We start from the raw sequence: 60,948 nt of genomic DNA on the forward strand, positions 1-60,948 counted from the left end.
TGCTAAAAGTTACATGTTATAGTGGCTACTCTACAGATAAGTTTTATATGAGAATATTAAGATTTCAGCAGTCAGCAGGGAGCTCACGCAGACACAGGAGTCTATCCTCTACCTGCAGGTTTCCCCCCCATTGGGAGCAAATCCACATCTAGACCAAGCACGGCTGCAGATGCGCAATATTTCATTTGGTCGTTTTTTGTTTTGTTTTTTAAAAAAAAAAGATTTTTAAAAGCAACTTTTCATGAAAAATATTAAGCGGTTGTTTTTGTTTTATGTGTTGTTATTTATTTATTTATTTATTTATTTATTTACATGATTGCAATCATAATTTGTTTGTTACGAATCACATCTAGCGATTGCTTTAAATGTCCTTGCGACATTGCGTCTTCTCCCATCACACAACACACATCAGCGCATCACTTTCAAGTGTCCAAATTCTACCGAAAATTATCAGCACAAAGGCTGCAGGATATGCGTGAGCCACATAATCACAAACTCAGCTGGATTCATCTCCAGGAGGATGTGTTGTGCCCCACAAAGGAATGCAAGTGATGCTTGAAATTCTTTGTGCGACTATTCCTTTTGTTGGGAATAGGCTGGATAATCACCAGAGATGAAACAGCAAATCCTAATAGGACGTTACGGCTCATAACAGAGACAGCCACAAGCAATTAATGTCCCGCCTGTCAACATTTGTCATAGTTAAGGAGTCCTCCATTAAAAATGATAAATCCTTGAAATCCTGCAGATGTAATTCAGTTTGCATCGCTGCGTTGCAAAACTAATTTGTGGAGAGTTGAACCAAGGGCACAAAGTATCAGTTAATCAGAGCAGTTTTTGTTTTTTATTTTTTATTTATTTATTTTTTGCTGTGAGCATGCAGTTAGAAAAATGCACTTTAGACAAATTCACGCACACACACACACACTATTCAAATGTTCTAGGCCTTGGTTAATGAAATTGTATCTCTATAATGTTTTCCGGTACATTAATTTGTGCTGTTGAAGCTTGCACAGACCACATGTGCTGCTAAAAGTGTGCAGCTGCTGTGAATGTTTAGTGACAATGAAAGGTGTCATTTATGGACAGAGACAGAATAAATTCTCACAGCTGAAAAGGGAAGAAAACAGTGAGAGGGAACGATAGTCTCGGGAAGAGCAGTCATTATCACCGTTATTGTGATGCAAATTTAAATCAGCAGGCTATTATAGAGACACTTTAAAATCTGAGTCTTTGCTGATGATATTCCATCAGCGCAGCAGCAGAACAATCTGTGTTCGGCTCACAGCATCGTATCACCCAACTTACATAAATTATTTCCTTCATAAATTTCTGTTTTTGTGATATTGGCTCCACTGTCCGTGTGCACAAAGGTAAAACTTGCATAGTTCTGTTGATGTACATCCAAAAATGCTGCAACTTCCAAATCATATCCTGCAGCAACAGACTCAGTCAAACTCATTTTAAAAAGAAATGGTAAAATAAAGTTTGTCTAATGATTAAATTAGCTTTCACTAGCTTTCACAAGATTAAATTTAGCTGTTTCACTTTGACGAATAACCCCAAACAAAACCTTTGTTTTAGTTGACTTATTTCTTTTTTTTTTATCACCCACTCCTCTTCCAGGCTCACAAATGAAGACACCTGTATGGACCGGCAGAGATTAAAGGATGAGAAAAAACTGAAAGATGCTCATTTTATTTATGAAGTAGTTGCAGCAGCCGAGACAAAATAAATTCATTTAGCCCTCTGGCTTTGAGGTTAGCCCACAAAAGCCATCATGGAACTGCAGCACAGCACCAATCACAACCAAGCCTTGTGGAAAGAGATACCGTGGGATCTCACTGAGGACTGCTCGCTCTCAGTCAGCGGCACCACTTTCCTCATCATTGCCTACAGCACGGTTTTGGCCGTGGGCCTCATTGGGAACTCCTGCTTGGTGTTCGTGATAACGCGGCACAAGGAGATGCACAATGTTACCAACATCTTCATCGTCAACTTGTCTTGCTCTGACATTCTAATGTGCATCATATGCCTGCCGGTGACTATTATCTATACTCTGATGGATCACTGGATCCTGGGAGACACCCTGTGTAAGCTCACGCCTTACATTCAGTGTATTTCAATAACTGTCTCCATCTTTTCCCTCATCCTCATCGCTATGGAGCGCTACCAGCTGATTGTCCATCCTACTGGATGGAAACCTTTGGTGAGACAGTCCTACTTGGCAGTGGCTGTTACCTGGGTTGTGGCCTGTCTTATCTCAGTGCCTTTCCTCTTGTACAGCGTACTTACCTTGCCTTTCCAGAACCTGAGCATCCCTTTGCCAGTCAGCGACCACCTTATTTGTATGGAGTTGTGGCCATCTGTTAAAGTTCGACGAGCTTACACCACCTCCCTGCTCATCTTCCAGTTCTTGCTCCCTCTTGCCCTCATAATGGTCTGCTACCTGAACATCTACCTGCGACTCCGGAGGAGGAAGGATATGGTGGAGCGTGGCAGGAGTGTAACCCAGAAGACAAACAAAGGCTCTCCCAGGATCAACATCATGCTGTTCTGCATAGTGGTGTTCTTTGCCCTCTGCTGGCTCCCTCTCAACATCTTCAACACTGTGTTCGACTGGAACCACGAGGCCATCCCGTCCTGTGGCCACGACGCCATCTTTTCATTCTGTCACCTCACAGCCATGGCCTCCACCTGCGTCAACCCCATCATCTATGGTTTCCTCAACCGAAACTTCCAGAAACAGCTCAAGTCCACCTTGTTGCGCTGTCGCTGCTGGGGAGTGGCAGAGAGGTATGAGATCGTACCGCTCTCCACTGTCAGCACAGAAGTCACCAAAGGGTCCGTGATAAGTAATGGATCTATCAGCATCAATACATAAATGAGTCTGAAGTGAGAATCAAGGAAAGCAGAAGATACAACTCGACCCTTATCGTGTCTTTATTTGGAGCTTTCTTGTGCTTTTTTTTTTCTGCAAAAGAAAAGTTGACATTTACAAAGTGAAAACTCACAACAGCAGACAAAGCAAACTGGGGACAATAAGCCAGTTTTGCACAGTTTTCTTCAACCAGTATGAGCTTGCACAGAAGAGAAAGTCAACACGATGCAAACGATGGACAAGTTTAAGTCTTGTTGGACAACTGAGGACACTTTGCATGGATGCATTTTCAGTTGTAGTCTGCATTCATTGCATACAGTACCAATTATGAGACAGCCTTGAATCTGTCAAACATGTGTTGTGTTTTCTGTCTGAAGCTCTGCAGTCTGGCCAGATGTCGTGTTTGAATAAAAGTCAGCTGATATTCCCATCTTTTTATACTTTCACCTGCAGGTATTATGTGAACCACAGAAAGTACTGGAGGAAACTGAAGCCACAGCAATTTTGCTGTATTATGTAAATGGGACTGATGAAAATATGAAGGCATTTGCAAACTAATGTGTTACTGATTGTCAGCTTATTACATAACTGAAGAATAGCATATCAGTGAAGTGGATGTAGTCATTTAACTTGCATCGTCTTAATGTTTTTTTTATTACCTGAAATCGCTTCTGCTGTAATGAACTCTTACAGAGAACCTTGGTAAGAGCTGTATACATCTCATGCTGTCAACTGAGGTCTTAAACACCAGAATATATGTGTGGGACGGTGTTTCATGAAATGTGCCATACAACAACCATATATCAGCTGCAATAAAACAAAATAAATGTGACAGTAAAGGACTTTGTCAGAACAGAGCAGGTCGCATCTACTGTATATATATCACATGACAGAGTTACAGTTTATGGTGGGATCTGCAATAAAGCGCACTTTGTAGCATAGCAAGTATCTCTTGGTAACCTGTTGTCAGTCACTTTGTGCAGTTTAATTGCATTAAACATATTCTTTATCTCTATTGGTGATATCTGTGTTGTAATATTTGGGATTCATGTGTAAATATTGGATTAATCTTTGCTCCGGAAACTGTTTCTTGGGGTCCAAGCTGCAGCAACAAACAAACTTCCACCTGTTTTTTGCTGGTTTATTAATTAAGTTTATGATTTTACAACAGTCTAAAGGATGTTTTGGCCTAGAATTAAAAAATAATATGTACTTTACTTAATTTGATTAAAAAAAACAGACTAAGGACAAATTTCAATAACTCTGGTCAGACTTAACCAGCAAATACATCCTTGAAAATGGATTTAAAGATTAATCGTGATATTGTCCAAACATTCAGAGTACATACTCAGGAATGTTGACTTCGTACATTTTTTCAGTAGTTTTTGGCTTCAATTTTGCGAAGAAGAACGAATAAATAAGTAAAGAAATATGATAAGTGGTGTTATGGTGAACACTGACATTTCATTTTCCAGATTAATTTTAAATATGTTAATTATTCAATATCATCCTTTAAATACCAACTATTCCATATTGGATGATGTTCATATACATTAGTAACAGTGTGTCTGCAGTGGCATCCCAAACTCTGTGTTGCATACATTCATTCATTCATTCATTTTCTGAACCGCTTATTCCAATTCAGGGTTGCGGGGAAGCTGGAGCCTATCCCAGCTGGCTTTGGGCGACAGGCAGGGTACACCCTGGACAGCTTGCCAGTCCATCGCAGGGCCACACAGAGAGAGACAAACAACCACTCACGCTCACACTCACTCCTAGGGGCAATTTAGAGTGACCAATTAACCTATCATGCATGTCTTTGGATGGTGGGAGGAAGCCAGAGAACCTGGAGAGAACCCACGCATACACGGGGAGAACATGCAAACTCCACACAGAAAGGCCACTGACCAAACCAGCCAAGGATTGAACCAGCGACCTTCTTGCTGTGAGGCCACAGTGCTAACCACTGCGCCACCGTGCAGCCCATGTGTTGCATACAGTACATATAAAATATCTTTGTACCTTACTGATGATATATTTACCGGTGAATCTTTCAAAGCAGTCCACATAACCTTTTCCTGTTATACCGCTTTGAACCATCACATGTAATGGCAGACAATAGGAGAAGAAAAGAAAACTATAATGAAAGCTGGAAGCAGCATGCAAACTAACTGCAAACTACACAGAGACAAATAAAAGTTTATTAAAAAAACAAAACAGCAGGAACAATGACATTCCCTTGGTAAAACTTTGTTCCCTTGTGGTGATCATTTTTAAACACAAAGTTATTTAATGCACCCAAGAGATTCTGTAGCCAGTGTGCCTTGGCATTAGCCAGTCCTCCCCTGGCTGACATAACAATGTTAAATCTTACTCTGGATGGCAGTGTACAAAATTCAAATATTTTTTTCTCACTATGAATATTTCAAAGCATTTCTGAGGTCAAACTTGGTGCGTTGCCATGGTGTGCATTATTTAGGACGATGTCTGGGATCACAACATTTTTAGATGTGCATCTAGCGTTGAATACATCTTTGTTCTGCAGAAGATGTTACCAGCATGAGGCGGGGGGGGGGGGGGGGGGGGGGGGGGGGAGCTGTAATATTTTTCTGTATCTAAAAGGAGTCAGAAGAAAAGGAAAGAGGAAGTAAGTTTTATTTTAGGGTGCTTTTTATTTCCCAGACGTTTGCTGTCTAGTTTTAATATGTAAAGAGGTCAAATGTACTGCATAGAAAGCAAATAACCTGTTTTTCTGCCTCCTGAGGCCATTTAGCCAGTAAGGAAGCTCTCATGGCTCCTTGTTAGGATAACCAACAGTGTGCTTCCGCTGCCCTGGCTTGAGCTGAACATTACACAGTGTCAGTCCTTTCTGCTCCTTCATATTTCTCTCCTTTCACCTGTTTTTCCTTTTAGAGTCTCACAGAGTGAAGTAGCACTGCTCATTTTGTTTCCAACAAAGAGCTCAAGATGCCGGAGGTGCTGATGAGCTCCAGTGGAACTTGGCAATGAGTGGAAGTCAAATTACACCATTTTGCATCGGTACCTATTGAAGCCAGGCTGGGGGGCACATTACAGCGCTATGAAATGAAAGTCAGCTGGAGAAAAACCCTTAAGGAGTCCACAGGGCCAAACTCTCCCTGTTAGTGGAGCAGTTCCAGAAAGATTAGCATCTTGGCTCCCTGCATTTTAATTTAGCAAGACTCTCATAAAAGCATCTCTCTGATCACAGGAACAACACGACCTAGTCAGCCAGAGACTTGCTCAAGCTGTTGTTTTTGAGCATTTAAATTCTCCTCAAAAAGAACAGGGAATTGTTCGTCCAATGTAGTACAATGATTTGCAGAAAACAATCTGATGTGTTGGTGTAGAGCTGAAAATTCTTCAAAAAAAATGTAAACGTGCAAAAAGTAAAACAGTTTGAACTCTTTTCAGTAATGTCAGACATGGAATATGCGTTCTATTTGTTCTCGTAAGAGCAAATTTATCCTTTTAAACAAGCAGATGAAAAGGTCAGTGATCCGCATTGCTGCCTTTATCTTCATATAATACATTCTAACATCTGTAGGAGGCTCTCAAACAGGTGGGTAGTTCATTTATGGGTCAAACACACATATCAGCTCAGTCAATATTTTCTTGCTCTCTTATCTTTCTACTGAATTGCCCTAATGGTTCCACCTTGTATCAGGTTCTTGTCCATTCATCAGACCTGCACCAGAGAGTTTATGTCAGGTTATAGTTCCTGCTTTTATCAACCTATTACTTGGGGATTTATAAAAGCCTGCGTGTGAGGAAGGCCTGGGTTACACACGTAATCCTCTAACATGAAACCAAGACTGACTCTTCAAGACACATCTGGTTTATAAATCAGTCTCGACATTTACCAAGAATATGTCCCTTGTTTGCAACTTCCATTCAGTCTGTTATTGTATCAACAAACACATTGCTTGATTCATCCACACACAGCGTGTCAAAGCAGTCAAGTTAATGTAAAAATTAATTATTTTTCTTTGATTAGTTGAATGTGCTCGGACTGGTCTCAGTGAGACTAATTAGGAATAATTAGTGGACCTTGCAGCTGTGGGAGGAAGGCTCAGCAGGGTGTGCATCTTCATATTCAGCAAGTATTTCCCAGATTGGTTCTGTCTGAAACCACAAAACACCACATTGCATTTGTCTGATGGTATTATTTAACTGAAATTAACTGCAATTAATGTTTGTGATACGTCTTTTATTTAAAACCGAAGGTATTGGTACAGAAACTCTTTCTTCTGCTGGGCTGTTGCCTCGCATTTATCTGTTGCTCATCAAGCCACTTTCCATGAATGCAATACTTGACCCGTGTAGTGTCTGGTGCATGTTCAGTGGGAGTCTCTACAAATCTCATTATCAACATGAAACCAATGTAAACGATTTTCTGTCATGTGTGTTTTCTCTGCAACGCCTGACTGGCAGACTGAACATCTCTGGAAATAAATAAATAAAAATAAAAAAAAACAAACTTTCCAGTGAAGATAAGAGTGTGATCACCCCATATGCTCGTCACCGTGAGCTCATATATTCCTGTCAAATCCCCATGATGAATAAACTTCGATTTCTTATTCAGTTTGTTCAGTTCCATGTGCTGTAGGCAAACATGCTCATCACCTGTTCAAACTGCTACATTGTCCAGTCCAATAACAAAGAAGCAGTTTTACAATCCAGAGGAGATTGGGGAGTGTACGTGATATGAGCCAAATAAGCAATGTGCTAATGAACTGGCTTCAGGGATATTTCCTTGTGATTAGCAAATATAATAAAGGACTAAAGGGTCAGTAAATCATGTTTTTGACAGATTTGGATCTAGTATTGTGCAGAGTACCTACTATGAAACATGAGCAGTGTCCGACTGAGATTCTTTAGTTTTTGGCAGATTTTATCAAAGCACAACAACAATGTTGGGTAAGAAACTTCAAGGACAGTCTCAGTGAGGACCTCTTTTGCCCTCTGGTGGCCAAACATAAACAGCCTTTGTGTCAATTTTTGCCTGTGTTGTTAAAGCCAAAAATATTACTTCATTTGGAAAAATATTCAAATTTTCTGTACGAACAATCTCACAAAGACCTATTCCTGCCAAGGCCCAGACTTAGTTTAACTTACCACACACTAAATACCAGCAATTATGCTTCAGCTTGAACAAAATGGGTGATAATCCTCATGAGGACTTCCTAGAAGTTTGGTTGACTTAATATAGAAACGGAAACACAATTAACTGTGTTTCTGTCTTCATGGAGCTCCTAAAACTGAGCTACAACTGGACACCTAAGCAAACACTTGGTAGGCACGACAAAGCTAACTAATGTTTCACTTAAATCAGCTTTACAGTAGCAGCACATGAGAATCCAACCAGACTAAAAATAAATGTGCATATGTAGCAATGGTCCAAGGATTTGAGCTGAGACGTTCATTTTGGGAGAAATGGAGGAAAATTGATGAATGTCATCTTTTTGTCATGCTTAAGTAACTAAAAGAAAAGATGCAAACTTGTACAAGCAGAATTTCTACTCATATAACATCTAGGAGATTTTCTCTTTTCAACTAAAGGTGGCAAAAATATTCTTACAAATTTATTTATTAAGTGTGATTAAAAATCTGAATTCCTCAATGATTTGATCTAAACTTTTTGTGAAGAGAAAATTTGGTCTTTTGGGTTATTTAAATGTAGTATATTTCAGCGACCTATTTTAAATTTCATCTGTGCCAACCAAACCCAATCCCAAAAATGACCTCATCCTCCTCACATATACACACACACACACACACACACACACTGATACATGCATGCACACATACATATACACAGATATTTGTCCTCCCCTTTCCTGCCACTACTTGCTTCTTGTCATTTTTATATTCATGGATTTAGATGCTTGTTTTTAAGAGGTTCTATGTTTTTATATGCTCACATGCATCTCTGTATTTTCATTGTTGTCTACTGGTCGGGTCATGTTTACAGATGAGAATTGATTCTCAGACATTTTAACGGGCAAAATAAAGACCAAAGAAGTAAATAAAAAAAAAGTCAAATAAAAAAGATTGATAGTGTATTTAGAATCAAAGATGAAGAATGGGATTTACTTGTCGAGGGGTGGACAGTGAAGAGGAGCAGATCTGATTCCACTTCATTCCCTCAGTCCAACCAGGAGAGATGCAACTGGTTAGAAAACATTTCATTTTTATGTGTAAAATTATATGTTCATATAAAAATATTTGCACATCCATGCATTTGTAAGGAGGTAGAATGATAAACTTTTCTCTGTTGCCTCAAGGCAACTTCATGCAGATAAACTGTCTTACAAAAGGCAACGCAGCAAAACAACTAAATTACTAATGCAAATCTGCACCCTTATTTTTCAAAAGAAAGTGAGACAGAAAATGTCAAAAAATTTAAAGCAAACATTTCAATAGTTTTTATTTATGATTTAAATAAACAGTAAGTCAAACAAGCTAATTCACTCCAGAATTGAACATCATTTTTTGTATGTTCTGTGTCCATTTTCCCCGTCGGTAACACTTGCCTGAAAAATAAAATCACACACACACACACACACAAATGAAAGAAGAATCAAACATTTTATCAAGATCATTACATATATAACTTCTGCCAGTAATGTTGGATGTATAAATAAAACTAGACAGCAAATTATAAATGAGGAAAACTCACAAGAAGTCCTTTCAGTCGGTAGATTTTAGCAAAAGGTGACTTGTCTGCACAAGTCAGAACAGTGCAAGGTGCTTCCATGTGTGGAAATCCCTCTAACTGTAGCAAGAAAGAGGAAAAAAAAACATCACCGTGAAAAAAAAAAAAAGCGGACAGTAAATAATCTTAAAAAGATGGAGGGTGATCAAGAAATATTCTTACATTGTCCAGCGTGTCTGCAAAACCTTCCAAATCCCTCTTCCCTCCTGGGCTTAGGCCAAAGGACCAGTGCTGACAGCTGCCCTGCAGCAACAGGCTGCCCATCAGCAGCAGACACAGTGCCCACGTCATCACAGCCATTCTGAGGGGAAAAGAAGAAGTATACAAACCACATACCTATGTTAGTCAGCTTTAATGTTTTTTTTTTAACCCAACAACAGTTTTACCTTTTACTCTGAAGCCAGGGAACTTCTCCGGTCTGCTCTGCTGTCCTTGATGAAGCCTGCTGCTCATTCTGGTTTATATAAGCCCACGCTGGTTTGTTCCCTCCAGCACCTCACTGCAGGGGGTCGCAAAGTGGGATCAGGACGTTGAGCATCACTGGCAACCTGCAGGGCTGTTTAGAAGATAGCACTTACAGAGGGATTTTTAACAAGTTACAGAGTGTTTCCCAGACAAGGCCGTTTCCAGCCAGCACATCCTGAACACGCACCACTGATGTCTCAAAAATAAAGAACAGAGACTTGTTTCCTCTTCGTTGCAGTTTATTTTTAACAGTCATTAACGGAAACATATTTCCATGGTTGAGTGCAATAATCAGGGATAAACCACACCACTCCCTGTCTCCAACACAAATCATCACCTTCCCCATATTGCATTCAGTGACATGTATTAAAATAAATAACCATAGCTCTTCCATCAATTTGTACACTCAAATTGAAATACACAACATGATTGCCTTCATCATTCATTCTCACAGGCTGAGTACCTCCTATTTAACTGAGTGAGTAATATTGCATTGGAGCAGCTTTGAGCTGCAGCCAGAGAAACTTCACCAGTCAAAGACAAACAGCTTCACACATGCAAACGGACTCCATCTAATATAAACAGAGAGAGAGATCCTTAATAATACACACTAAGAAAGAAAAAAAAACAAACAAAGACATTTTTGGGGAAAGTTTTGGAAGCACAGGATTTGATTAACATAAGAATACATAAGAAAAAGCACCAAACATTTTTGGTGAATGTTTATACCATGTAACATCTTAACATAAAAATGTGCAAATAACTTTAAAGCATTTTTTTTTAAAGTGAAATACATGAGGAAATCTTTATCAAGATGAACACATGAAAATGGCTTCCTGTTAAAGCACACTGAGCTGAAAATATCTTCTCATCACAGGACTCTTAAGAAATAGATGACATACATATATGTGGTGCATTCAAATGCATGCAACTGTGGATCACTTACACATTAGACTAATAGAAGAGGTAGATTCACAGAGCACAAACAAAGAAAGCAACGTTTTTAAGTAGGAAAAGAGAAATCCTGAAGCTCTTCATCTTGTATTGCATACTCAAGCTGTTTTGAAGTCGCCTGTAGCATAGTTTTATAGCACTTGGAGCCTTTTAGACTCTTACTGTACTGTATGGCTTTGGCTTGCATTGCTTGTTAAATCTAGCAAAATGAAGTTACATACTCACAGAGAGAAATGTTTATGAACACAGTCATTGTTCTACTTCTGCTACAGCAGTATTCAGCTTTACTGCTTGTGGGTCTATTTGATTTGAACTCTTAACATGTAAAGTACTATGACAGAAATATAAATTACGCAAAACATATGATGAGTATAAACACTGGAGTGCATCCAGACACTACACGCACACACAAAACATCACTTTGATTTGGTGATATACGCTGTGGATAATTAAAAAAAACAACAACACTAGCAACCCTGGGTAAACTCTAGTGCAAGATTTTTTTTTTAAAGCTAACACAATATTGGTGGAATACCAGGGATGTGCATACGTTTACCTGCACCGCGCTCAGGTAAAGATAGACTGAAAGATGGAACACAGTGAGGAAAAACTGAGCAGGAAAGAAGCCAGCTGGAGTTGTGGGTGTGTGTGTGTGGGGGGGGGAGTTATCTAACACTTTGTGACATGTGCAGAGGGGTCAGCATCTCTTCAAAAATGGCTCCTTTAACATTGGATCCTCTCAGGTTGGCCTCTTGCAGATCACAGCCGGACAGGTCGCAGTTCTGCAGGAACGAAACATTGAGTCAGGAAGGTTAACTGGCGAGACAAGAGCAAGGTCTTAACGTAACTACAGCCTGACTGGTGAAGACGTGCAGAGATAAACCGCTGCACAGATTCACTGCAAAAGAAAAAGCAGTCTCCAGTTTGTTATACGTCTTGATGAGAGCTGTTAAGATTATAGAGCCAAGTCTGTTTAAACTTTAAAAGAAAGCAACAAAACTTGAAAATCAATCTGAAACAGACTGGAGACAGTGAAGAGATGCCAAGACCGAAGTTACAAATTCACACTTCATCAAAGCTGCCAAGTTCTCAACAATGAAGTAGTAATTACTTAGTAAATGATGTCGGGAAGATGGATCCAAACCAGCAGACAACATGGTGGTCCAGAGACTTGTGGAAGAAATGTGTTTCCAGTTCTTCAAAAGCAAAGTTGGAAAGAGCTTTTTTTTTTAATCCAACTTAAAACAAAAAAAAAAAAAAAAAAGATTTCACTGATTTTCAAACAGTTGAGTTGAGTAAATTTTTCAACCCAAACTACTTCTGCTTTGTTTTTATGAAGCTTGAGAACAGATCATCCAGATTTTAATGTCATCTCAGTAACAACCGGAGTGCATCACTGCTATCTAACTCGATAGGTGAACAGACCCAGATGTCGCAGAAAGGAATTGTTGTTTCCTGATAAACTTATATAAATTGTAAAGCCCTGGATGTAAGAAGGAGCCTTCATCTACTGCAAGGAAGAGATGACAGAAAAGGAAAAATCTCCAAATTGGACTCACTGGCTGCTAACAATGGCTGCCAGCCAATAAGTTAACAGAAAATCTTCTCACTCAGGTTTGATTGGACCAAGTAAGAACTAAAACGTCTGACACCAACAAACTGTTCAGAGTCCTGATAACAGAACTATCTGATCAATAACGGCGTGCAGCTCAACAAGCAGTAAAACAGCAGCGCTCCCAAAATCAACAGTTCAGTTAATAAAACGAATCTGGAGAACCGTAGTGTGCTATTATTTCTAATAAAGATGTAGTTTGGAAAATATTAATGAATTTATTTCTGCCAGAGACAATAAGTTGGCCAACACCCTGCAGATATTATCAATGATTAAATCCCCTCTGCATGATTCATCATCTTAATCTCAAGCCTTGTGTAACAACATAACACATATTTTCAGGGAGGTAAAGATGACTTGCTGAGATGGCTCATTTTTATTTAAGCAATAGTCTCAAAACCCAAAAATACCTAATTCCAACCAACCATTCATCTTCTATACCTGCTAAATCCAACTGAGGGTTGTCAGGAGGCTGAAGCTTTGCCCGGATGATATCAGGCATGAGGCAGGCTGGACAGGATGTGGTCTATCACAGAGTCAACACAGAGACAAAATACAACTCCCTCACAGGGTCAATTTAGAGTCACCAATGAACCTAAAATGCATGTTTTGGGACTGTGGGAGGATGATGAAGTACGCACCAGAGAACATCCAAACTCCACACAGAAAGGCCCCTGCTGAGGCTCCAACCAGGAACCACCTTGCTATGAAGAAACAGTCCTAACAAGTGCGTCGCTGTGCACATTAAGTAAAGAATAATAAAACCACTATCTAAAAAGATTAAACAGATAAATTAAGAAAAAAATCAACTTTTTAATTATTATTTCACTTTTTTTCTTTCCAGATTGTCACCTGTTGCTTACACTCATCCGCCTTAATATTATAACTACAGATTAAGTAAAGAATGTTAGCTTGTTGCTGTAACACTTGGCTGATAGGACAAATAAGGCAGCAAATGAGCATTTAGGCCTTGAAGTAAGTGTGTTGTAAGCATAAATAAAGACGGGGAAGAATAATAATAGGAATCATCATTCTTTCCTCTGATGGGTTTCTATAAACAAGCCTGCTATCTCAGTCGACTTGAGTGACATTTCCTTTCAAAGATAATCATGTCTGATAAGCTTAATTTACCTCCAGATCCGTTCCGGCTAAAGTGGCCCCCCGCAGGTTACAGTTCTTCAGCTTTGCGTTTTTCAGAGTGGCCACACGCAGGTTGATACCAGTCATTTGGCTTCCTTCCAAGTCCACTCCTTTCAGGTTGGCACCTGATCACAAAAGCCAGTCGTTGAAATGACAGCTCAGAATAGGACTTTGTGGTCTTTGCTAAAGAACTGCATCAAATCACCTTCTAAATTGGCCTTCAGTCCAGATGGATCTTCGAAGTTGCAGCCTTTGAGAGAAGCTCCCTCCGCATTGGAACAAAGCATCTTTACACCTTGTAAATTAGCACCCTTCAAATGACAAAGCAAATAATATTCTTACTTATATTGGCTAGAAGACTCATAAAACAACAAATCTGTTTAAAAAAAAAAACAAAAAAACATTGTGCTCGTTGTTCTTAAAAACAACTAAATTATTCTCTCTCTAGACAACTGAGGGGGCAGCGGCTGAAAAGTGACCAAAATTCAGTCAAATTCTTGGGAATATGAAGATTAGCAATTAAAAGTATATAAGATTAAGACCAAAAGACTAAATAGTCTCAGACTATATTTTGTTTCTGCTACTACTAATAAACTCACATCCAGAGTGGCTCCAGAAAGGTCCGCCCGCTCCAGATTGGAACAGCACAGATTCGCATGAGAGAGATTGCAGCGACTGAGATTAGCCATCTTGAAATTGATATAGCGCAGATCAAGTCGGGATAGATCAGCGCCACTGAAGTTGAGTCCCTAAGAACAGTGAGAGGAAACAGTGTCAAACGTTAGCTTGACATGATAATGCAACAGTTTCAGCTGGCTGTACCTGACAGCGGAGCTCGGACTTGGTGGGTGTTGCCAAAAGAAAACGGACAAACTCCTTCCTGGAAATGGGAGAGTGGTCCTCAGGTGGCTGTGAGTTCTGATTAGAAAAGAAGAAACTTGTAAGTCCTGACAGACTGAAAGGAACCATCACATTGTTCACCAGTAGATTTCATCCCACCTTGATTGCTACTTCCAGCTGTTCAGCCAGCTGCTCAATTCCAAAGAACCGAGCCTCCTCCAGGACTCCTAGAAATGGGATTTACAACAAAGATATCACGCCTGTGTTTGTCTGTAAGATAACTGCTCTATAGTCATGTTTCCTTTATCGTTTAGGTCTGACTCTTAAAAGATTTACCTCGTATATTAATGCCTTCATTGACAATGAGCTGGCCATGTCTCAGGTAGTTGAGAATAGGCTCAAAGTACTCAGGACTGCGGTCGATTAAATAAGCCCCGTGCTCGTCCTGCTTGTTTCCCCACACATCTGAAGCGAACACAGACAGAAATGTTCAAAAACAGGGCTCACGTGAAACAAGAGGTAAAATGCTTTATGATCAGCTGTTTTCTGGCACCTTTCTCACGGAACATGTGAGCGAGCATACTCTCCGGCTCCTTGCTGACCAAGGTGCTCCTGGATACACAACAAAGACATTAAACACAAAAACATACTTACAATATAGGACTGTAAAAGTGAGGTTTCCCCTTTATGTCTTTTAGTGAAAAAAAAGAAAAAAAAAAAAAACACAAATACCTGGTGGTGGTGAAGAGACGTCCACCAATATTAAGGGTTAGCCAGTCAGTGTGGCCCCCATGCTGCTCAGATGCAACTTTGACTTCATTTTGAGGGTCTGCCATGACAAGAAATAACCCAGGTTGAGACCACATGCACAGTAAATAAAACTTACAGCAAAGACTGCACTTACCAATAAATGGATCTCCTTCAGATACATACAGCACATCATCATCTCTGTTGCATATACACATGGACAAATCAAAGACCCCATAAGAGATACATTCATCTAGTTCAAACAACATGCTTATTGCTGCCAAAATGGACTTACCGAATTAGGGCAATATCATCTATAAGTCCACCTTTTCCATTGTATAAACAGGACGCTTTAATTCCCAGTTTATTGCTTGCTACAGACAGTAAGTCAGACAAGGTCCCATACACTGCTACAACCTGAAAACCCCCAAAAGTGAGCGAAGGGTTAAAGTCTCAAACTGAATGAGTCACTCCAATGAAATGTGAAATTAATGACTGCAGTGAACTTTTAAAAAAAAACAAAAAAAAACAAAAACAGAGTTTTGACGGGTAATTTTAATAACAACGTCATAAACGCAAATATTAACATTCAGTTAAAATTTAGACATAATATATCCCTGCATTTCCCTCCATCACACTACATCTACTGTACAATATGTTCAGTGGAAAATATATATAGTCACTGCGGCCCTGGCTCCCACGCTCAAGACCCTGACTTCTTACCCACCTTGCCATTTTTAGATGTCCCGTTAACAAACAATGTGACTCTTCTCATTCTTCACTCGCTTTGGTTCAGGGGGAATTTAATATAATTTTAATTCTAACGTCGTTTAGCCCGCTAGCTGTTTGCTCTATGAGACAAATGAAGCTGACCAGCTAGCAGCATCAGACAACAACACGAGACAAAAGATTCCTTCAATGTTTTCGGAAATAATAGCGTTATATTGGTAGGGAGGTTTTTTTTCTTTTCTTCTTTTTTTTGAGTTACAGTTTTGCAGATATAAAAAAAAAAAATCAGCAAAAGCTACAGATTTGCATGGTTTAATTTAGACCAATAAAGTATTTACTCCACAATAAAGTTTCTTTTAAGTACTTTTTTTTTTTATCAGGAGGAATGTAGCTTTCTAAAGTTGCTAATACTGATGTATAAACAAATATCATCAAAGTGCAAGTTTTGCTGATGAGAGAATGGATTATGAGAAGATTATTAGTATAGTAATTCAAAGAGTGTAATGACTTTTGATACAATTGAAAAGCCTGGTCAAACTACTGTAGCGGGATCAACTTATAAATTCCTACAAACTGTGAAGGGGGCTTGCCGCCTGCATATCTGCAATTGGTCAGCGAGTTTTACGTAACCACGTTTTGTGCGTCAAGCGGTACGGTAACAGGAGCTAACATTTAGCCATCCTGAAGTTGGCATTTATGTGACCAAAAGAGCAGTTGTTGATATTGTAGCATTTTGTATAAGAGTTTACATTTAAAATTTGTGTTTCCGTCTTAGCTTTCTGTTCGTTGCAGTTTGGACATTTGTCTGTAATGCAAGACAAAGTTTTTCGACTACGAATCTGACATAGTATGAAGTTTTTACTGAGCTAAAACTCACAAACAAGCGTTCATCATTGGATTGGATTCAGCGTGGAAAAGATTATACTATTTTTCACTGCCAGTTAATTTCATGGCCGAAAAACACGACTGTTCCTGTTGCTCTCACCCTATCCCATCTCCCAGTGTTCAACAAACACTGGATGAAATGGATTTTGAACGAGGTTTGCATTCATGTGACGGGCATGGGTCCAGTGTTTACATGTGGTACTAATGAGATTATGAAACGTCCTTCCTGCATGGTTTTTTACTAAAGTAGAAGTAGCACAGGCTACCTGTTTTTTCTTTGTTTGCTTGTTGTCCCCCCTCTTTTTATTTACATTGTGTCATCCCTCTGCAGGCATCTGGTCTGCTGCAATGGATGGGGATTTGGAGAGAGTAAAGTCCCTCATCCTGAAGGGGACAGACCCAAACCTGAAAGATTCTTCTGGGTACACAGCTCTGGTAAATTTCGTGAGATTGTTTCCCTGTTATCCCAGTGCAGAATGTGCTCAAACACCTTTTGTTTTTTCTACTTTTAGCACTACGGAAGCCGAAGTGGTCATCTTGCTGTATGCAGGTTTCTTCTTGAGAAAGGTGCATGTGCATCACCTCAGACTCCAGGTGGGGCCACGCCACTCCATCGAGCAGCTTACTGTGGTAATACCGATGTAGCTCGACTGCTTCTGCAACACAGAGCTGATCCAATGCTCTGCGACGACGACGGTGCATCTGCTTTACATAAGGTGCAAACCACCTGCAATGACTCAATAAAACCGTTTCAGAGAGAGTTGGATAATTGTTTGATCCGTGCCTTTGTTTATCTTTGTGAAATATTTGAGCAGGCTGCAGAACGGGGTCATCATGAGGTGTGTCAGCTGCTTCTTGAGCACTGTCCAGCACTCTGTCATCAGGAGAACAAGAGGCTTCAGCTACCCTACCAGCTGGCACAGCAGGAAGGCCTACAGGAACTCTTAAAACCACCTTGCGTACGATAGATATACAGAAGCATCGACAGGCTGATTTTACAAAGGCATAATTACACCTCTTATACTTTAGAAACTGTAAAACCTGAAAAATGACAGAATTGAATGATGTTTTTCCTGTGAAACCAATCAGATAGCTGTCGAGCAAATTATGGTGTTGAATGGGACAACGATGACGGCAAGTTAATGATTTTACTTATCACTGAGCAGTGCTGTCTTTAAGAGGTATTAATTACTCTAATGTGAAATGCTGAATGCATGCCACTAAGATTTTTTTTTTTTTTTTAAACTAATTGTTTGAGTTGTGGTTTAGGGATTTTTTTCCTTGTAACTGAAGGACTTTTTATCTTTGTCCTTCCTACCAAATGGGACATAAACAAGTGATCACTTAAACCAAACCAAAATTACAGCTGGATATAAATACTGGTTACAGCACAACATTCATCCAGTATTGAAAAATAATGTGAAAATGTAGATTTTATTTTTTCAAAATTTAGTTTAAAACGTTGGACATGTGTTACACTTCCATCACACTTCACAGATACCAAAATAAACCTTTTGCATACAAAGTGCCCCGCTGGCTTCCAGTTTTGGATTTATGATGTAGTTCAACATATTTTTTCTCTGAATAATTTTGGGGTCCCAGGTAGGAGGATGGTGGAAAGAAGGTAATAAATCTCTGGCACTAGGGGGAGCTATGGCCTCAAAAACAAAAAGACAAACATTTCAATTCAACTCAGCACACAGAGTGACCTCATTCAATCCTCCCAGCACACTGTCGGAAAACTAAACAGTGTAAATGTTGAAAATGGAGAAAGGCATCTGCGTAACCACTACAGCTGACAGGAAGACATCATGGTGGGACATCTTTATCACTCCATGTGAAACACTGCAGCTGATGCTGAAATATCCTTGAAACAGATTGGAAATAGTTTTTTTTTTTTTTTTTTCATTTTTAGTTAAGCTGTTTATAACTAACAGATGGTTAAATCAGACATGAACAAGAGAGTTTTTTTCTGTTAATTTAGGAGATTGTTCCTTTTTCTACTACCTCTCATTAGAAGAAGGATCCTTTACACATCTAGAGCTGTACAATTTGTATTTGTTTAACAGACAACAACAACTCCTCAAGTCCACTGCAGTCGTTACTGATGTGACATTAAAACCTGGCTGGGAATCTTTCCTTCAGCTGCTTCACATACTTATTCAAAGTAAAGTTTTCTCCATAGGTTACACATGCACGTGCAGATACCTTTCCCCCTCAGCCCTTCACAGATGTGGAAGCATTACCACTCTTCTGTTTTCCCGCTATCTGCATGAACAGGGACCTACGACAGAAAGCTCTCGTGGAAGTCTGAGGAACTTTCATTGGGTCTGCCGGTGGGTGGTGTTTTCAAACTACCTTCAAACCACATCCATGCCGTAACTGGAGGGGTGCCAGGCAACATCTGGAGCTCATTGCAGCTGACGCCACACAGCACAAGGAGATGGGGTGTTTGTGGGGAGGCTAGATGGGGTGGGGTATTTTGGCCATGAGAGCTGTTTATGCTCAGTTACAAGTTCCTCTTTCCACACAGCTGAGGAGCTGGAACTGGGATCACCCATTCAGAGTGCCACATGTCAGTGAAAGCACGGCTGTTCTTGTCTGCCTTCTAAACAGTTTGTAAAACAAAAAGCACGTAAAACTATTTGACTTTATGAAGCGACACAGACCACGAGACCTGCCTGCAGCTCGCTCTGTCCCTTTGCCAGCTTCTATGAAACATATTCAAACTTAATGTTTGAGATTTGCGATGAGTGAGGTAATGAAAACCCTCTGTGTCACTCGCTAAAACTGGAGGAATGTTGAGGGGCCTCATCCGTTATTGATAATTTTTCATGAGCTGTTTTAAATTTGAGGTCTGCATTTTATCCTGTTATGTGGAAACAATTTTTAAAAAGACCTTTTTCCCATGTTTTTGTGATTAGTCTCTTTGAAGCAACTGTGCTACCTCACTCACGTTTGTTAGAACAAATGTTACAGAGAGATGAAGATGGAAAAGATGTTTTTTTTTTGTTTTTATGTCTAGCTTTTGAGGGCTTTCACGTAATGTGAGGACTTGGGAAGGACTCCACAAGATGTGGAATTTGGACTGCAGCTCTATTTAGCGAGATTTATTTGGAAAGCAATGAAACTTCCTGGCCATGCAACCCACTTCCACCATAATGAGCTCAAGTTAAACCAGAACTGGATGTTGTTTTCCCTCAGAAATAGACGGTGGTTTGTGTGTCATGTTTGTGCGAAATCTGAGTTTGTGACTTTTTTTCTTTAACAGCACTTTCCTTTCTCTGAAAGCATAATGAAAACAGCTTTTTTCTTGTGCATGTGCTTCTAAAGACTGAGGCTTGTGTTCAAGTTGTAAAATGACCAACTTCTGTGACAACCACTGAAGAACTCAATAGATATTACGCACAGTTGTGCTAGATATTTATTTGAGCTGTTTTATGTTTAATTGGCTTCCTGTTTTTAGAGACAGAAGGGTCGTCTGTTCCTTATCTTTGCTTTGTCCACCTGCACAAACCTAATGCCATTGTCTGGCTTCCCAGCTGCCCTGGCAGAGCTGGACCTGTCTGAGCTTCCCTGAAGTAATCAGGTAAATGGCTGGCAGATGGGCACATTTCGAGACGTGGAGTTCCAGTCTTTGGAATTGCGCACCGCTCCATGTTGTCTGTTTTGCACCGGGGAGGCGCTGGGTGAGGGGCCGTGTGTAATCAAATATATGAGAGCTGCTCTTCAGAGATGCTGCATAATCCAATTTGGATCCACTCCCACTTCAAAGAAGCATGTTGTGTGCTGGTTTATGTGGTGTTGTAGATCTTGTGTGCCTGCTTTCCAGGTCAGCGGGTGATGGGATCCATGAGTCCAGAAGCTCTTCCAGGCAGTCAGTACAGTGTCTATAGGAAATGCCAGGGGTATCAGATGATCCAGCCAAACACAAACAAGATCGTATGATGCATGTTTTTATTTTAAACCATGTGATAGATCCTACAGTTTTCTATTATTGATGGATATAGAAGCCATGTTTAAGTCTAACCCACATATATGAACAAAATCTAATATTATGATTCTTATCTGAAATAGAGGGTTTATTTTCTGTAATGTGTGTGTGTGTGTGTGTGTGTGTGTCCCCTCCCTTCTGTCTCTGAAATGGATGCTTATGCTTTATTTTATTGATTATGGAGATTTAATCTTTTCAAAAGCATTGTCTGAGAAACAACTTGATATGTTCTATATGAGTCAGAGGACAATTAATGAAGCTTTAGTTGTATATCTTTGTTCCTTTATAGTAGATTACAAGAAATTAAGTAATGGATCATCAGGCAAATCTGCAAAGACTTCATTTAGCCCTTATGTGAGCTTTATTTTTGCAACATTGTAAGCTGTTCAGGTTGGTCTATCACTGATATCACCAATAGACCAGCCTGTACACACATGCTATTATATCTGTGCGGCAAACAGCATACTTTCAATAATTTAGAGACCCTCCCTCAAAAATCTGATGATTACTCAGACCAAGTCACCTTGGTCTGACTGAAAGTATGTTAGTCAGCTTGGTCTATTAGTCACCCTGATTACACATGTGAATACACTCTGTCTTTGTAAAGTAGAGATTAATTGAAACATTGCAAAAAAGAAAAGAAAAAAAGAGAGTGAAATACAGTAGCCAAAACAAATTGGCTGAATTTGATCTTGTTAAATGCAAAACTAACCTGGAAACAGTATTTTTATTCATTTTACGACTAAAGGGTTCCATTTAAAATATGGGCTATTGCATAATGAAAAAACACAAAACATATGTCGGGTAAGACACAACTAATAGGTTGAATAAGTTTATTGCACTTGTTCTTCATATTGCAGACATTTGGAAACCTTCTCTGTCTTTAAATGTTTTGTGTCCCTCTCTCCTGGTTGCTTCTCCAAGCTGTATTTCTGTATTGAAGTTCTTCCCAAATGACTTTCATTGGTTATAGGAGTTATTATTGATGAAGTGGAATTAGCCATCATGTCTTTGATCATTATTTTTGGGCTGTTGGATATGTGACAGTTTTGTGTCTTCAGTACCAGATGCAACAGACAGCATGAGAGAACCTCAACAATGTCTTAGTGTGGAAATGGTCCTGTTTTTGGTTTGGGTTTCATTTTTCACCTGGAAACAAATTAAGAAAATTATAGTGGAAAAATTTATTTAAAATATTTTTGTCTTTCTCTTAATACCTTTATTAATTCCCGGAGCTTTACATATGGAGCCTCATTTTGTGCCGTGTTTGGGCTGAATGCAGGACTCCAGACTAAATAGATCTGAGGGTCTTTACAGCTCCTCTGTGGTGCTTTTCTCCGCAATTACAAACAAATTTCTTTTAATATCTTCTTCACATCTTGTAAATATGTTTTATAATCGCAAAACAAATAGAAAACAATAGCCCATGGGTGGACCTAGGGGTGGGGCTGGGGGGGCACTGACCTCTGCCAAAATCTATTTGGCCCTTGAAATTCTCCTGTCTGTAGCCACTAGACCAATGGTCACCAAATGCATTCCTCAAGATCTATCATTGCAAGTGTTTTACTGTTTCCCTGCTGCGCCACACCTGACACTAATCAATGGCTCATTAATAGGCTGGTGCAGAAGTTGACAACAATTTGTTGGAGAACCTTTTCAAATGGATCAGGTGTTTTGCTGCAGGGAAAGACAAAAGACTGCAGATACTCAACAACTGGAGTTGGTGACAACTGCACAAGACTCTTTACAGGTAAGCAAAGCTGTGATATTTTAATCATTACTTACAAATATAAATTTTTGTGTTTAGATGTGAGAAATAAGACAGAGGAGAAAATCCAACTTAAAAGCTGATCAAAGAATATCTACAAGCAACAAATGGGCATTTCTGACTAAATACATCACTTATGGTTAGGATATACATGTTCCTTATGCATTCATAAACATTTGCTGAAGCATCAGAGCAGCCTGATGCAACACTCAGTACTAGAGGTCACCACTAGGGGCAGTACAACATTCTACTTTGAGCAAAATGACCAATCACAGGTCGATTTCCACTTATTTTGGCAAGTCTCTTCATCAACTCCTAAAACTATTCCAATATGTGAAGACCCATTTATCACCTTGCAACAGGGATGAATAATCATAAAGATGGTGGTAGTGTGACACGTTACCTTGTGGCACTGCGATTGGCCTTTTTGCCGAACAAACATGAGGAATGTTTATTTCCAAGCTCTTAAAACGGCTGTGAGGCACCACGATGGCACATTCATCTGACCTTGCATGTTTTCATTTCCAAGTTCCCAGTGGGAAAAATCAGTCCTGTTCAAGTTTTAGACACACAGTACTTGGACAAAAAGCTATTTTCAAGCGATATAGAACTTTCTGAAATCTTAATAAAAAACAGCAAATAACAAACAAAACCTATTTTTACATCTTATTGATAAAGGAATTGTATGTGGATGTTTTGAATATACTTGACCTGTCTTTTTTAAATGTGGTACCACATGGACACTGTTATGGAGAGATCATTAATTCACCAAGAAATTAGCCTTTTTGTGCAATAAAACAAATTGTTCATCAATTCATTTAGGTACACTGAACACTAATGTTTGAGGAGCTAAACCTCATTTTTGTATTTTGATTGATTATTTATGCAAATTTTCAATATCATCCCATGAAAGCCTTAGTTTTTTTTTTTTTTTTTTTAGGTTTTATGGTTTTTTGTTTGTTTTGAAAGGCAGATTTTTACCAACAGTAGTTTACCAGAGAGGCATTGCTTCTTTTTCTGAAATCGAGGTTTTCAATTCTTAAATGTTTGATTCTTGGGAAAGATTCCCAAATGTCCTCACACCTCAAGGACGGAACAGTGACTGACCAAAACAGAGTAGCAGAAGAAGTGGTGATAATCAGTCACGACTACAGCCGTGGAGCTGCCACCTCATTCATTAAGAACTCTGACATTAGTAAACAGCAAAATAGTCACAATGGTGGTGACAATACTTCCATTCAGTGTGAATGACTATAGGGAATGCAACACCGAGCTGCACGTGTAATTGAACAAGATGGTTACGCTGATGAACTAAGACTCATAGAGGCACGCCGTTCCTCTGTCAGCAGGTGCCCAGCACACACTAGTCCATTCATATGCGCATTCCTGTCTCTCTGCTCGCAGCCCAGCAGGTTCCTCTCGGCCACTCAGGACAGGGGCTGACACACACAAAGGGTCTTCAATCTGCCTCAGACAACAGCCAGCATAAAGACCCGGAAAGCCACAACAGCATTATGTCAAAGAGTTGGCTGGGGGTGGTTAGCAGAGCTTGGGGGGCCCTGTGTAGAACAGGGGCACTGCTGATGGATGGATGAGGGCTGGACACAGGCAGCGTAGTGGAAGACCCGGTTGAGGTTTGTGCCCATAAAGGAGGATATTTGTACTTGCTCAGTAACAATGGAATGAAAACACAAAAAGCGAAGACAATAAAACACCACATTGGGGCGATGAAAAAGCTGCAAGGGAAATCATCATGCAAAGCAATGACATTGTTCACTCTGAGGATTGCATGACTGTGTTTGTTTACATGCTGATGGGTGGCTTAACCTGCCTTCAGTTTGCTTTTGCATAAGGTATTCCTGCCTTTAACAGTGTCCGGCACATTTCCTTACACTGAAAGAAAATGAGGAGTGACCCGAATGCCCCACCTCATCTTAAAACAGACCGTGTTCAGTCTGAGCTTTTGTCAGCTGCATCTAAGCAAAAGTTTAACTGACTTTACATCCTACATTGTCCTGGTCTTATATTAGATAATGACTCATTTACATTAGACCTGCCTTTTCCTTTGTCAATAAATAGCTAAAATATGAGTATTTCTTATGGGTACATAATAATATAAATAATAACGGCATTGTGTACTTATTAATAGGAAAAATAATCAAACCCAAGCCTTCATTTAGCCTGTAAATGCTGTTATATTGTGTTTCTGTAACAACCATTGGATGTGTACCTCACAGAGGCAGGTTAATGGTTATTATGGATTTTTCTTTAATTAGATCCCCGTGTAAATTTTTTTCTTACTCACATTCTCTAATGTGGGGTTGTGATCTTGTATAGAAACATAGAGAAAAGTGTCTCTGTTGTTGCCAAATACCGTTTTATTGGACTGCAATTAACTTTTTATTAAGTCTCATCTGCTTTGCATAATATTTTAACACCCTAAGCTGCCTCAGTTTCTGATTTATGTCTTGTCTTCTATCATCAGTGGAAAACAAAAATCAACCAATTGCATAAACAGTCTCCATATGTAGTGGATTCTGCCAGGGCTTTCATGTCTCGCCGAAACGTCTTTTTATCATTAACGGCTTTGTTTAACGTCTCTGGGAATTCTTTGACACAGACACTAAAAGAAATGTCTGTAAATTTTCTGAGGGCGAGCTGCCGCTGCATCAAAGACCTTCTCAGTCATATTTGGATGCTGAAATTGTAAGATGTGGCTAATGGCAGCACATGCACATCTAACTCTCACTGTTAGTTACCCTTATAAACATGCTTGGTTTTTTTTCTCTGGTATGTATGGAGTTGGGAGAATCACACTCCATCTGCTGTTGAGTTAGCAACTCTCTTTGAAGCTGAAAGTTCTGAGGGCAACTTTAAAGCATCGTCTCAATCGGCATAAAAGTCACTGGGCGTAACTTACAGGAATAATTAAAATGTTGGGAAATATTTACCTTTTTCTCAAGAGTTTCGGGAGAAAATAAACACTACTTTGTATGTCAAATCATATCCAGCAGAAGTTTTTCTACTTTGAAATTGAGGTTCTGGACAATGTGTTTGCTATAGACATCCTGGAGTTACAAGTAGCTGTCTGGAAACCAAATAGTAGTGATAAAACTCAAAGAAAGACACAGCAAATAACTAAATTTAATATTTAATCTGCTTTATGATAAACTGTGCTGACAGATGTTGACAGCAGCGTCATTTTTTTTTTTTTTTTTACAATGTAGACATTAAAGTGATATCAGTGTTCTTGCCCACTAAATCAACATGAGAAAATGGCTGCTGTGTTTTTCTGCAATCCTTAAAGGAATAATCCACCAGTGTAGCCTTAGAGACCTGGACATACATTGTGTGTCTTTTTATAAACATTTTCCTGTCAGAACTTAATTTGCAGTCTTTCATTATCCAAACTATTTAGTCCAGACGGGCATATCTACAGTCTTACAGGCTAAAACTTAAACCTTACGTTTCTCTAAACCTAACATCATGCCATCACCTTATTGTGCAGGTAGACACAAAGCAAGAGAACCGCCTGCGGGTAGTTGCTTGGTTGAGCTTCAGAGCCATTTGTCATTTAACAGCAAATGTAGCCCTGCAGGCTACAGAAATCTGTTGGAGCCATCTTGTTTCCACCAACCCTGTTTTTTTTTTTTGTTTTTTTTTGCAGGTCTAAACAAAAGTTCTAAAGTCTGAAAACTTTCAAGTGCAACCTTGGAGTTACTTTTATCAGACTTCACTCAGCTCACTCTGAAGGCACCAAAGCCTTTATACAACTGTGGCACATATGGATTAGTATCCTCCAGCTCCTGTAAACAGACTTTGATGAGTAAAACCAGTGGAGAACCCATTTCAGAAAAGTCATTGAACATTTTGAACCAATCATACCACAAAGGACTGAGTAAGCAGCGCTATAAACATTCATAAATCAACATCTGTAAAAGTAATGTGTACTTAAATACGTGTTTTTCTTTGTACTTGAGAAATTAAGAGTAAATTCATAACATATATGTTGGTATTTAAAGCATACACAGTGCATCAAGATGTCATCTTACTGTTAACCTCTTGCATGGCTTATGAGTCAAGATGTTTGTTAAAAAGATTTTCATTTTTGATCCGTCACACTTGTGCGCCTTTATTCAAAATTTGTATTGTAGCCACAACAGTATCAACAACAAGCATCCTATGACATCATGGCGCTGTGTTAGCTGACAGGACTGGGGTAGATGCCTGAGTTACAACCATCACAACAGACTATAAAACTATGTTTGATCTTTGTAGAAGGCAGGGAGTAAAACAGATTACTTTAAGCCTTCATTTCCAAAGGGGAATTTTTAATTTCCTGTAAAAGTATAATAAATGTATGTTTGTCCATAACGCAGCTCAACCTAAACAAGGCAAAGAGAAGGAAAGGTTAACACATGTCAAAACACAAATCAGCTTGTCATCTCTTTAATCGAACTGCCAAGCTGTTCTTCATGTGTCTCTGCTCCTTCAGCTTTGTCATTTGTCAGCTGTGACAGGAAATCAAAGACCATATGAGCTCTTCAGATATAAACTATGCATTTGATCAAGCAGAGTAAACCTTGCTTTTGTGCTGAGCTGGCAGACACATTTGAAATTCTGATGCTCTTTGAAATTCTGCCAATTTCCTCTACTCCAACAATATAGCGTTTCCCTCCTCTTTATCATAGTTTCCTAAAATTGATTAAAGTGCCTATTTGCTGAAACCCTGTGGGGAAAACACATTCATATATTACCCTAATAAACCTTTTCCATCATGGTATTGGCATAGATTTTGTGAGCAGGAGGACTCTTATTACATTTTCTTACATTGTTCCCTTATAAGATGTCTCAAAGTGTCTTCCTAAGTAAAGAAGCTCCAACTGATTCACTTTATATTTATCTTTAATAATATATGTAAGTTTTCCTGCAATGTCAAATATTTTAACACTCTGTGTTGAAAAGGAGTTGGTATTGTTTGTAGGAGCTTTCTGTCTGTGTTGAAGGTATGAGTTTGTGTGTTGTCCAGGTTTCCAGTCCTACAATGTCAAGAGGGCGGTGTGGAGTGTGGAGAAGCTCCTCTACAGACAGAGGCTGTGGATGGCAGGGGGAGCCAGGTTTCTACAAGACGTAGCTGTTTTCCATCAAGTTGAAGAGCGACAGTCCGAACAAACCCGGAAACTCAGAGGGTTACCATAAAAAATAAAGTCTGAACGGTTCTGATGTGTAACTTCTAAATGGTGACGATTAAAATTAATATTCTATAATTATCTTCAGTTTAAACATTTAGTTTCTCTGGAGGAGAAATCCCCAGAAGAAAAATAAAAAGTAAAAAAATGGCGTATCGTTGGAAAAACAGTGAGAAACATGGACTGCTTGTTAGCTATTTTATTCAGTTTCCTAATCTCCTTTGGTTTCTGTTAATATGTAAATAATAAGTAATTTTTATCTTAAATGGAAACATGATGATACAACATGTTACCTGACACACATCTTCCAGGCTACCAGGTAACATTCATCCCGAGCTTTATTGTGTAAGTCCAAAGCGGAAGAAGCTGGGAAGCACCTCCACCTTGCCTGTAGTCCGGAGAAGGCGCATACTTCTCAGATTTAAGAGGGGGAGGTTTGGAGCCTGCCGGACTGTCGTTGTGGAACAGCGTTTCTCCGCCAGGAATGGTCAAATTTCTTTCCAAGATTGCTTGAAGTATTTCTTTTTAAAGTAGAAAAGAAGTACAACCCCGAGCGATATTTCTTTTAGGATCTTTTCTTAGACTGAGTTGAGAAACTTTTGGGTCCAGTTCCAGAAGTGAGGACCCAGATTTCATCGCGTGCGAGACGTGTTGGGATAAAGGGATTACCAAAAAAAACCAGCGCACAGCCTCCTAGTTCCCTCGGACCTGATTAGTTAGGTAAGATAAAAGAAAGTGGTCGCAGCGGAAGTTAAATCCACTGAAAAACTATAAGAACAGACAAACGAAACATCTTTCGGTACGTTTCACCCCGTTCTGTTTGTTATTTGTGGCTCTCTGAGTGGGACGACATCATTTTATTTTTCTTTTTCATCGCGCAAGTTTGGTTGAAATATGCGCAAACCTGTTGGCTAGACGCTGAAATCTCTTCGTGAACGGGCCACGCATTACAGTCTGGATATACACAGTTTTTCTGGAAGTTTTCCCGCATCAAATCTCAGCTCAGGACTCTTCCTCATCTGACCAGCAACTGGCTGTTTCACTGCTCCCCGCCAGTAAGGTGAGCTGCTCTTTTTTTTTTTTTTTTTTTACTCCTCCATTCCTTCATTTGGCTTCATTTTATTGTTTGTTTACCTGTTAAAGAAGTTAGCCATTGTTTCCTATGGCAGTGAGTTTATGTTATTCAAGGACCTCATTCGTTTAAAAAAAAAAAAAAGAGGCCGCGTGAAGAATTGTAACTCTTAAAACAGAAATTAAATTATTAGTGTTTTTCTTCTTTAAATGTTTGTGCTTTGGCTCGGAATAGCTCCGTGTGGTTTTATGCGCAGTAACACCAACCAAAGCTGCCCCCTGCATGTAAATGAAGGGGTGAAAAAAGGGCTTAGAGGTTGACTTGAGTCCTCTTAAAATGTTAGTTTTAATAAGATTAGACTACAAGCTATTATAAACAATACCCTCTAAAATAAGGCTACCTAGAAAACAAGCACATGCACATAAGGCCATTATTCCTTTTAATGGATGTAGTTAAGCTGCTTTGATCCATCACACTTTTCAGAACTTCTTTGTAGTTTGGCAATATGATTTTAAGTTTTATCAAATGTGTTGCATGAAAAACTGTCTTCAGTTTTTTTCCCCCCCAGGTCGGATAATCAGTAAAAAAAAAAAAAAAAAAAAAAAAATCCAGTATTGTTCAATTCTCACTTTGCCATATTGTGAAGCTGCAGCTTCACATTCCCGGAGGACATCCGTGGTCCTTCATTATTGCATCTGTCATGAAGACTTGGTTTAGAGGGGCCTGTCTAATGTTATATAAAGATCTTAATGTTATGTTGTAGAGGGAGAAGGAGAAGATGGATGGTTAAGTGAAGCAGCATGCCTGCAGGGAGTTCCACTGGGCTTTTTTTCTGTCCTAAACCATATAATGAGAAGTGAAAAAAAAGTTCTGCCCTTTTTAATTTAACAAAATGCTCCTGTACCACAGTTATTTTTGCTTAAATTGTGTGCTTCAGTAAATATAGTTTTTAAAACAAATTGTGTGTTTAAATTGTGTGTATTCATAATTTTGTTGTTTTCGGGGCATTAACGCTTAATTTGGGTTTGGAATACTTCGCAGAGGTTTAGGCTGATTTGAGCGCAGCTTGTTTGATCCATCTGTGTGAAATCTCAGAGGTTAGGTATGGAGACAAAGCAAGCACAACTGATCAGTGCTAAAAGAATCACTTGGAGTTTAAGTGCTAAACCAAATGGCAAAGTGTTGGGTGGCTTGAAAGCGATTGTCTTTAAATTTTTTGTGTAATCTCATGACACCTGATCTCCTGCTGTGGCATGTTGGTTGCAAGCTATTGCTTCAGTTAGTATGGCTGTAAAGACTGGGAAAAAAATGTCTGTTTTTGTGAAAACAGTAGCCTCGGGAAACAGTCTGATGTCCACTGAACTGCAGCCATGTGCAGACTGGCTTGTTGCTGGCTACATGTGCAGATGGGGATAGATTTGGGAGGGGGGATTACAGAATTTGAGAGTTGAGGAATTTTATGCATGGATGGTAGTGAACAGTAATTATGGTGTGGGCTATGTTTTGGGTTAGACTGGTAACCTTTGTCTTTGTATAATGAGAGAAGATAAATGTGTCATGCATGTTCTAATCTATTTAGTCTATCCCCATTTTTTTTGTTTGGCAGATTATCAAGGAAATGCGCTCATTTCTTTAGACCATAGAGAACAGAAATTTACCCAAACATTTAACCAAATACCAATACTCTAAAGAAGTAAAAAGTCAAATGTGTTTTTTGCCACAAAATTTGTTTCTAACAAATTACAGTTGAGCTACTTATCATTCAGCGCTACACTACGAGGAGGGGGCAGTTTTGATATATCATTCTTGTTTTTTTGCTGTTTTAGAATAATTTTGTCAGTATACAGGTAAGTTTGATATGAGGAGCATGCTCATGTCACCCAGTGGATGTTGGTGACAGCAGTAAATTTTTGTGGTATTTCTTAGGGGTGGGGAAATCGAATTGAAAAATTAAAAATCGAGATTTTTTGTTTCACAATTTTAAAATAGATTTTTTTTTTTTGTTAAAAAATATCTTTTTTTTTTTTTCAATAAAATAAAATTAATCTACTATAGATTTTTGTAATTTTTATTGTTTTTTTGTTTTTTTTAAATCTTTTTACTTCTTGAGCATTGTAGTAGCAGAATGATGGTCTGGCTACTGGGTTGTTTTTTCCTAACTGAAATCAAGAAAAATTACAAGCAAAAAAGGTTTTATAAATTTTTTGGGGTTTTTAATCGACGAAAATCAGCAATATCAAAGAATTTTGAGAATCGCAATTTAAATCGAATCGACACCCCACAAATCGGAATCGAATCGAATTGGGACAAAAGCATATCATCACAGCCCTAGTATTTTGTATGGTCTCAGATTTGAAAGGTGTTTGTAAGTTTTCTTCACTTGTTTTCTTTAGTCATTCAGGAGGCTGGCTCGTTACCATGAAACAGAATGTGTCCTGCATTATTTAGACTTAGTGAATCAATTAAGCACGATTTTCTCATTTTAAAAAAAACAACAACAAAAAAAACTAAACTGAAACTCATTTTTCAGTTCAATATAAGATGTATGCATCAATACAGAGTAATTTAAAATATAATGTGTGAGTATTATTGTATAATTGTAATAATATTTCTGATACCAGTATAGAAAAATACATAGTAATAATCATGATCTGCATGAGTTTCTTCAACTTCTCCTTGGTATATTTTAATAATGAGTAATGAACTAAATATAGACAGGGACATACTTGAGCATAATAAAATAATATTATCCAATGTGTCACCCTTCACTCAAAACTGTTTTCCAGTCCAAGATGAGTAGCATCGCAGTTGACGACAACACACACTCACTGTATGTTCAAACTATTATCCCAGGGGAGTGGAGTATGACTAAACACCCCGCCGCATTTTAAAGAAGCTACTTCCTCCCTTTTTAAACATTGACGGCTGTTGTAGTGATGAGGGACCAGGGAGCAGTGGTCGGCTACTCTTTACAGTTTCTTCTGTCTGGCAGCAGGACCACTTTCTTGGAGGCTTCCCAAGCCCTGACTCATAGCTTACAGAGCAGAGATGACCAAGCTTCTTTATCCCCCTTGGACCCCCCCCCCCCTCTGACCCAGCTCAGCTGCTGGAACACTGGACCATTCTTGGAAAGTGAAATTGAATTGGTTTTGAGGAGAACACAATGACTGTTTCAGAGTGGAACATTCATAAAAGCGATTAGCTCTTAAAGGAAACCCCGTCTGTATTTGCTGGACTCTATGAGAAAATAAAATCCGTGATGGGTTTTCTTTAAACCATACACCACCCAGCTGCTTTTATAGAATTTGATCAATTTTAATAATCTTTAGTAACAACTCTGATTAGTATTTATTGTTATTTTTCATCTAACTTTTTTTTTTTTTTAACTAATTCATTTCTGAGACTTGTTCTCAGGTTCAAATTTCTTGGTAATCTTTTGACAACTCATGGTAGCAAATGCTTGTAGGGGGTCATTTTGGGTTTAGGAGCTAAAACCAACTGTTCGGTGATAGATCTCTGTGTGGAAATGATGGCCTGGCAGCTCTCTCAACATGAGTGTCATGTAACAGTGTTTTTTTTTTTTTTTTTTTTTTTTTTGTCTCTAACAAATTCTTCAAGGGGAGGAGGGGTCATGTTGGCTATGGAGAAGTGTTAATCTCTGTGGCCAGATGCTGCTGAGGTGATGATTCAAGCAGATGTGCGTGTTGGGGTCACCACTCCTCATTATGGAGGGCACTGCAGAGCATTTTCTCTGCTGTTTTAGCCTTAAATTTGCTCTGCAGCAAAGGTATCAGTGTGGTGACAGTCATTATATTTTATTCTAGGTACTAGGTCTGTGACAACATGCTTTTGTCCCAATTCGATTCAATTCTAATTTGTTGGGTGCAGATTCAATTTAAATCGCAATTGTCACAATTCATTGATATTGCTAATTTTTGTAGATTGGAAAAAAAAAAACCATAAAAAAACCTTTTTTCTCGTCATTTTTCTGGATTTCAATTAGGAAAAAAACAACACAGAAGCCAGATCATCATTCTGCTGCTATAATCCCCAAGAAGACAAGTTAAAAATATCAAAAGAAATTATTAAAATGACAACATTTTTATAATGGATTATTTTTATTTATTTATTTATTTAAAAAAATAATAATTTTTAAAATTTTTTTTTTTTTTTTACAAAACCTATTTTAAAATTGTGAAGCAAAAAATCCGGATTTTTGATTTTTCGAGTCAATTTCCCCAACCCTACTAGGAACTGGGAATGACTTATCTGACTTATCTAAGCTATCAGAAGACTTCTGGTAGGATTTCTTATCAGTGTTTTATACAAGCAGGCCTAAATGCTGAAGCACATGCCTTGACCTTTGTAAGTGTACAGAATATTCTCTTCCTTTTTGTGGGATGAGTATTTTTTCATAATCTCTGAATGTTGTTTTAGTTAAGCTTAGGTTTTCTTCAGTATGCTAATAGCATCCATGTTTTTGCTAACAACCTTGCACTCTTTTGCAGAACTTTTTCTTGCTGATCACTTATTCATCTTCTTCCTTTTTCACAGCGGTGTATTGTGAATGACGCACAGCTGATGTTGTACCAATCTGAATGGAGTTCCAGTTGTGTAAAAGCCAATAGTTTTAGCTCCGTCAGCAGGATGCTGATGAGGCCAAGCCTACTTCTGTTCCTGACTTTCTTCACCCAAGTTTTAAGGACCCAGTGCCGGCCTGCTAACGCTGATGAAGGTAAGAGTACTTTACAACTTGATGCTATTCAGACTTCCTTTGAACAAAGCCATTCTTTTGTTAGTATTATTGAATATCATACAAGTGTTTGAACTTATAACTATATTAGGGTTGCCTTATCTTCGTTCATGTGCTGAAAAGCAGCCCATTGACAAGCAAAGCTTTGTTCTTTGTACAGGAATGTAATCCTGACATGCTCCAGACGGTGAAGTCTTCTTTGTAGCGTCAGTGTTCACTCACAGCCCCTATTCGCTAGAGTCTGATGTTTTTCAAGTGCACTTCACTGCATCACTTATAGCACAGTTAAGCTCCTTAAGACCAATTCGACTTTTTCCTCAGACTAATTAAGCATACAAATGTTTCTGTTATTATAAATGATTATACAGCAAGTCTTAGATGTGGAATTAGTTAATGGTTGACCATAAGACTTTCTGTAAAGAATTTAGCCTCGTCTAGTTGTTACACAAGTTCACCACCGAAAAGGGGAAAGAAGCACTGAAATCAAATCCTTAAAAATGTGTTTCTTGGAAGCTGTCCAGCAGTGTAATAGCTGGCTGGTCCTGTGGGCAGATGGGGTTGGATGTTTACATTCTGCATTCGGAAGTGGAGAACAGAAAAATATGATAAAGTTTAGCATTTTAATTGAAGTAATTAACCAAGAGGCTCTCTCCTGAGCTCTAAGCCCTAAAATAAACTTGGTGTGGCAGTGTTTAAGTCAGCAGTGGGACAGGGAGGAGTAAATGACTCCCATCTGTAGCCTGAAGGCAGCTCCACTACCTAGCAGCCCCTGCTTCTCTCCTTTGTAATGAAAAGGTATTTGTTGTCACTGCGAGAAGAGTTAACTGTCAGGGAGCTATAAATTAGCCTGTTTTTGAAAAAAGACGCTACTTTAAACCCTTCCTTGTCCTCGAGGATAGACTTTCTGAGGAGAGTGTTTGTTCTCAAAGGTGAGCCATAAATTTCCACTGAGGTGGGGCAAGTCTGCATTCACACTCCACCCAGTATTTGATCACCAAATGGCCAGGTACCACCTATGTGCCTCTGCCTTCGCAGTGCTCTCCCTCTGACATTTTGCCTGGGAATGCTTCACTTTCCCCCCACTTCCCTGCTGAGTGACGGATGGCTTCAGCTGTTGACAAACAATTGTAGCGGAGGCACTTTCTTTTCTTTTGTAAAGAAGCAAAATGGTGATATGGAAATGCTCTTGTTTTGTGTCTGGCTGTTTTTCCATGTATTTTCTTGTTGTTGTTGTTGTTTGTGCATAAGAAAGGAATATCCCTAGAACAAATTTGGTTCATTGAATTCCTGTGGGAGTTTTATGGACAGCGATTCAAATGCTCTCAGCTTATCAGGGCCGGTGTTTCATTGAGATTTTAGGGTGCATTTACATCTGGATAGTCTGCTAGACTCGGCCTGATTGGGGACTCTGCTCAGTTGTAGGGGGGTGTATCCATGTGGACCGAGATCGTGTTCACACTGCACTTTGGTCAAACAAGCCAAACCCTTAGAATAATATATCCCAATTCCCACTAAAGGTGGCGCTGCACTAGTATTTAGCAAAAGAGAGGACAAAACGAGAAAACTCCATTTCCCCCACTCCCGAGTCAAACATGGAGCATGAAACTATCGCAGTTTTGGTTTTTTTTATTTTGTCTTACGCAAGTATACTGCAGAAATGCACTGCAACAATGGACACAGTATGAAGAACAGACGAGGCTGAGGGCCCTCAACACGTTCGCTATGTTTTTACCCATAATGCAATACTACCCGAAATGTAGGAAGTAACTTTTTTTTTTGTAGTCTGCTTCCTGTTTTTGGGCCACTTGAAGTGGATTGAGACCTGCGTTTGTAGGTAGACTGAGTCCACTTCTTTGGTCCAAATCAGAATTTGTTTTGCGCATTCACATTTCGCCAAACAAAGTGGACTTTCTGAGCAAACAGATGAGGTTTCAAATAAAAAGGCAAATATGAATGTGCCCATAATGACATGGTGTTTGCTGATTGTGTTCATAAAAAAAAAAAAAAACAATCACCTGGGTTTTAGATATAGACTTCTTTCTTTAAATAAAAAAAAATAGTTTGAAATGCAAGTTTAAACCTAGAAAGAGAGAAAACTGTTGGCCGAAAGCTTCATGTTTCCATCTGAAGTTGGTGACACAAATTATTCATTCAATGCAAATTTCATTAAGTTGAAAACTGTAGTTTTATGTGAGTTTAATATATTAATTACTTATTAAATGGTAACAAACATGTTTTTATTAGAAATTCTCAAATTCTGCAAACCTGTGACTTTCTCTTGCTGCATTAAACCAACAGCAGATATTATGTAGAACAAACACATGGTTTTACTGTGTTTACTCATTAAAGACATAATCACTACGTTTACATGGGAGTTTTATTTCCTGTTTAATAAAAGTTAATTCCGCTTTAAACTGATATAAATAAAAATAAAAAAAAAAAAGACCATATTTTAATTCTTTATGCAAATTTCTGTTCGGAATTAAACTTAATTCTGATGTAAGTGGCTGGTTTATTCGCATTTTAATTCTGAAATATTTAATTCCTCTGTCATGTAAACCTTAATTCCGCTCTAAGTTAATTCCGGTCGTTCTGCACATGCTCGTTACCTTGTTCTGTCTCGATGACACACGTTGTTTTGCCCTCCCGTCTTTGGAAATTTATTTTCCTTCTTCTCAGTTGCTGAAAAAAGTGAAGTAGTATGCTCGTGTTGAGCCGCTACTTCAAAATTATAATCAAAGTAGCGGCCAAACTGGTACTTTATTATGTAGTTTTTACAAGTTACGACTGAAAAGATGAGAAGCATGGAGCCAACTTTGTTTATTTCCAGTATACGTCATACGTCACGCGCACCCTCTGTCCAATCATAACCCTTCCTAAAGAGGAACTAAGTGTGTGTGTTTCCTCTAAACCTTCATTCATAATTATTATTTTCATGTAAACTTGTGGGAGAATATGTTAATTCTGAATTAAAAAAACATCATGTAACCGTACCTAATGTAAGAGTAAATATGGCAGAGCTAATTTGAATAACAGAGTAACCCTTGTAGCTTCCCCCCCCCCCCCAAAGTGCTAATCCATGCTTATTGTCAGTGACTCATTTAAGAATGAAAAGGTCCTCCACTGGAGTGCTTTTAGCAAGAGTACTCTGAATTTTTTGGTACTTTCTAACGTGCATGGTTTTAGTCCTTTGCTTCCTGCCTGTAGTGCCTTTTGTCAGTTATCATTCTGCTCTAAACATCACCCACCCATTCACCCTGACGTGGTTGAATCAGCAAAGAAAAAATGTGCCATAAACATTTTATTCCACGTACCATCACAGAGTTTCAACTAACTTGACTTTCCTGCATCCAACCATTACTCCGCTGAGAGCAGGAAATCCCAACGGTCATTCATGCGGCATATTGCTTCCTATGCTGTAGCCAAAGAAAGTTCCATAGTCTGGCGCCAACCCTTCCTTTTAGTTGTTCGTGCATTTACACATTAGTTGGCCCCCACTCTCCCTGTTGTTTAAAACCTGAACTGTGTTCTGCACTAAAATACCTCTCATGGTTTTTATAATTAGACTGATTATAAATACTGTCAGTCAATTTTCACAAATGGTTGACTGAACCCATGTGGGAGAATTCCAGGTGGGTTATTTCCTGAAACGGTTTCTTAATCCATCTTAATCCGATCACAGTAGCAGGAAGATTAACTAAAATGAAACATTCTCAGTTCAAAGGACATGTGAAAACTTGACACTCATCTCTCTGTGAAGAATTGAAAAATATTTGTTTTTAGGTCCGCTGAAGAGTTTAGCTATTAAGGGTGATGTGTATAAATTATCCTGTAAGATTAGTCTTTTTAACTTAATTTTGGAACGATGGGACTAAATAATCTGCGCCTCTGCTTCTCCCAGTTTTAAGAGAGCTTTTAATGGTCCTCCTGACTTTGTCTTGAAATAAAGCAACAGGCAAATTTTTACAGTTTTATGGGTGTCTTTATGATGTCTGGATTCAGATTAACAGCTGGGATGTTGACGCAGCGTTATCAGTGACATCTCCATTTAGCGAGCGGGAACAGAAGCGTACTAGACAGCCCCCATACACAGCATACAGACCTTGTGTTTAGGGCTGTGTTTTAGCTGGTTGTTTGGCCCATCACTTTACAGTATGTCTACATTAACTCTTGTAGACCTAAGGCTTCATTTAACATGGTCAGATAAAATCTAAAGGTTCTTTTTCTGGAAAACGCTGTTCACTAAAGTTCTTCTCATCTGCTAAACTTGACACTTGCGCTTCTCACAGGATCACAGGAGATATTGAAAGATGATTATTAATGCCATTCCCATAAGCATACGGGTTATTTAGGACAACCTCTTAAGATACACCAACACTCGTATTGGTATTGAGCCGATTCTATGCACTTGCGCTTTGCATCCGTAAGTGTTCAGATACTCTAGAACCAACACCATTGTGAAATAATTTAGACTATCTTACTTCATGGAAAGAAATTAATATATGGAACTAACACATTAGCTTTAATGCATTAACACATAAACAACAAAGTTATATTGGTTTCCTGTGCATGCATGGAGAAGAGATGGACCAGACTCCAGCTCCTGCTACAACTACCTTTCTAAAGAACTCCACCTTTCTTGATTTTTAAAAATTTTTTTTTAATTTATTTTTTTAATTATTAAACTGTTTATTGTTTGGTTTAAGCAATTTAGGGCACATTCACATCAGCCTTTTTAGATTTGAATCCTCGTCCATTTGCTCGGAACGTCCGCTTTGTTTGAGGAGCTCTGAACGTGCCAAACGAATTCTGAGTCGGACCAAAGAAACGGACTCGGTCCACCAACACACGCCGTTTCTCATACAGGAAGCGGGAGGTCTAGCAGACTATCCGGATGTGAGTGCACCCTAAGAGTTAGGTTCCCCCTTCCATGATGCCTCTGAAAACCACTAAACCTGGTAAAAAGTCTGAGACCAACGCCCATGTTAGTAAATTGCGACATTCTAGCTCTGCTAGCCCACAACAGATCATTAATGCCGTCTGAGCTCAAGATGTTCTTTTAAGAATTTAAATGACAAATTAAACACAGTCTAAAAAAAAAAACCATCGCCCGCCACCATAACAGACTGTTTTGGAAGGTAATGCTGACACTGGCTGCTCACCAGCAGCTGGAGGAGGCAGAAACTTTAGGCACTGAGCTTTAAACTAATAACAATAAGCTAACTGACCTGGAGGCCAGAAGCTGAGGCCGCAACATTTAGCTGATTGGTCTCCCCGAGGGAACTGAATTCTTCTTTTGCAACTTCTGCAGCAGGCTTTAGGTAGAAAATATTCTCTTCTGCCCCCGAACTGAACGGGGCTCCTTGCAGTGCGACCTCATACAGAAAAACCATGACCTGTTTACCAGTGACCCGGGGTTGTATTTATCATGTTTCTCACTGACATTTTACTCCTCTAAGTGCTGAGAATTTGTCATATTTAGTCATATTCTCAAACTTAAGAATAAAAGCTATTTATTAAATTTGCCAAACCTAAGAATTACTCCTTTAAATATTTAGGCGACACCCAGAGGTTTCCTAACTGTTTAGGAGTTGCCTGTAGAGGATGGAACTGAGGCAAGACATGTGCATGGACACTCTGGGCGGATGTTTTGGCTTTATTTGACGGCAAACAGCTGCTCAAACTGTATAGATTGGACAGAGTGGGTAAAATCTATGCTACAGATTTAATAAGGGACCTCATCTCACCAATCAGGAATCATACAGCCATCTTCTAATGTGATAGTTTACTGTAGAAACGTGGGGAAAAAAATCACGTTTTACATAGTGATGAATATTATTTAAGAATATGAAACACAAAGTTCCACATGCAGAAATATTGGAGCAAAATACCGTACATTTTATGGAAAGTATTCTCGTCAAGCAGAAACTTTAAAAAGGATTTTTGTCAAGGATTAATATTCCACTCTGATTTATGGTTGTACACACAGGAATGTGGGACAGACGTGAGCAAAACATCAACTGCCTGCTATAAGAGAGATGACATGCGTGTGTGTCTGGTTGTGCATATTTCTTTTGGTTAACACGTACCAGTAGTTTCGCATGTGGTTTTGCAGTCTTCTTAAAACTAACGTTAAAATGATAACGGCTGGATGGACAGCTGGGACAGGAAGCTGTAGTCCTGTCTGGTTTGTCACAGTGTCCTTCAGCATCAATATCACAGTCTTTCCTGTGAAGTACAAATTAATCCCATTGGAATATTTCTCCAATCTACTGCACGTAAAGTTATTGAATTTTTTTTTTTTTTTTTTTTTTTTTGGATCAATTGCCAACATTTATTATATATTGTATAATTTGTTGATCTAATGTCAAAATATATACTCCATTTGTTTATGTAACGGTTCTCTGGGACATTTCTTTAAGATATTTCTGTATTCATAGATACCGTTCCAGTGATCAGTGATTGGTCAGCTCAGTGGGCTGGGAAGTGATATTATCTAAAATCATGTTTCCAGCATATCATACTTTTGAACTGACTGTCGAATTGAGACTGATGCTTAACATTCTGTCTTACTTTGCTAAAGGTGTGAGTGGGATGCTTTATAAGTAACTTTTAAGAGCGACTTTCACTATAGATTTTTTTTAACCTATAATCAACTCTAAAAGAGTGTTTTTAGGAGTAATTTTAATAACTTTTACAAATCTGGCCCCTGATCCATGAGGCTTGGAGGAGAGGCATGCTGCTTTATTAGGGTAATTTATTTAGAGTTTATGAAGAATACGGTAGTCCTGGTGGTGCTCGACCAAAGAACGGAATATAGGAAAGGGATTTCTTTCCATTTACAAGACAGGATTGCAGCTATCTCTCCTGTACCCCGCCAGACTTTGCACCCAGTAGGATGGCTTCTGTGTGTGGCTCTAGTCAGTGACTGAGGCAGAGAAGCTAAATAGTCTTGTTTGTTTGATAAGTATTGTAATTTTATGTGGACTTGAAGATGATCAGTGTCGGCTATGCATAGCTAAATTTAAAGTAGAGTAGGAGGAGTTTTCCTGCCTTTATATATAGAGGATGGCTGCAGGATGACCCATTTCACATCTGGATCAGTATCAAATTGCTTTTGGCTGATACTAAACCTCATTGGTATCGCAAGTGAAAAAATTGGATCAGTGCGTCCCCGCCTGAAATGCTTCCCAATTTTATGTTTTATTTAGATTTATTGCTTTTATTAATGTCTTCTAATTTCTAGCTAATACGGTCTTGTTGTACTGGAATTAAACAAATTCCCTACGTTTATTATACAACAAAAAGGGAAAAATAACTTGGACCAATTGAATTGTGAATTCGGTTCTAATGGATTGACAGTACTGGTGGGGAAAAAAGGGACACAATGATAAGAAGTGTTTCTTTTGAGGCATCAGGGTTGCATAAAGCCTGCAAGTGGCAGAAATGTCTGACATTTTGGTCGTCTTCCAGCTGAAGAGACAGAATTAGAAAAAAAAAAGGTTACCTTCATGCTGTCAGGTGGTCTCAAGAAAGACATCTAAAAAATAACCTCGCATGCTAATGTGAAAGTAAGTGAGGCTTGTCTGGAAAAATACTTTTTTTTTTTTCCACAAGCTTAGATTGGGTCTAAATACTTTCCCCACTTTGGTTTTGTTTTTGAGGAGAAAGTTGATCCTACCCCCTGGCCCCTTTTCCTGCTGGGATTAAGGGCCTGTCAGACATATGTGATCCAGGAAATACCTTTACTAGGCCCAAGTGGGGTCACCATAGCAACTGGCACTAGAACCTGCCACTGCAGGCCCACTTTTACTCACTACTATGCACATGCTCACTGGCTTGCTCTCCTTACTCTCTCTTCCTCTGTATTGTTGGTAGTCCTTTGTTGTCACGGTGGGAGGGATTAGTCAGGTTTGCTGATGTTGTGATCAGGAGGAAGTACGTTTAAAAAGAAAAAAAAGACAAAAAAGGTTCACAATTATCTCTTGTTGATGGATTATTCACCACTGTGGAATTTGATTATCTAGCTCCATTTTTGTTTATAATGCCAAAGGGGCAAGAAATGGAAGAAGAGGGCGAGACTGTACTGCCTGAGGTCTCGTGGCTAAAATGGAAGGATGTAATATACAGGTGCAGTTATTGTCTAAACATATCTCTTAAAGCTATTCAAATAAAATTTTAAGCACTATTTTTTTGTTTACCCTTTTAGAAAACAAGAATTAAAATCAACTGGGTGAGACTCAGTTTAACCCTGTTTTCCAGCAGGGTCCTGCTTTGCAGAACGTACATCACACAGTCACAACACAGAATAGTCTGTCTCTCTCCTTGTTTTTATATAACTTTAAACTGCTTGTCATCGGGCTTTGACTGTTGGTTCAATAAATGGCAAAGGTTGAATGTCATGAGGGTTAGGGAATATTTTCTGATGACATATAGGCAAGGTGTTTGTCAGGACGAGAAACACGTAACGTGGGAAATTATAACCCGAGGCGTTGGTACAACCACAAAGTGTGGATATTTTTCTAATGAATCAAGCTTTTACTAAAAGTGACATCCTAAAGGTAGAATTTCAAGAAATGTGGTCAGCGGCAAGCTTCACCTTTTCTAACTAGCAAAACAACAACAGTGTGATGAACAACATGTCAGCGTAATTGGGTTAGTCCTTCCTCCGAGCAGAGTATGTAGTCTTCTTTAACAGGGGGGCTCAGGTGTCTCTCTTTATGACCCCTCCCCTCTTTTCATCTCGCTAATTGAATTTCACCTTCCTCTCTCAAGTTACTCCTTGTTTGCCTGATTATAGTGCCTTGACTAATTTTAGATGGGATTTAATTCTGGGGAGAGGTTATGTAGGCATGGTGGGAGAGTTTTTAATGAGTTTATAGGACAGATTCAGCACATTTTGTGTGAGAGCACTCTGTTTTCAGCACTATGTTCCATCTGGGCACTTTTTAAAAAAAATTTTTATATGTCTGATAAAACCATGACACACAGTTGTGTGTCATGGTTTGAATAGGAGCAATCAGACCATTTTATACTGTTTCTTCATGGACTGTTAGATCTGCCTTTCTATTCTGAGAATACTTGGAAAGTATAATTAGATTTAGGGGGGTGTAATGAGTTTGTATGTGTGTGTGAAACACACAAATCTTGTTCCTCCTCTTAGTAGTGACTACCTGCATGCTTATAAAATTGTGGAGTGAGTTATTTAAAGTTGCTCAGAAAACCATCCGTGTTAATTATCATGACTTGTTAAGTAATCATGCCCTGCTCTTCTGTTTTTGTAGTGTCTCTGAAAACACAAACAGAGTTGTTCACCCGCTATCTTGGGGAACGTCTGGAGCTGAGTTGCTCTCCTAAGGACTCCCTCCATGCTGTTAACTGGACCAAAGACCATGTTGCTGTTGTGGACGGAGAACACACACGCATCCGCAACGGCCAGTTGGAGATAGAAACCGTTGAACTGACTGACTCTGGCTTTTACACATGCACCACTTTTGGCAACCACAGTGTTTACTTCAATGTCACAGGTAAAGTCATAGTTGCAGTGAAAATACCGTCTTTGGCTTTTAATATTTTCAATTTTTTTTTTCTTTGGGACAACTCGTAAAATCCAAATCGGGGCGCTTTTCTCAGCTTTCCTTGTTGTGTAGCAGGATGCTTTCAGAAAACACAAACAAACAGTGTAGTTGCCTCTTTTCAGTTTGTAAATCCACATGTGGGAACGATATGTTTCCTATTAACTCCTTTTTGTATTTAAAATATTTCCATGTGGAATCGTGTCATGCAGCTTTCAGATTGACATTTAATAACACACAATCCATTTCACTCAAGTAAAGCTGTTTTATGTTAAACAGAAGTGTGGTTCGCACATCATTCAAAGTAAGTGTGTGTGTGTGTGTTTACACTTAGTTTTTTTTCCATATAATGCCTTTTCATAAGAAGGGGAAACGGCTTTTGAAATGTTGCTGCTTTCCTTCAGATGTGGTACATCTGGCAAAACTCTGTGCAGGGAAATACACAATATTGAATTCTGCTGACATTATTTTTTCTGTTAATTAGTTGATATCTTGGCTTCATCTGAGGATGACGACGATGACGAAGAGTCTTCATCGGAGGAGAACAAACTGTTAGGCAGTCAGAAACTAATAAGTAAGTGATCTAATTTTTTTCACTTCACCAATGCTGCTGTCACGTGTGGTCATTGCTGAATCACGCAAATGAGTAATTATTATAGTGACTGATTTCAGAGCTTTATTACTCACCTATAAGCCCGTCATGTGCCAGGCTCACGCCTGGGTCAATAGTTGTGCTCTGAATCAGTGACAGCTGCCTCAGTGACAGCTTTGCTTGAGGATTGTGTCTGTGGTGACTAACTGTGGTTAACCTTGGATGTCCCCCAATTTGTTTAAGGTGCAATTAAGACACTGGTTTCTTCTTCTGGGTGCATAAAGAATCCAGCAGCTGCCAAGTGTGGAAACAAGCTGACCTCAAGTTTTTTTTTTTCTTTTCTGTCCTATGATTAACAATGTATGTTGATTTTTCTGACTAAACCATGACATAAGCTGGTATTTTATTCAACGGTATAATCAATGAAGTAAATTAAAGAATTCAGTTAAAAAGAAAAGCAGACTTTGTATGAATATTCTTTAAATCACAATAGATATAAGTAGATAGCGGTGCTGGTTCTCTAGCCAGTTGCAGAGGCGGGTGAATCATGATGATGCCATTAAGATTACCAATAAAACCTCAAAAAAGGAAAAAACTGTGAAAACAATACCATAATTCCCAGCTTGGTGACAGAAACCACAAGAAATTTTAAAATTCTGAAGTAACAAGTACTTTAACTAAATGTGTTAAGAGTTTTGGTAATAACCAGGTGTGTACTCATTAGTTATGTAATATGTATGTGTGTTGATATATTTGCCAAATTTTTGCTTGCCTGTTTCTATTGATGTTATATTCATTTTCCCAAAGAGTAAAATATATATATTTTTAAATTAATTTAATTGTATTTCTGTTCATGAAGTTGTTTCCTGAGTACATTATTGTGTTAAAATGTACGGATTTTGTTTACACCTTTTTGTTTTAGCAAATGCCCCACAATGGGTTCATCCACTAAAAATGGAGAAAAAGCTTCATGCTGTACCAGCCAGTAAGACTGTGAAGTTTCGATGCCAGGCCAGTGGAAACCCAACTCCCACTCTGAAATGGTACAAGAATGGGAAGGAATTCAAGAGAGACCATCGCATCGGAGGCTTCAAGGTTATTATTAAAAAAAAAAAAAGTCTTTAATTTTGATCCCCAGAGCTTTTTACAAAGCAATATCCAAATCATTTTTTTTTTTTATTGAATCACTCCAAACCTTTTCACTCTCAGTGAAGATGCGTCAGTGATCTCTTCTCCACATTAGATCACCACCCCCTCCCCTGGAGTAAGAAACGCTTTCTACAAGTGAAATGTAGAGGGAAGTTTCGCAGTTGACCTGAGAAACAATGAAAATTGAAACTCAATTCCACAAAAAGGAATGTTGTGCCTTAGTTGCAGCTTCACGTGGGCAATCCTAGCCACCTGTGTAGATGAAGGATAGCTCTGACTGACCTCGTTCTCGGTATCTGTTATTGTCGTTGCTGTAATAACATCCATGCAGCGGTCAGTTCGCCATGATACCGTATCAATGATGTGCGATGTGATCAGTCACTCTGTCGGAGTCTTCGCGACGGCCTGCATTTCAATGTGACTCATTGTTGACAGACTGTTAAACTAGGGGCCGTTGATGGTTATAAAGTTAACACCAGTCTATGGATTTACTCAACCGGTGTGGCTTGTGATACCGGATCTGTGTCATATATTTCTTCACTATAGCTGGCAGCGGGACCTTTTGTAGTGTTTTTTTCAAAAACTTATTACTTTTATAAATCAGTCTGTGTTCAAACTCCGGTAATTATTCATTGTCTTGCTTAAGCTTTTTGCCCCTTGAAAGGCAATGCTACTGAAGTCATTCAGAAGCTTAGTGTAGGAATCGCATAACTTCTGACAAGTTGTGCTTTCTGTGGGAGTTGGCCACATGTACGGGATGCATGTTGAGACAATACCCACCCTTTTCTCTACATTTGTTCTTCCCATCAAGGACTGGGCTAATCCAGCCTCATACCGTGCTTCCCCAGCCATCTCCCTCCTCAGCTGGGACACATTTAGGAGTTTCCTCTTGACTGCCTGCTGCTCTCGTCTCCCCAAGACCCTCCACCCAGCCAGGCAGCACACTTAACCATCTGGCTGCTGTTTTTTCAGTCAAGGTGCAAAGGTCTGCATCAACGGCCGGGGACGTCTCTCATCCCTGCCTCCCACACTCTCGCTTTTATGGCAGGCCTTCTATTGTTCATATCGTCAGCATGGAGACGTGCAGGAGGGTTGGAATAATGTAGACCACATGCATATGAAGCCAAGCACAACACATCTGGCAGCAGGCAGCTGGACTCCCTCATCACATATTTAGCTAAATGAGGGAGACTGTATGGCTCAGTCTGTGTATACGCATGTTTGATGTTACCATTGCCTTAAAGGTTAGTTGGCTAATCACACACTGCCGGTCTTGGCAGATTTATGGAAGAAAAAATTATAACATGTCTTGGAAAAAGGAGCCAGACATCAGTTGGCGCTCCAAAGGCAGGTTGGGGCACATGCTTATAAAAATGTGGTCTTTGTTTGGTTGGAAAAGGATTGGCTTTTTAAAACCCTTACTTACTGTCACAGGAAGTAGGATCTAGTTCATATTATAATTACATCCTTCACAAATATCACCTGCTGTAGAATAAACAAAATCTGATTTTAAACTGTTAATCAGAGCAAGTTCATGGCTTTTAAGTTTTCCTGGAAACCATCTACAGTTCCATTGTTTTCTTTTTGTTTAGAAGTTCATCGTCCACAAAACAGTTGACTGTTTGTTTCTTTGTACTTATAATTTTTTTGTCCTCCTACTTTTAGCTCCGTGATCACATGTGGACCATTATCATGGAATCTGTAGTGCCCTCTGACAAGGGAAACTACACCTGTGTGGTGGAAAACCAATATGGCAGTATTAATCACACCTACCATCTGGATGTAGTCGGTAAGAGTTCCTTGAACATTCATGAATCATCTTTTAAATCAACTATTTATGATTTGAAATTATATTTATCCTTAAGCCAATTAAATGTCACGCCTACTTCAACAGCACGGGAATGCCGTCTTTGTGTCTGGTGAATTGAGACATTCTTTTTGTTTAAATTACGAGTAAACTGCACATCCTTCGATATGAGATATGGATTTATATAGAAGGGAAAAGTGATTACTCCTTGTTACGACCAGCCTCAGTAGACGTCTACAGCCTGATGAGCTCTGAGATTGTTTCAGTATGAGTGAAAGTAGGATCAAAAGTGTTCACTGAGTACCGAACTGTGTCTGTGTTTACTTTCTAGATTTATTTGTCATTAAAATTGAAGCAAAACAACTTAATTTTGCAGTGATTTCTTCAGATGGTTTGCCATCAGTCCTGGCTGTTTTCCAGAACTTAAGCCTCAATGTGATGAAGGTTTTATTTAGCTTGTGTTTGACAACCAGTCAGCCGTATGTACTATTCAAATATTGCACATTTGTTTGTATTGAATGTCGCTTCTCTGCTTCAGTGCTCTCCAAATGTCAAAATGGCATGTTCAGGCCGTTTTTACTGTTTTTTTTTTTTTGTCATTTTAATTAAATTGGGCCTTTTTGGAGGAAAGTAACAACAGCACAGTACAAGAAAAGAAAAGAAGTGTATCAGCCAGGCTCTTGGCTTTAGGTAAATCTAAATACAATATACATCATATGGTATATACCATACATACACCATATACAGATGTCTCTGTAGCACTATTTGGGATGTGTAAGTGTTCTCAGATTGCCATATTTCAGAAGTGGTATTCCAGACTTCTCAAATGACATCTTAGGTACTTTAAGAAATGCAAATGAAGGGGAAAAATAAATCAAACTATCAAAGGAGAAGCAAAAAGGAGGAAAAACCCGTCAGTGAAACTAAGAGCACCCAGATTATATTCTTTACTTCAAGAAAACCATCCTTCTTCATTTTCCATCCATGGCTTTTTAATTGTGTTGCAGAGCGCTCTCCCCACCGGCCAATCTTGCAGGCTGGCTTGCCGGCCAATCGTACCGTAGTGGTAGGAAGTGATGTGGAGTTTGAGTGCAAGGTCTTCAGCGACCCCCAGCCTCATATTCAGTGGCTAAAACATATCGAGATCAATGGGAGCCGTTTTGGACCTGATGGTAAACAGTTCGTCCGTATCCTGAAGGTAGGAGCCTAACCTGTGTAGTCCTTCTTTATTAATGAATTTGTTTCTGTAATGTCACTTAGAAACAACTTTTTTCTATATGATCGTGTCATTTATATTTGCTTAGTTTTCTTAATTGTTATGTAAATACAATTTTTACTTGTGATTTTTGAAAGCTTTGCAAAACTCATAGAAACCCATCAAAGTTCCTGTGTTTTCCACTGTGTTTATTTTTCTGTGCTGCACATTATTTGTTTTTATTTCTAGCATTCGGGGGTTAATAGCTCGGATGCTCAGGTGCTTACCCTCTACAATGTGACTGAGGAGGAGAGTGGAGAGTATACATGTAAAGTGTCCAATTATATAGGAGAAGCCAATCAGTCAGCCTGGCTGACTGTCATCAGATCTGAGCCCTCAGGTAACCACCACGCAGCAGTACAAGGACGGCACTTTGGAGGGGCTACTAGGACCACCTGGACAAACTAGAGTCTAATTGCTCAAGTCAAACTGGGCTGTTTCTCTCCTCCCTCTGTTTCTCACTCCCTCTCTCCTCAGCGCTCCTGACTGTAAATGACGCTATGGAAAATTCCCAGCAGAACGGTTGAAAGTGTTTAGTCTCAGGTTTAAGTTGGACCTGCTCCTCTCATTCCGTGCCGTGCCCTCCTAATAAGGGCCCCTCCTGCCATCTTCTATTACTCTCACTCCCTTGCCCTTCAAAGTCTGCTCCCTCTTTACAGCTCAAAAACTCTCTCATTCCTGTTTTTTTTTTCTCCCCCCCCTCTCTCTCTCCCTCTGGTGTCCCCCTCCGCTTATCTATGTTTCACATTCCTCCTGCTGTTTGTTTAGTGCTGGCATAGTTTGTGTGAGTGTGAATGTGTCCGGTTCTGCTGTGGAGTTTTCCATGCCCATCTCTTGCATGTAGAGATGAAACTAAGGTATTTTATTGTGGTGATGGTGCGGCCCGGAGTTCAGCGGTACAAACTCACCTGACCATCTTTTCCACTAACAGATACTGGAGTACTCTTCCTGACGGAGTCCTCTGTCGGGGTTCTTGGTGTAACATTTTGGGCATATGATATTGGATTGAGGAGGAGAACGCTCCTCCATCCTCTTTCTCTTTCAGAATCCTTTACTCATGGTTCCCTTTTCCCTCTTTGGCCTCTTGTTTGGTCTACTTCCTTTGTTATTTTCTAGACCGCTGGCCTTAACACCACGGACAAGGAAATAGAAGTCCTACAACTGAGAAATGTGTCTTTTGAGGACGCTGGGGAGTATACCTGCTTGGCGGGCAATTCTATCGGGTACTCTCATCACACTGCATGGTTGACCGTTTTGGAAGGTATCAGTGGTTCTGTCTCTCTTACAGTTTCATTATCTCCCTTATTTTCAAGCCAGACTGTCTACGTTCACATTTGTCCAGATAAGAGTCCTCTCTGACTGCAGTTCTGGTGACAAATGTGAGAGGAAGTCAGGGCACATTACTAAAACTTCCCCTGTCTCTGAGCTCAGCATGGCTCCTGCACCATCTGAACCTTCTCGATGGGGGAAAAGTACTGGGCATGCTCTGCTGTTTTCCTTATTTTTTTCCCCAATTAAATCAGCAAATGCCAAACAGCCCAAGAGTAGTTCATTATTTGGGGTATTTCAAAAGCGAAATACCTCCCAGAAGCATATTTAACGATCCCAGCCAGAATATAATATTTTTGGAGGGTTGTTTGGCAGCTCTGATCAGATTTCACTTTGAACTGTCTCTTCTATTCTGCTCTTTAATTGATGTTTGTATTTGACCTGGTATTAAGCTGATTTTCTTTGACAAGCACTACAAATGACATGTATTGCTGATGTCATTTCCTGCTGTGAGCACAGTGGCTGGCTTTGATAATTGGCTCGCTGTTGTGGATGCGTTTCATTCCTGAGGATACAGGAATGGGCATTCCTCCAATTATCAAGCTGCTTGTCAGTCAGCCTTTTCATACAAGTGTAAATCACTTGTGTTACTGGTGCTGGTTTAGGGGTGTAATGGTACACTTAATAGGATATGATTAGTTTAGGATGGATTATTTGATATGGACTACTTCCACCACAAATAATTTAAGATTCTTTACCGTTTCTGCAAGTATTTATTGTGAGAGTGATTTAGGAGGGGTGCAACCTGACAACCACAAACTAGGCATTGTATGAGGTTAGGGTGATATATTTTTTTAAGTCACCGCCTTTAGGAAACCCTGTGGAACCTGTGGGGGAAGAAAGGGACATTTTTTGTTACTTTCTGAAAACGTAGAGGCAGGTTAGGAACTCTTGGTTTAATTTAGCACTAAAAAAACAAGTGTGTAAAACTTTTCTTGTAAAAATCAGTAACATGAGTGAGCCCATGCAGGATGTGCTTTTATTTAGGTTTTTGACGGAGATAACTATGACTGATGGCATTTATAACTAGCTTTAATCATCTTGGATGCGTCTACTTCAGTATTATAAGGAAAAAGTAACCCAGTTAACTGCATCATTTATGACCTTCACGTGGTTTACATTGAGTGGTGGAATAAGTCACAAACCAAAACAACGTATTTATAAACTGTGTGAGATCCGTTTCCTGTACACAAGGCGGCCTCTCAAACCAAAGCATGTTTAAACATTTGTTTTGGGTTTTTTTCCACTGAAATGTGGAATCCATTACACCCCTGCTGATTGTATGAATAAATGTTGGTGTTTTCATTTAGTGGGAGGAAAAAAACAAGATCTAAATTGAAAACTTTTTTTTAATTTTATTTTTTTTTAAACACATAAAGATGATTTATCATAAACAGTTTTACAAGGACCAACACAGCTTGTTTAATGTTGCATTAAAAATGAAGGGAGATTTTTTTAGCTGTTGAGTTATTTTAACTAATCCACTGTGCTTGTGCTTATTGTATGTCACTTTAGCTGTACCAGTACACATTTATCTCTGACATTTTTAAAAGTAAATATTGTGTGTGAAATCCCAACATGCTGTGTAAAAGTCAGTCTGTAGCATTGTCAACGTTTCTGTTTCTATGTAGACATACAGAACAGTTCATTAGCTAATGTGCAGAATTTGGCTTGAGAGAAAAAACCTGTCTATTGGACGTTTCTGTCCCATACACGTCCCAGGCTCTGACTTTTACATATCTTGACTTGTGTGTGAGTGTTTTTGGTTCGGACATTTATTTTGTGCTGCTGCTGGCAGCTTGTTTTATGTACTTGTGTATGTCCAGTTAATTAATTCATGACAGCTGACCCCAGCCCTCCCTGCCTCCTGTTACCCTGCCTCCTCGTCTAGCCATCACACATTACCCACCAGCCAGCCACACCTACCTGGAGGTGGGCATCTACTGTGTGGGCTTCTTTATTATCGCCATCATGGTTGCCGCCGTAATAATCATCAGGATTCGCACCTCTTCGAAGAAAAGCGACTTCAACAGTCAGCTGGCCGTCCACAAGCTGGCTAAAAGCATCCCTCTGCGCAGACAGGTAACAGAAAGTAGATAGGGGGTTTGGAGTATTTATACTTTCTCACCTTTTATTTCTTCCACTTGTTCAGATCTATCTGAAAGCAACACTTTAGAATCCATTTGGCTCATTAAATTCTTCTTGTTGCTGCCATTGTTAAAAATAAATGCATTCACAGAACTTTTAGGTTTCTGTAGCTTCTGAAGGTCTTCTGCATCTGGTAAGTATGGGTATTTAGGGAGCTCCATGACTCCAGACCACATCTGTGATCCTTTAAAGAAACTACACAAATTGTGACTCTGGGTTAGATAAACTGACATCGGTGTGTGTCCCACTATGAGAAGAGTAATGTCACTGTTTTTTACCTCAGGTGTCAGTGGACTCAAGCTCCTCTATCCATTCTGGTGTGATGCTAGTTCGACCCTCCCGCCTCTCCTCCAGTGGCTCTCCGATGCTGTCAGGAGTGTCTGAGTATGAACTACCCCAAGATCCTCGCTGGGAGCTTCCCAGGGGCAGGTAAGCCTTGGGAAAACACTCCAAACAGCATCTTAGAGAATTGATACATGTGTTACTGAGAGAAAACTCATAGGTTGAGATGGTTGCTAAGCTGAGGGAGAAACATGGACCCTATGTCTTTTTTTTTTGTTAAAAAATCTTCTTGTTTTTTTTTTCTTCAAATAAAAAAATTGATCTACTATAAAAATTAATGTATTTTTTATTGTTTTTATTGATCTTTTAACTTGTCTTCTTGGGTATTATAGCAGCAGAATGATGGTCTGGCTACTGTGTTGTTTTTTCCTAATAGAAATCAAGAAAAAAAATGAAGAGCAAAAAAGTTTTTTACATTTTTTTTTTTTTTGTTTTTAATCTACAAAAATCAGAAAAATAAAAACATTGTGAGAACCGCAATTTAAATCAAATCGGCACCCAAAACATCTGAATCGAATCGGGACAAAAGCATATAGTCACAGCCCTAGTACCTGTTTACTCACACAATATATATGGGTTTGAAAATTAAAGAAGTATAGATTTTTTTTTTTTTTTTTTTTTTTTTTAAAAAAGCAAAAAGTTCAATTTGGTGATTGTCTTCTGTCCTCCTTACAGACTTGTTCTTGGAAAACCACTGGGTGAAGGCTGCTTTGGTCAGGTGATGATGGGAGAGGTGTTGGGTCTGGACAAAGAAAAGCCCAACCGTGTGACCAAGGTTGCAGTGAAAATGTTGAAGTGTGAGTTAACTCCTTCTCTTAAGTTGGTATGAAGTCGCTTAGTACAAACAGATTTGCCTTAGTTAGCTGGTTTGACTTGCAAGGAGCTTTTTTCAGTGTATAGAAATAAATTGACAGCAGTGGTGGATAAGTATATTTTTCATGTTTCTGCGCTTCGCTTAGGTTTAGTTGTTAATGCTTTCACTTTTGTTTCACTTAATTTTACACTGCATTACTCCTCATAGTTACATATTGTTTGTCTTTTTTTTTTTTTTTTTTTACGCCTCCTCAGAACGCTGCAGAAAATTGCAATGAATTGAAGACTTTCCCATATTTCTTACAATGGCTGCTGTTATAAACAAGGGTCTTAATGCTTCTGATTCACACACTTCAAAGACGTAGTGTGTTCATTTGTCCTTTTAGAACTTTATGGTAATTAGTATCCAACATTGTGCTACGTAATGTCTGCAGCGTTAAAGTTCAGCTTGCTCTGTTGACCGTCCTCTCTGTGGAAACCGTGGTGAAATCAGTAAAATGACATATTGTGTGAAATTATTTTTAAGCGTTTGTTAGGTAACAGTATAATTAAAGGGATAAAGTTTGCTATAGTCTGATGGTAATTACCCAAAAATATTTCCTGTTTTTTCCTAAAGAAATTTATGTGATCAATAACCAGAGGAGAATCAGTCCAGTAAACCAACACAGGCAGGTAATAATGTACCCTCCTTTAGAGACAGCGTGGTGCACCGGCTGTGCCAGTATCAGCAGCAGCAATAACTGTTGGTAAAACACCCAAAATGTATTCTGGAGTCAGTCTTTGTTGTTTCTTTTTATTTTATTTGTTTAAATGTTACTTTTACTGGTAGTCCCTGTAACAAAACAGGTCTCATTTACAAGGAGACTTGTTTTGGACCAACAAACATTCAGTTACAGCAATAGTTTTAGTATACGTCTTTGTTTCTTTGATGGTGTTTAACGCTTCAAATCAGTCCTAAAAAAACAAACAAAAAAAAAACCTCTTAATTTTAATTACGGGTCATGAGTGCAAGTGTGAGCTACTGCATGTTACATCGTGCAAACACAATAATAACAAATAGCCTGTCAAATAATTGATATGGGATTCTGCCAGTGTTACCGGTAGCATTATCTGTATCATTGTGAAATTTAAAAGCAAGTACTTTCTTACTTTTACTCAGGTAAAAAGGTCAATGTGGTACCTTTTACTTTCACTAGACTACATTTTGTCTGTCTGTTTATACTTTTACCGTACTTAAATCTTAAATACGGTGTTTGAGTACTTCCTCCACCTCTGTTTAAGGGAAGCTATAAGTCCAGCCTTCAGGAACAAAAAAAAAAATCAAACTCGAGTCTTAGAGATCGTTGCCATTATGTAAAAGGGAGAGCGGAGTAAGAATTTATGAGAGCCCTTGACGTCCCACATAAACAGTATTCATTAAACTGCACAGGGGAGTGAAGATGGAGGGAAAGTATCATTTACTGTCTCATACTGTACAGGCCTCTCCCTCTCCGTGTTCTGCTAACAACCAATGTAAATACATTGTAAGGTCATGTGTTTTGTTTTACCTTTTTACTAAAACGAATTGGACTAATTACCATAAAATACCTGTTTTTGTTCCTTTGCAGCTGATGCCACAGAGAAAGACCTGTCAGACCTGATTTCAGAGATGGAGATGATGAAGATTATCGGGAAGCACAAAAACATCATTAATCTGCTGGGAGCCTGTACACAGGATGGTAGGACGAGACCGGCACTGACTTGCAGGGGCCTGCTACTGACTTGCTCTGCTTTTTTTCTAGACCAACATGCACACAGACACACACATTGTTTTTCCTCAGACAAGAGTTCTGCTGTGAGCCTCAGTCTGAGGAGTGTGTAGGATAGCATGCATAAATAAATCTGACACTAGCTTCCGAACTCGCAGCTTGAATCAAACGTAGCTGCTGTCATTTCTCTCTCATTACCCTTTAGGAAAAAAATAAAATAAAATGAAAATAAGGGAAGAAAACTAACCTTTTATGAGTTGCTCACAAATTCCAGCTACTGGCTGTTTTAATCCACTTTGTTTACTTTCTGCTTTGACACTGAAGAGTTTTTCTGACACATTTTCAGTATTTATCATTTCTACTAAGAAGTTCAGGTTACGTTCTTTATTTACCTGAAGATAACAAAAATAGTTTTACTGTAAAAAAAAAAAAAAAAAATCTTATGTAACGTCAAATTTTGTACTCCAATTATGTTGTCTTTTATTAGCATTCTACTTGCCTTTTGAGAGTATTCTAAGGACTGATCCATAATCTTTATTAAATGATAACCTGTAGCATGTGATGACATAATGAAGTTCAAACCCAGACCCTCTTCTCTTTTATTCATCCTTCTGTTTCTTTCCACGATGTTTAGGACCTCTGTATGTGATAGTTGAGTATGCATCCAAAGGCAACTTGAGGGAATACTTGCGAGCTCGACGGCCACCAGGCATGGAGTATTGCTACAACCCAGACCAGGTTCCTTTGGAGAACATGTCCATCAAAGACCTGGTGTCTTGTGCTTACCAAGTGGCTCGGGGAATGGAGTACTTGGCATCAAAAAAGGTAGCCATAAAGTATAACACATGGTTCTCAGCCCTATTAAACTAAGTTACTGAATATATGTATAAGTACCATTTTGTGTACTAAAAGTTGCCAGACTCCTGTTCTGCCATCATAACGTGTGGTTTTAAATGTTCAGTGCATCCACAGAGATCTTGCCGCTCGCAATGTTTTAGTCACGGAGGACAATGTGATGAAAATAGCGGACTTTGGCCTGGCCAGAGATATTCACCACATTGATTACTATAAGAAGACCACCAATGTGAGTATTTTATTCAGAAATATTGAAATCATAGAGGGACTGTTTGGTGGGAATTAGTAACGACTTGCTTTTATTTGTCATACACACCGCTGTTTGCTTGTGTTTTGTTGAGGCTATACATTTTTAAAGATGCCGAAACATAATCTAAAGCATATTAACAGGTTCTTTTTGAAAATGAGACATTGGGTCTTAACAGGAACATGTGTAAACTAGAAACAGCACTTGGAGAGCGCAGACCTCTGCCAAGCAGCTCATTTCACCCTTTTATTTCCACCCCATGTTAAAGTCCTGCATTCATTCTATATGTAATCACTATGAGATTTCTAGATACACTGATAATGAATCCACAGTATCTTGGCTATATTGTAGTGTTTGCTGCATTTTTATGCCTTTATTCGTTCTCTTACAGGGATGAAAATCCCAAAGATCATAAATATTTCTCTTGTTATGGATCACATGATCCAGAACTTTTGCCAGGGTCCAGATTGATCTTTTCTATATCTTGTAAAACCTGTTGAAACTTTCTGTATCTTTTGGTATCCTTCTGTAGTACCTTGACCGTTTATTGTGGAGTTATATGCAAATATGCTAAACATGGCGCTGTCTTGTGACACAGTCTATGAAGCAGGATTGACTACTTTTTTTTTCTGTGTTGGTTGTGAGAATGTAGTGAGAACTTTGACATCTGATGCAAAAGTGGCATCAAATATCCACAGTATGTTTTTTTTTTTTTTTATATATAATTAATTTTATAATTAATACTATATAAGAACCATCACATATGTAAACAAAAACTAAAAATACCTTGATAATCCTGATCAGTTGTCTTCCTGGGCCTCAGTCACACTTTTTGCAAGGTTTTTTTTTTTTTTTTTTTTTTTTTTTTTTTTTTTTTTTTTGTTGGTCACTGTTCCTTGTTTTTTTAGGCTTTTTCACACAAAGTACCTATTTGCTTTTGAGATTATTTTACTAGTAGCGCTGGCAGGATGCTGGACAGTGTAGTTTTGTATTATTAAACTTTTTAAGAAGTTTAAAAATGAAGGAACGTTTGTTTTTATGTATCAAACATCTAGAATGAGTTGAGTGATGATGCCGTTGTTGGTCAGAGTAGTTTCCCTCCAGCTCACTCTGACACACAAAGCCTAGTTTACCTTTTAATGCCTCCCTACTGACTTAAAGGCACATCTGACCCCATAACCCCCCCCCCCCCCCCCCCCCCCCCCCCCCCCCCCCAGTCAAATTGTGCTGTTTCTGCACTTTCCTGGCAGTGATGTGCAATGAAGACTCCTTTGTCTCAACTTTGATAAGTGTTTTTTGGTTTGTTTTTTTTTCTAGAGAACTGAATGTTTAAGTCTCAGCCTGCTTCAAATTCCCTCAGCACCTTTAACATGTTTCTTTCAGGGTCGTTTACCAGTCAAATGGATGGCTCCGGAGGCTCTGTTTGACCGGATATACACCCACCAAAGCGATGTGTGAGTATCATGTGACCTTGCTTTGCTCATTTATTCTTCACTGAATGTGTCAGACATTTAGTTTTACTGGAAATGTAGGAAATTATATCTGCTTTGATTCTTATTTATTTCTTTTCTTTTTTTTTTTTTTTAAAAAGCTGGTCATTTGGGGTGTTGCTTTGGGAGATTTTCACCCTGGGAGGCTCTCCATACCCGGGAGTCCCGGTGGAGGAGTTGTTCAAGCTGCTGAAAGAAGGTCATCGAATGGACAAGCCCTCAACGTGCACTCACGAGCTGTAAGGAAACGCTGCACAAAATTACTGCATGAACTTTTAATCTCATCTTTTACATATTATTGTGTTTTTTTAAAGCTAATGTAAAGGTAAAAAAAAAAAAAAAAAAAATTCATAACAGAAAAAGGGTTGTATTTTTAAGACATTTTATGAATAAAGCGTAAGAACATTTCGTTCAGTTTGACTCTGAGCTGCTTTTAAACTCTGTTAATTATTTCATGCTTGGACCAGACAGTTGCATTGATATTTACTTTACCGATGTTGTACATGTGAAAAGCTCCAGGTGCTTTGCAACGTAATGATGTTTCCTGACATTGTGTGTAGAGCAATCAAAGGAAATGCTTGAGATGTAATGAACTTCAGCTGGAAGACATTGTTCAGATTGGTTTTCATGTTGCCTGTCCATTGCTACTGGATATCTGCTTCTTGATCAATCGCATTTAACTCAAACCTAGCATGATGTGATTTTATTTTCTTTTTTTCCCCCTAACCTCTTGATGTATGCAGGTATATGATGATGAGGGATTGCTGGCATGCTGTGCCTTCTCAGAGACCCACATTCAAGCAGCTGGTGGAGGACCTAGATCGTTGTCTGGCAATGACGTCCAACCAGGTCAGTTTGCTTCTACTTAGTGGACACGCTGCTGCACATACATCGTGTTGGAAGTTAAATTGTTTTTGTCCTTTTGTACCTACAGGAATATTTGGAGCTCACTGTGCCGCTGGACCAATATTCTCCCAACTACCCAGACACTCGGAGCTCCACCTGCTCTTCTGGGGAGGACTCAGTTTTTTCCAACGATACCGGAGCAGAGGAGCCTTGCCTGCCAAAGTTCCCTCCTCACTCCAATGGTGCAGCCATTAAGAAACGCTGATACCTCATCTTCATTCAGACGGACATGGACATTTCCTCTGCTCCCTGCCTCATGAGTTTGGAGTCCTCCCCACGTTCCCAGAGATGAAGCTAAAAACACTGGTGCTCTGTGAGAGAGGAGCGTGGAGACAGTGTTGTACTCGTTGGATCACATGGACTGCAGACCGCAGCCGTTTCCTGGTTCTTGGTGGTGGTCTTATTTACGGGGCACTTTTTTTTTTTTTTTTTATTAACAGCAGGGGCAGTTTGTCGCAGTGTCACATTCACTATTTACACTTTGGGCATTTCCGTGCTGCGTCAGGAGAATCGAAAGGACTGACCAAGATTGCTTTAGTTCTTCATTTTATTTTTTTATCTTACGTTTTGTGCGTTCCTCAGTGGTCATTTCATTCGTAAGGAGACGACAAAATTCAGCTTTTTGGACCAAATCCAGACAAAATACAACCAAGAGATGTGCAGCCCCGTGATCCACTGCATCGTTCATTCTCCTCTTGTAAATACAGTTAGAAAATTATGAATATGAATATATATTTACATTGTACTCTTATTTTTATTACCATAATTGATTTATTGTCTTTTGTACAAGGATGCTATTGTTGGATCTATTTTCTAATATAGACCTTAGGGTCAGTTGTTACATGAGGGTGTTGATGAGAATTACACGGCCAGTTTTTTTTTTTGTTTGTTTTTTTTTCACTGCATCACAGCCTTGATTCTCCTCCATTTACTGAATAGCCAGGGATGGAAAAATATATATTGGTTTATATTTTTTTAACTGTTAACACCTTTCATGAATTAAGCGTTGCTGTCCAGCAGAAAAAAAGAAATTTCTAAAAAATGTGTGTGTTTCAGTGTATGACTGTATGTATGCAGTGCATGCGTGCGAAGACTTTCCTCGCCTCGTCCAACGTTGTTCATTTAACCTCAAAGATGGTCAAAACTGTAAATAGTTCTTGTTGTACATCATGCTTGTTAAAATCTGAGTAATCTGCTTCAGTCAACATCATGCACTTCCACGGTGCGTGACTTTCATGTGATCTACTGTAAATGCTTTGACAGAAGTTACATTTGCTGCCATATAACTTCTGATGAAGGGTTGCAGAACACGTATATCATTTTTATAAAAAAAAAAAAAAAAAAAAAGGTTACATTAATAAAATGTTATTGATAAACAAGGAAGCTAAGCTTTCAGAGTTTGAACCAACTCCATAAACCGGTCTATAAATAAGAGTTTCATGCGTGGGATGTGAATTACGTTTATAGAGACGAAATGATGGCTACTTTGATCTTACACCCCTCTTAACATGGGTTGCTGGGGTCTGATTAGATATGATAATGTGCTGCTGACATCAGAAGAAATGTTGGCGAGTGCTGAGAGCCACAGCTGGCAGTAAACATGTAATTTATGACTCTGTGAATGGCTTGGCAAGTGCCGGTGCAACAGTCCAATCCATCAGTTGCACCAACCTTGATGCCCGTGTCTGGATCTGGCTTCCTGCCATTGGCTGATGCATCACCTGGACTGCTGTCTCCATGTAACGGGCTGAAATCAGCCACAGTCTCAACCCTTCGTACAAGCCAGTTCTTACAGCGTATGTCTGTGCAGTTACCCTTCGCCACATGTTGTATTACAGCTAAAAGGGCAAGCAGTTTATTTGCTAATGGATAACCGCTTCATGTCACTTTAACATCAGCATGAATTTGACCTGTTGGGATTTTTTTTTTTTTATATCAAAGCCAAACTACGGTACGCCCAACAGGACACATTGCAGCTCTCATGGTCTGGCTTCATGTGACTGCTCATTTCCACATTTCCACATGCACTTCCAGGACCTGGACATGTACAGATGATCTCATTGTTTTTTTGGGAGAAATATAATTCGCTCCTGGAAACTGGGAGTAATAAAGCCTAATCTGTGTGCAGTGTTTGAGGTGATGATGAAGAGCTTTATTTCAGAATAGAAAGGACAGGCGTGGCCTCACTTTATAACCTGCTAATGGCGCAGAGGTGCTATTAGGTAGAGGGTGTTATCACTTCTGACAGATGGCACAGGAAGAGTTTGATGGAGTACAGTTCATCATCCACCCGTCCAGTATGGCAACAGTTAAAGCACCTCTACTCAGGTGAGAGTTGTGCCCTCTGCCTGCATGTCTGTGTTCTGCTCTGATGAGGGCGCCCTGAGGAAGTTGGCTGTTGTGACTTAGGAATGTGACTGTATCTAAATTAAAGGTTTCTTATCACCGACTTGAAAGAGGATGGGGCGGCTTATTCATGTTTATTTTCTGAGAAAAAATAACTGATGTGTGCCTGAAGAATGCAAATTGACCTGGGAATACTGGAATTTAAGCCTTTTGAGCAGGATCCAGCTGCAGTTGCTGTTAATGCTCCAGTAGCTCCCCTTGCACAGCTCTGGTCAACCTGAAATACAGCAACCCTCAAATGATTTAAGGTGTTATGCTGCACATGGACCTGATGTGAGAGTCACTCAGAAAACTTTTTTAAAAAAAAAATCACCAAAAACATGATTTTTCAGATGACATGTTGATATAAATCTAAAATTTTTTCACCATTCATCAGCCCCGTTTTGTTTGTTTTGAATGCATCTTTTAAGGTTTTTCTTAATAGTACATACTTTAAAAGTTTCAGTGGAAATAGTCCATTTTTGTTATTTTATACATGCAATGCTAATTTGTTATGGGTTAAAGACTAGAACAAACAGACA

General features: G+C 39.1%; 4 protein-coding genes across 6 annotated transcripts; 3 read left to right on the forward strand and 1 right to left on the reverse strand.

Moving 5' to 3' along the window:
- Positions 1–1,780: 1,780 nt before the first annotated feature.
- npy8br (neuropeptide Y receptor Y8b) lies at positions 1,781–2,884 on the forward strand (the record flags this gene model as incomplete). The annotated part of the gene is made up of 1 exon (XM_079250966.1): positions 1,781–2,884. The coding sequence occupies one exon, from the start codon at positions 1,781–1,783 to the stop codon at positions 2,882–2,884; it is 1,104 nt and encodes a 367-aa protein (XP_079107092.1).
- A 7,487-nt stretch (positions 2,885–10,371) lies between these two features.
- Positions 10,372–16,233, reverse strand: kctd9a (potassium channel tetramerization domain containing 9a). 2 transcript variants are annotated; one of them, XM_079251939.1, is made up of 12 exons: positions 16,103–16,233; positions 15,671–15,792; positions 15,533–15,576; positions 15,361–15,457; positions 15,182–15,240; positions 14,965–15,093; positions 14,788–14,855; positions 14,611–14,706; positions 14,388–14,537; positions 13,994–14,099; positions 13,780–13,913; positions 10,372–11,818 (listed from the first exon to the last, which is right to left on the reverse strand). In XM_079251939.1, exons 1-12 carry the CDS (start codon positions 16,148–16,150, stop codon positions 11,702–11,704), a joined length of 1,170 nt encoding a protein of 389 aa, XP_079108065.1. In that variant the 5' UTR covers positions 16,151–16,233; the 3' UTR covers positions 10,372–11,701. The 2 variants fall into 2 exon arrangements, with proteins under 2 accessions (XP_079108065.1, XP_079108064.1); XM_079251938.1 differs by having other exon boundaries at positions 15,361–15,576.
- Positions 16,234–16,848: 615 nt separating this feature from the next.
- On the forward strand, positions 16,849–18,481 carry ankrd39 (ankyrin repeat domain 39). Its single transcript, XM_079250976.1, has 4 exons — positions 16,849–17,144; positions 17,321–17,424; positions 17,502–17,705; positions 17,805–18,481. The coding sequence occupies exons 1-4, from the start codon at positions 17,054–17,056 to the stop codon at positions 17,955–17,957; spliced, it is 552 nt and encodes a 183-aa protein (XP_079107102.1). The 5' UTR covers positions 16,849–17,053; the 3' UTR covers positions 17,958–18,481.
- A 9,898-nt stretch (positions 18,482–28,379) lies between these two features.
- Positions 28,380–60,705, forward strand: fgfr1a (fibroblast growth factor receptor 1a). 2 transcript variants are annotated; one of them, XM_079250778.1, is made up of 18 exons: positions 28,380–29,000; positions 33,567–33,747; positions 43,050–43,292; positions 43,825–43,914; positions 44,855–45,027; positions 46,747–46,870; positions 47,896–48,086; positions 48,333–48,483; positions 51,364–51,554; positions 51,904–52,049; positions 52,638–52,759; positions 54,383–54,493; positions 55,158–55,348; positions 55,485–55,607; positions 57,009–57,079; positions 57,217–57,354; positions 57,859–57,964; positions 58,050–60,705. In XM_079250778.1, the coding sequence occupies exons 2-18, from the start codon at positions 33,594–33,596 to the stop codon at positions 58,224–58,226; spliced, it is 2,502 nt and encodes an 833-aa protein (XP_079106904.1). In that variant the 5' UTR covers positions 28,380–29,000; positions 33,567–33,593; the 3' UTR covers positions 58,227–60,705. The 2 variants fall into 2 exon arrangements, with proteins under 2 accessions (XP_079106904.1, XP_079106903.1); XM_079250777.1 differs by lacking the exon at positions 48,333–48,483 and adding an exon at positions 49,260–49,404.
- Positions 60,706–60,948: the final 243 nt, after the last annotated feature.

The sequence above is a fragment of the Telmatherina bonti genome (genome assembly GCF_933228915.1).
Source record: "Telmatherina bonti genome assembly, chromosome: 13".
Classification (NCBI taxonomy): domain Eukaryota; kingdom Metazoa; phylum Chordata; class Actinopteri; order Atheriniformes; family Telmatherinidae; genus Telmatherina; species Telmatherina bonti.

Coding starts and splice junctions, on each gene's coding strand:
- kctd9a (XM_079251938.1), bottom strand. CDS start 16,150: ATGAGAAGAGTCACATTGTTTGTTAACGGGACATCTAAAAATGGCAAG. Junction 15,241..15,360: donor CGTCTCTTCACCACCACCAG/GTATTTGTGTTT, acceptor TTGTGTATCCAG/GAGCACCTTGGTCAGCAAGG. Junction 13,914..13,993: donor ACTGAAGGCCAATTTAGAAG/GTGATTTGATGC, acceptor TTTTGTGATCAG/GTGCCAACCTGAAAGGAGTG.
- ankrd39 (XM_079250976.1), top strand. CDS start 17,054: ATGGCCGAAAAACACGACTGTTCCTGTTGCTCTCACCCTATCCCATCT. Junction 17,145..17,320: donor TGAAATGGATTTTGAACGAG/GTTTGCATTCAT, acceptor ATCCCTCTGCAG/GCATCTGGTCTGCTGCAATG. Junction 17,425..17,501: donor CTTCTGGGTACACAGCTCTG/GTAAATTTCGTG, acceptor TTCTACTTTTAG/CACTACGGAAGCCGAAGTGG.
- fgfr1a (XM_079250778.1), top strand. CDS start 33,594: ATGTTGTACCAATCTGAATGGAGTTCCAGTTGTGTAAAAGCCAATAGT. Junction 46,871..47,895: donor CTACCATCTGGATGTAGTCG/GTAAGAGTTCCT, acceptor ATTGTGTTGCAG/AGCGCTCTCCCCACCGGCCA. Junction 55,349..55,484: donor AGTACTTGGCATCAAAAAAG/GTAGCCATAAAG, acceptor TTAAATGTTCAG/TGCATCCACAGAGATCTTGC.